Source organism: Ranitomeya imitator, chromosome 10 (assembly GCF_032444005.1).
Source record: "Ranitomeya imitator isolate aRanImi1 chromosome 10, aRanImi1.pri, whole genome shotgun sequence".
Classification (NCBI taxonomy): domain Eukaryota; kingdom Metazoa; phylum Chordata; class Amphibia; order Anura; family Dendrobatidae; genus Ranitomeya; species Ranitomeya imitator.
In genome coordinates, this window is record NC_091291.1 from 79,983,898 (window position 1) to 80,044,845 (window position 60,948).

Genomic DNA, 60,948 nt, shown 5'->3' on the forward strand with positions numbered 1-60,948 from the left:
GCAGCATGCTATTCAATCCAGTTTGCGTTTAGTTGGACCATCATTTATTTTTCAACAGGACAATGACCCCAAACACACCTCCAGGCTGTGTAAGGGCCATTTGACCAAGAAGGAGAGAGATGGGGTGCTAAGCCAGATGACCTGGCCTCCACAGTCACCAGACCTGATCCCAATCGAGATGGTTTGGGGTGAGCTGGAATGCAGAGTGAAGGCAAAAGGGCCAACAAGTGCTAACCATCTCTGGGAACTCCTTCAAGATTGTTGGAAGACCATTCCCGGTGACTACTTCTTGAAGCTCATCAAGAGAATGCCAAGAGTGTGCAAAGCAGTCATCAAAGCAAAAGGTGACTACTTTGAAGAACCTAGAATATAAGACATAATTTCAGTTGTTTCACACTTTTTTGTTAAGTATATACCGTATATACTCGAGTATAAGCCGACCCGAGTATAAGCCGACCCCCCTAATTTTGCCACAAAAAAATGGGAAAACTTATTGGCTCGAGTATAAGCCTAGGGTAGGAAATGCAGCAGCTACTGGTAAATTTCAAAAATAAAAATAGATGCTCCATACCGTTCATTATTGCCCCATAAGATGCTCCATATAAAGCTGTGCCATATATAATGCTCCATACTGTTCATTATTGTCCCATAGATGTGCCATAGAAAGCTCTGCCATACAGTGCTCTGCACCGTTCATTATTGCCCCATAGCTGCCATATAGTGCTCTGCGCCGTTCAGTACTGCCCCATAGCTGCCATATACTGCTGTGTGCCGTTCAGTACTGCCCCATAGCTGCCATATAGTGCTGTGTGCCGTTCAGTACTGCCCCATAGCTGCCATATAGTGCTGTGTGCCGTTCAGTACTGCCACATAGCTGCCATATAATGCTGTGTGCCGTTCAGTACTGCCCCATAGCTGCCATATAATGCTGTGTGCCGTTCAGTACTGCCCCATAGCTGCCATATAGTGCTGTGTGCCGTTCAGTACTGCCCCATAGCTGCCATATAGTGCTGTGTGCCGTTCAGTACTGCCCCATAGCTGCCATATAGTGCTGTGTGCCGTTCAGTACTGCTCCATAGCTGCCATATAGTGCTGTGTGCCGTTCAGTACTGCCCCATAGCTGCCATATAGTGCTGTGTGCCGTTCAGTACTGCCCCATAGCTGCCATATAGTGCTGTGTGCCGTTCAGTACTGCCCCATAGCTGCCATATAGTGCTGTGTGCCGTTCAGTACTGCCCCATAGCTGTGCCATATAGTGCTGTGTGCCGTTCAGTACTGCCCCATAGCTGCCATATAGTGCTGTGTGCCGTTCAGTACTGCCTAGTGTTGAGCATTCCGATACCGCAAGTATCGGGTATCGGCCGATATTTGCAGTATCGGAATTCCGATACCGAATTCCGATACATCCCGCGTATCGGATACCGGAATCGGAAGTTCCCAGAATTCAAACTGAACGCAGCAGCCAATGAGGAATGATTGGAAGTGTGGGCACATCCTGTTTAGCATGGTGGGCATGTAACTACTGGCAAGGCTGTGATTGGCTGCTGAAATGATGTCACTCTGCACTATAAAAAACGCTGCCGCCATTTTGCGCTCACTCTGCTGTGATTTCAGTTAGGGACAGGACGCTATGTTCTAACTGAGGGCCAGTTGAGATAGCTAATTGCTTTATTTTCCTTTCCCAAGGCTAATTTAGCAAAACGCTGTGTGTTCTTCACTGTTCACCTTGCTCTTGCCTTGCAGCGCTGTTTTAACAGCGTTCTGCAAGGTCTCTGTGTGTGTGTGTGTGTGTGTGTGCAGCTCACTCTGTAGTCTGTGTGCAACCATATACCCGGTTGTATTCAGCTCAGGGGGGGTTCACACTGCCTCACACAGTTGTCCTTTTTTGCTCATAGTGCAGCCTGCTGCACATTTTTTCTCAAATTTCCTATTAGTGTTTTTCCACCCGTCTCCAGCTAAATTGTGGAAAAACACTACATAGGATAACCTAGAGGGGGGTTTTTGGGCCTTGCAGCGCCGTTTACGGCTGTCTGCACGGTCTCCGTGTGAGCCCAGCTCGCCCTGTAGTCTGTGTGCAGCCATAGCCGGTTGGATTCAGCTCAGGGTTCGTTACTGCCTCATACCTTGAAAAAAATTTTCCTTTTTTTTCAAATAGTGCAGCCTGTTTAAAAAATTTTAAAAAAATTTCCTATTAGTGTTTTTCCACCCGTCTCCAGCTAAATTGTGGAAAAACACTACATAGGATAACCTAGAGGGGTTTTTTTGGGCCTTGCAGCGCCGTTTACGGCTGTCTGCACGGTCTCTGTGTGAGCGCAGCTCGCCCTGTAGTCTGTGTGCAGCCATAGCCGGTTGGATTCAGCTCAGGGTGCGTTACTGCCTCATACCTTGAAAAAAAATTTCCTTTTTTTCAAATAGTGCAGCCTGTTTAAAATTTAAAAAAAAAATTTCCTATTAGTGTCTTTCCACCCGTCTCCAGCTAAATAGTGGAAAAACACTACATAGGATAACCTAGAGGAGGGTTTTTGGGCCTTGCAGCGCCGTTTACGGCTGTCTGCACGGTCCCCGTGTGAGTTAAACTTGCTCTGTAGTCCGATCTGCAGAAACAAAAAAAAAAGGAAAGTTCACCAAACACAACTTAACACTTGTGTAGGCCACATTTGAAAAATAATAAAGTTTAGTCCACACTTTACAACATCAGTGTTTCTTACACCTGTTAGGAGGAGCATTTCAGGAATAAGCACACTAAGGCCTTAGTACTTTTCTGCTTATCTTTATCTGTCAACCAAGATGAAGAGGGCAGGGAGTAAGGCACGTGGGCGTGGGCGCGGAGCAGGGAGAGGAGCAGGGAGAGGACGTGGTGATTCTGTGCCTGCTGCGGGCACCGGTGACTCGTCGTCACTCAGTTTCAGCAGGGAACAGTCCTTCATGCGCAGCTTTGTCGGAGAGCGCCGTGCACCGCTGCTGCGTGAAGACCAAATTGAAGCCGTTGTTGGGTGGATGGCAGCTAACGCCTCGGCATCGACTTCAGTTAGTGCCACATCCTCTCAGGCACAGAGCACTGGAGAGCAGCCATCTGTCTCTTCACCACCTGCCAAATTGGCCAGGCAGTCAGAGAGCCCAGGACAGGAGCCGTCTCTACTTCTGTTCTCTGAATCTCTTGGCTTGGAAACAGGGGGCCAGCCAAGCAGCATTGGAGAAATGGAAGAAGAGGCAGTGTGCAGTGATGCCCAACAGCTTTGTCTCTCTGACTCTGAAGAGGCGGGTGGGCCAGTGCCTCCGGTGACCACAGCGCAGTACGCATCTGATGATGAAACTCAGGTGCCGCTTTCTGGTGCGTACTGTGCTGCCAAGACTACCCAGGAGGAGCAGTTGGTGGCAGAGGGTAGTGGAGATGATGAGGTCGTTGACCCATAGTGGCGTGAGGAACAGGAAGGTGGTGGGAGCAGCTCTGAGGAAGAGATTCCCCTTACGGGCCAAAGAGGGAGAGGGAGGGGGAAGACTGCGGAGCCTGTAGCCTCCACTTTGGCACCCGTTAGGAGCCTGTCTCTTTCCAAAGCCAAAAAGGGCGCTCCCAAGACTTGCAGTGCCTGGTCCTTTTTTGACACAGTTGCAGATGACATTTGTTTTGTCAAATGCAAGCTGTGTCATCAGAAAGTAAAAAGAGGGAAAAATGTCAGCAACCTCAATACCACAAATATGTGGAAACATGTGCGGACCAGGCACGCGGTGGAGTTACAGAAACACACTGAAGATGTAGGCCAACCAACAGCGGCAGCTACCACCTCTTCAGCTCGTGTTGCCTCTTCCTCCAGCTCACGCACAGCTGGTTTGGCTTCCTCCCAGGATCGCCATGGAAGAACCTCTGGCACTGTTGTCCAGAGACCTTGTGTAATTCCACCCACAGCACCACCTTCCCAGTCATCCTCACACTCCCAGTCTACTCTACAGCCATCGGTAGTACAGGCATGGGAGAAAAGGCGGGCATTCTCGGCCAACCACCCCCGAGCACAGGCTCTGAATGCAGGCATTGCCAAACTGTTGTCCCTGGAAATGCTCTCATTCAGGCTGGTGGAGACTGACAGCTTCCGTGACTTGATGGCATTGGCAGTCCCACAGTACAAGGTGCCCAGCCGCTTTTACTTCAGCAGGCAAGCTGTCCCTGCCCTGCACAGGCATGTTGAGGGAAACATAAAACATGCGCTACTGAATGCAGTCAGTAGCAAGGTCCACCTCACCACCGATGCGTGGACCAGTCAGCATGGACAGGGGCGATACGTTTCCCTCACTGCCCATTGGGTTAATGTTGTTGAGCCAGGTACAGATCGTGCGAGTGGCGCAGGATGTGTCCTGCCCACTCCAAGGATTGCAGGAATCCAGTCTGTACGCATTGACTCCTCCTCTTACACAAGTTCCTCAGAATCATCTCTGCAGGAGCCGTCACAGTCCACCTCCACATGGACCCGTGAACGTTTACCTATGACCGACATGAGCACAGCCGTGGCCAAACGTCAGCAGGCCGTCTTGAAACTAGTTTCATTGGGGAATCGAAGCCACACAGCGCAGGAGCTCTGGAATGCCATCAAGCAGGAGAACGATGTGTGGTTACTGCCAGCGAATCTCCAGCCAGGCATGGTAGTGTGTGATAATGGCCGAAATCTGGTGGCAGCTTTGGCCCTTGGCAACCTCACTCACATCCCATGTCTGGCACATGTCCTCAATTTGGTTGTGCAGAGTTTTCTGAGGGACTATCCGGATCTTGATGCCCTGCTGCACAAGGTCCGCCTAGAGTGTGCTCACTTGCGGCGTTCCAGCTTGGCAAGATCCCGCATTGCTGCTCTGCAGCGCCGATTCCGCCTTCCGGAACACCGCATCATATGTGACCTACCTACCCGGTGGAATTCCACGTTACATATGTTGGAGCGGTTGTGTGAGCAGCAGCAAGCAGTTATGGAGTACCAGCTGCATCAGGCGCAAAGAAGTCGCAGTCAGCGCCGATCAGACTTCACAACCACAGAGTGGGCCACTATGAAGGACGTCTGCCAGGTTTTGCGTCCTTTTGATTATTCCACGCGGATGGCAAGTGCAGATGATGCACTAGTCAGCATGACTGTCCCCCTTATCTGCCTGCTTCAGCAAACTTTGCAAGGGTTAAGGGATGATGTTGTGGAAGAGGTGGAGGATGAGGAGTCACCTTTTCCATCAGCTTCTGGAGAGTCAGCGCCACGTGGTTCCTCACAAAGGGGTACGCAGGGGCCACTTTGTGAGGAGGATGAGGAGGAGGAAGAGCTCCGTCCAGAGGAGGGAGCGACACAGTTGTCCAGTGGTCAGTGTGTACAGCGAGGGTGGGGTGATGACGAGCGGGCAGAGATCATGTCTCAAGCAGGGGACAGCGTTTCTGGGCCAGTTGGCAGTCTGCAGCACATGGTGGATTTCATGCTGCAGTGCCTGAGAAACGACCGCCGCATCGACCACATTCTCAACATGCCTGATTATTGGGTGTTCACCCTCCTCGATCCTCGCTACCGGGACAACGTCCGAAACCTCATCCCAGCGTTGACCCGGGAGCGTAAATTGCGGGAGTACCACGACACACTGGTGAATTCCATCATCTTCTCCAGTCCAACTGAGAGGAGTGCTGCTAGTGCTTTACAAAGCAGCTCAGTGCGTCGAGGCAGTGGGGGAGGCTCTGCCCAAAGAGGGAGCAGAAGCAATGCCTCTGCCCAAGGCAAGCCCAGTATGGCACAACTCTGGCACACTTTTGTGTGCCCGCCCCAAATGTCTACACCATCACCGGCGGCTCCAGTCAGCAGGAGGCAACGGTTCCGTCAGATGGTGACAGGCTACATGGCTTGCCCTCTTACTGTACTCCCAGACGGCTCTTCCCCGTTCAAGTTTTGGGTCTCTAAGCTGGATACATGGCCAGAGCTAAGCCATTATGCATTGGAGGTGCTGGCTTGCCCTGCGGCTAGTGTCTTATCGGAACGTGTCTTTAGTGCCGCAGGTGGTGTACTAACAGACCGTCGCATGCGACTATCCTCCGATAACGTTGACCGGCTTACTTTCCTGAAAATGAACCAGGCCTGGATCTCGCAGGAATTTGCCACTCCTCTGCCTGATTAAGTAATTGGGTGTCATCCAGGTCTCCTGCTGTGTTCATCTTTCTACCACCTGAACTGCTATTCCTGGGCTCCAACACCGCCAGTTGCGGCTCAGAAGTGCAGGCTGCACAGTAAAAACATACGACCCAGTGTTATTGGGTTTCAGTAACGTCAGCTGATCCCCAGCTGTGTAGCCGGCAATGTGTCCTGCGACCGCCACGCTGGCACAACTAAAATGTAAGGGGACCTGTCCCCCCCCGCCCCTAGGCGTTTGTTACTGAAAGAGCCACCTTGTGCAGCACTAAAACTGCACAAGGAAAAGGTCGCTCTTGAAATTATGCTCCTTGCAAACGCTGAACTACACACTCATGTAATGTGTCCCCTCACACCGTCCAACCGTCCCGGAGGTGGGACTTTCCTTTGTAATGTGACGCAGCACAGCCGTCATTGCTACCCCCTTGGCACCGTGCACTGCCTCCTTAGCGTTGTTTGATTCCGTCATGGACCCTGCGCTGTTATGTTATCCCTTGGCCATGCACAGTTTGCGCTGCCCGTCCTCTGACATCATTTGTTGTCGTCCTGGCTGCGCCTGTGCGTCCACGCTGCCCGAAATCCCACCTCGCAGTGTCGTCTAATGTGATCCCACAGTGGGCCTGGTATCCATGGCCATGCGCAGTGCATATACTAGCCTCTCACTCCCCTTCTTCACGCTTCTTCAGACAAGGCAGCATCAGCTGATCCCTAATAGCATGCCACGGCCGTGACGCCGCACAGTCTGAAGAAGCAGGAAGGAGGTGAGTGAGAGGCGATGATATGCACTGCGCATGCCCATGGATCCCTGGCCCGCAGTGGGATTACATTAGATGACACTGCGAGGTTGGATCTCGGGCAGCTTGGACGCACAGGCACTGCCAGCCTGACACCTAAATGATTTCAGAAGACGGGCACCGCTAACTGTGCATGGCCAAGGGATAACATTACAGCGCGGGCTCCGTGACAGAACCAAACAACGTTGAGGAGGACACGGCACAAAGGGGGTTGGAATGACGGCTGTGCTGTGTCACATTACAAAGGAAAGTCCCACTTCCGGGACGGTTTGACGGTGTGAGGGGACACATTATATGAGTGTGTACTTCAGCGTTTGCAAGGAGCATAATTTCAAGAGCGACCTTTTCCTTGTGCAGTTTTAGTGCTGCACAAGGTGGCTCTTTCAGTAACAAACGCCTAGGGGCGGGGGGGGACAGGTCCCCTTACATTTTAGTTGTGCCAGCGTGGCGGTCGCAGAACACATTGCCGGAGCATAATTTTCGGAGCCACCATTTTCCATGTGCAGTATTACTGCTGTACAAGATGGCTCTTTCAGCAACAAATGCCTGGGGGGGGGGGTTAAAGGTTCCCTTTCAACTTGCTCCACTGTAGGCTTCGGCCTACACTCTGCTCCTCTTTGATTCCCTGGGTTTCAACACTGTCAGTTGCCACCTGGAAGTGTTGTCTACACAGAAAAAACACTAGCTAATGTGTCAGTGGGGTTCAGCACCGCCAGCTGTTCCCCTGCTGTGTAGTCGGCAACGTGTCCAGCACAAGCCACGCTGGCACAACAGAACAAAAGCTGCCACCAGTGCAGGCTTCGGCCTACACTCTGCTCCTCTCCTCCTGCTGCTGCCCCTGGGCTCAAACACCGCTAGTTTTTGCCCGGAAGTGCTAGCTGCACAGAGAAAAACACCAGCCAATGTGTTAGTGGGGTTCAGCAGCGCCAGCTGTTCCCCTGCTGTGTAGCCGGCATCGTGTCCAGCACAAGCCACGCTGGCACAACAGACCAAAAGCTGCCACCAGTGCAGGCTTCGGCCTACACTCTGCTCCTCTCCTCCTCCTGCTGCCCCTGGGCTCAAACACCGCTAGTTTTTGCCCGGAAGTGCTAGCTGCACAGAGAACAACACCAGCCAATGTGTTAGTGGGGTTCAGCAACGCCAGCTGTTCCCCTGCTGTGTAGCCGGCATCGTGTCCAGCACAAGCCACGCTGGCACAACAGACCAAAAGCTGCCACCAGTGCAGGCTTTGGCCTGCACTTTGCTCCTCTCCTCCTCCTGCTGACCCTGGGCTCTAACACCGCCAGTTTTTGCCCAGACGTGCTAGCTGCACAGAGAAGAACACCAGCCAATGTGCTAGTGGGGTTCAGCACCGCCAGCTGTTCCCCTGCTGTGTAGCCGGCAACGTGACCTGCAAACGCCACGCAGGCACATGAACTGAAATTGAAGGGAGCCTGGCCCCCACCCCCAGGTGTTTCTATGTATAACAGCCACCTTGTACAGCAGTAATGCAAGTAATTCTACTTGCCCACGTTTAATTAAACACGTACTAAATGTGTCTCATTGAGACCATTCCACTGTCCCTGAGGTGTGACTTTCCTTTCTAATGATACGCAGCACCACCCTTGGTAGCGCTTCCCGTCTTTTGACATCATTGGTTAGCTGGCTGCGCCTGTGCGTCTGCCCTGCTCGAAACAACGCCCCTCGGTGTCTTATTTTGTTGGACAGCGAGGGTGTGATTGATGGGCATGTGCAGTGCATATGTTTGCCTGTGTTCACTCATCTCCTTCCGCCTTCTTCAGACTGGGTGGCCTCATGGCCGCGGCATGCGATAAGGGATCAGATGAGGCCGCCCAGTCTGAAGCAGGTGTAAGGACATGTGTGAGCCGCAAACATATTTACTGCACAATGCCACGAATCCCAGCCACGCAGTGTGTTTTTTTGAAAACACACTGTGGGTCTGGGATTCATGTCCATCGCTAACCGCAACGGCCGACATGAAATGAGGTCAGAAGACAGGAAGCGCTCACAGCGCATGGCCAAGGGATAACAAGAGCGCAGACTCCTGTACAGCAAATAACAACGCTCAGGAATCTGCACCCAGCACCTAGGTGTAAATTTTGACACCTGTGCTGCGTCTCCTTCAAAAGACAAGTCACGCCTCCACTACTGTTTGACAGTATAATGGGCTAAATAGTGTACGTGTTTTATTCAGCGTGTGCAAGGAGCAAAATTAATAGAGCAACCTTTTACTTGTGCAGCATTACTGCTGCACAAGGTGTGGCTCTTGTACCTTGCAACACCTGAGGGGGGGTTAAAGGTAACTTTTGAAATTGGTTCAACTAGGCTTCGGCCTACACTCTGCTCCTCTCCTCCTTCTGCTGCCCCTGGGCTCAAACACCGCTAGTTTTTGCCCGGAAGTGCTAGCTGCACAGAGAACAACACCAGCCAATGTGTTAGTGGGGTTCAGCAACGCCAGCTGTTCCCCTGCTGTGTAGCCGGCATCGTGTCCAGCACAAGCCACGCTGGCACAACTGACCAAAAGCTGACACCAGTGCAGGCTTCGGCCTACATTCTGCTCCTCTTCTCCTCCTGCTGACCCTGGGCTCAAACACCGCCAGTTTTTGCCCGGAAGTGCTAGCTGCACAGAGAACAACACCAGCCAATGTGTTAGTGGGGTTCAGCACCGCCAGCTGTTCCCCTGCTGTGTAGCCGGCAACGTGACCTGCAAACGCCACGCAGGCACATGAACTGAAATTGAAGGGAGCCTGCTCCCCACCCCCAGGTGTTTCTATGTATAATAGCCACCTTGTACAGCAGTACTGCTGCATTTGTACAAGGTGGCTGACTTTTTCTCCTTGCCCATGATTAATTAAACACGTACTAAATGTGTCTCATTGATACCATTCCACTGTCCCTGAGGTGTGACTTTCCTTTTTAATGACACGCATCACCCCCATTGTTAGCGCTGCCCGTCTTCTGACATCATTGGTTGGCTGGCTGTCCCTGTGCGTCCGCCCTGCCCGACACAACGCCCCTCGTTGTCTCATATATTATGACTGCGAGGGTGTGATTGCTGGGCACGAGCAGTGCATATCTTCGCCTGTCTTCACTCCCCTCCTTCCGCCTTCTTCAGACTGTGCGGCCTCATGGCCGTGGCAGGCGATAAGGGATCAGCTGAGGCCGCCCAGTCTGAAGCAGGTGTAAGGACATGTGTGAGCGGCGAACATATTTACTGCACAAGGCCACGAATCCCAGCACCGCAGTGTGACTTTATGAAAAGGCACTGTGGTTCTGGGATTTGTGCCCATCGTTAACCGCACCGGCCAACATGAAATGAGGTCATAAGACGGCCTGCACTAACAGGGTATTGCCAAGGGATAACACAAGAGCGCAGTCTCCTGTACTGCAAATAACAACGGTAAGGAATCAGCGCCCAGCACCTAGCTGTAAATTTTGACACCTGTGCTGCGTCTTCTTCAAAAGAAAAGTCACGCCTCCACTACTGTTTGACAGTATAATGGGCTAAATAGTGTACGTGTTTTATTCAGCGTGTGCAAGGAGCAAAATTAAGAGAGCAACCTTTGACTTGTGCAGCATTAATGCTGTTCAAGGTGTGGCTCTTGTACCTTGCAACACCTGAGGGGGGGGTTAAAGGTTACCTTTGAAATTGGTTCAACTAGGCTTCGGCCTACAATCTGCTCCTCTCCTCCTCCTGCTGACCCTGGGCTCTAACACCGCTAGTTTTTGCCCTGAAGTGCTAGCTGCACAGAGAAAAACACCAGCCAATATGTTACTGGGGTTCAGCACCGCCAGCTGTTCCCCTGCTGTGTAGCCGGCATCGTGTCCAGCACAAGCCACGCTGGCACAACCGACCAAAAGCTGCCACCAGTGCAGGCTTCGGCCTACACTCTGCTCCTCTCCTCCTGCTGCTGCCCCTGGGCTCAAACACCGCTAGTTTTGGCCCGGAAGTGCTAGCTGCACAGAGAAAAACACCAGCCAATGTGTTAGTGGGGTTCAGCAACGCCAGCTGTTCCCCTGCTGTGTAGCCCGCAAAGTGACCTGCAAACGCCACGCAGGCACATGAACTGAAATTGAAGGGAGCCTGCCCCCCACCCCCAGGTGTTTCTATGTATAACAGCTACCTTGTACAGCAGTACTGCTGCATTTGTACAAGGTGGCTGACATTTTCTACTTGCCCACGTGGAACTCAACACGTACAAAATGTGTCTCATTGAGACCATTACACTGTCCCTGAGGTGTGACTTTCCTTTCTAATGATACGCAGCACCACCCTTGGTAGCGCTTCCCGTCTTTTGACATCATTGGTTAGCTGGCTGCGCCTGTGCGTCCGCCCTACTCCAAACAATGCCCCTCGGTTTCTTATTTATTTTGTCAGCGAGGGTGTGGTTTATGGGCACGAGCAGTGCATATGTTAGCCTGTCGTCACTCATCTCCTTCCGCCTTCTTCAGACTGTGCAGCCTCATGGACGTGGCATGCGAGAAGGGATCAGCAGAGGCCGCCCAGTCTGAAGCAGGTGTAAGGACGTGTGTGAGCGGCCAAAATATTTACTGCTCAAGGCCACGAATCCCAGCACCGCAGTGTGACTTTATGAAAAGGCACTGTGGGTCTGGGATTTATGGCCATCGTTAACCGCACCGGCCAACATGAATTGAGGTCATAAGACGGGCAGCGCTAACAGGGCATTGCCAAGGGATAACACAAGAGCGCAGACTCCTGTACAGCAAATAACAACGCTCAGGAAGCTGCGCCAAGCACCAAGGCATTATTTGGGACACCTGTGCTGCGTCTCCTTAAAAAGACAAGTCACGCATCCACTACAGTTTGACTGTAGAATGGTCTAAATTGTGTACGTCTTTCATTCAGCGTGTGCAAGTAGACAAATTAATAGAGCAACCTTTCACTTGTGCAGCATAAATACTGCACAAGGTGTGTCTCTTGTACTTTGTAACACCTGAGGGGGGGTTAAAGGTTTCCTTTGAAATTGGTTCAACTAGGCTTCGGCCTACACTCTGCTCCTCTCCTCCTCCTCCTGCTTCACCACGGGCTCTAACATCGCTAGTTTTTGCCCGCAAGTGCTAGCTGCACAGAGAAAAACACCCGCCATTGTGTTAGTGGGGTTCAGCAACGCCAGCCATTCCCCCACTGTGTAGCCGGCAAAGTGTCCTGCAAACGCAACGCAGACACAAAGCTGCCTCCAGTGCAGGCTTCGGCCTACACTCTGCTCCCCCTGCTTACCCTTTGCTCCAGCACCACTAGTTGGGGCTCTAGGAAGACAATCTTTAATAGGCAATGCATCTGGGTTCCAGCACCGCCAGCTGGTTCTCGGCAGTGTTTTTGTCACAGGTACTCCCTCGTGCCCAGCCTGGTTCCAGCACCGTCAGCTGTTTCCGGGTACTGTCAAACTCACTGAGACACCTATGCGTTGCCCCGTCGTGTTGCGGTCGAGTTAGCCAACTCCAGGGTGCCTCCAGTTTAGGAGCTTCCTATGTGGGCTGCATGAATTGGTAGTCAAGGCTGGTTCTGTAGTGCCAGTAGGCCCAGCTCCCCCTGTAGGACTGTTGGGGTTCGGTAACTGCAGCTGCCTCGCGGCCTAGCTGTTCTCTCCTCTCCTGTGGGCCTTCGGGTCCACCACCTGGTTCCAGCACCGTCAGCTGGTTCCGGGCCGAGCTTTTGGCTTAGGTGCCTCCTCCTGGGTATCCGAGTTCCGCCAACGCCAGGCGGTCCTTGGTAGTGCTTTTAAGCGCGGGCACCTACAGCTTAGTAACCGGGTTCCAGCACCGTCAGCTGGTCCTCGGTCGTGCCATTGGCTCTTGCACACTGGGGCAACGCATCTGGGTTCCAGCACCGCCAGCTGGTTCTCGGCAGTGTTTTTGTCACGGGTACTCCCTCGTGCCCAGCCTGGTTCCAGCACCGTCAGCTGTTTCCGGGTACTGTCAAACTCACTGAGACACTTATGCGTTGCCCCGTCGTGTTGCGGTCGAGTTAGCCAACTCCAGGGTGCCTCCAGTTTAGGAGCTTCCTATGTGGGCTGCATGAATTGGTAGTCAAGGCTGGTTCTGTAGTGCCAGTAGGCCCAGCTCCCCCTGTAGGACTGTTGGGGTTCGGTAACTGCGGCTGCCTCGCGGCCTAGCTGTTCTCTCCTCTCCTGTGGGCCTTCGGGTCCACCACCTGGTTCCAGCACCGTCAGCTGGTTCCGGGCCGAGCTTTTGGCTTAGGTGCCTCCTCCTGGGTATCCGAGTTCCGCCAACGCCAGGCGGTCCTTGGTAGTGCTTTTAAGCGCGGGCACCTACAGCTTAGTAACCGGGTTCCAGCACCGTCAGCTGGTCCTCGGTCGTGCCATTGGCTCTTGCACACTGGGGCAACGCATCTGGGTTCCAGCACCGCCAGCTGGTTCTCGGCAGTGTTTTTGTCACGGGTACTCCCTCGTGCCCAGCCTGGTTCCAGCACCGTCAGCTGTTTCCGGGTACTGTCAAACTCACTGAGACACCTATGCGTTGCCCCATCGTGTTGCGGTCGAGTTAGCCAACTCCAGGGTGCCTCCAGTTTAGGAGCTTCCTATGTGGGCTGCATGAATTGGTAGTCAAGGCTGGTTCTGTAGTGCCAGTAGGCCCAGCTCCCCCTGTAGGACTGTTGGGGTTCGGTAACTGCGGCTGCCTCGCGGCCTAGCTGTTCTCTCCTCTCCTGTGGGCCTTCGGGTCCACCACCTGGTTCCAGCACCGTCAGCTGGTTCCGGGCCGAGCCTTTGGTTTAGGTGCCTCCTCCTGGGTATCCGAGTTCCGCCAACGCCAGGCGGTCCTTGGTAGTGCTTTTAAGCGCGGGCACCTACAGCTTAGTAACCGGGTTCCAGCACCGTCAGCTGGTCCTCGGTCGTGCCATTGGCTCTTGCACACTGGGGCAACGCATCCGGGTTCCAGCAACGCCAGCTGGTTCTCGGCAGTGTTTTTGTCACAGGTACTCCCTCGTGCCAAACCTGGTTTCAGCACCGTCAGCTGTTTCCGGGTTGTGTCAAGCTCGCTGAGACGCCTATGCTTGCCCCGTCGTGTTGCAGTCGAGTTAGCCAACTCCAGGGTGCCTCCAGTTTAGGAGCTTCCTATGTGGGCTGCATGAATTGGTAGTAAAGGCTGGTTCTGTAGTGCCAGTAGGCCCAGCTCCCCCTGTAGGACTGTTGGGGTTCGGTAACTGCGAACTTTCACTATGTGGTGGTAATATCTGGTCTGGTCATGGTGTGCCTGTATTTGTAACTTGAATGTGGTATTATTCTTTCACTATGCGATGATAATATGTGGTCTAGTCATGATGTGGCGGTATTTGTCACTTGTATGTGGTATTATTCTTTCACTATGTGGTGGCAATATGTGGTCTGATCATGGTGTGGCTGTATTTGTCCCTTGCATGTGGTAGTAATCGGTTACTATATGGTGGTATTATGTAGTCTGGTCATGGTGTTATTGTATTTGTCCCTTGTATGTGGTATTATTGTTCATTTAAAAAAAATGTATGTGATACATTCCCTTAAACAAAAACAACTAAAAATATACGTAAAAACAGTATTGGATATTTTAACAAATGTTTAATAGGATAAAGTAGGGCCCTGCCAGAAGAGTCTACCTTGTCATGGTGGTGGCTTAAAAAAATCTGTTGACCAAAACAAAAGTCGCATGTGATATGATGTTCAATGGGAACTGTTAATATTTGATTGGTAAGGACATGGAGTTTTCTTCAAGAGTGGCAGTGGGACTGTGGAAGGCTAGAGTATGTAGGCAGATCTGGGGTGGAGCCTGGTCAAAGTCTCAAGGGGGCACGGAGATTTTGCCAGTATGGGGCCCTGAAATTCCTGGTGGCAGCCCAGCACATAACATACCATAGTAAAGGAGTAATTTACTGTATTAGATGTCAGTGTCAGAAAATATATGCAGGGCATACTAAAAGTGAATTAAATGTTAGAATGAAACAACATTCCTCCAATATTAAAAAACAGTTTGTGGGACATCCTTTGTCAAAGAATGACAAATAATAGGCCCTCAGGGATATTGGATGGTTGCCAGATATGAGGATGCTCAAGCAATGATGGGACAGAGACAGAGGTGATCTGTTTCAGACGCCATAAAGTTAACTGGTTACATGCCGTCAGTTATATACACTTTTGAGTAGGCGTATACATTATGTTTGTGCGCGAATCAGCCGTTTATTACATGTGAGATCATTCTTAATTCATCAGGTGGTTTTTACATAAGAGGTGAACTGTGGACAGATATGCAGTGTTGGTGGTCCCAAGGTTCATCTGATTAGCCTCACCCTTGTCCTGTCAGCTGTTCTAATTAAGAGTCATAGCAAAGCTAGACAACATGTCTGAACATGTCTTGTTATACTAGGAAGTATATGTGAATTAAAAGGAGATATCAAGGTGGTCCCTGATTTCCCCATCAGCATAAACCCTTACCTCTATGATTAAGGGCGTATTATAATGTCAGAAACGCGTCAGAGAGACCTTTGTGAATCGACAGGACTGGTTTTAATGGATCTACAATAAAGGATATCTGTTTTTAATATTAGTGGATGCACTTCCATTTCCTCTACTATTGTTTCTTTATCATTGTAAGTGTGTCCCACACATGGTGTGAAGCTATCCATTATTTGATTCTGTGGAGTTAAAAAAAACACTTTTTTTTATAAATTCTACTAATGGGAATAACCCTATGACAACTCTGCTCCTCTCCCTCCCACTGACAATTTGAATACAGTAATAGATTGGAAACTACCAGCATTGGCCACTGGAGGGCGCATCTTAAACACTAATTCATACCGCTCCTATTTATCAATAGGAATATGTCCATAGACATTGACCTTTCTTCACTGGTAAATCTATTGTTAGCGATTTTAAAAAGATAAGTTCTCACCCATGAATGGGCTTTAAAGCAAAGTTGAGTCTTCTTTTGCAACTGTCACAGTCTCTACTGTTCTGGAAAGGCTTTCCACTATATTTCAGGGTGTATCGCAGGAATTTGTGCTCAGTCTAAAAAAAAAATCACTGTTAAGTCAGTGATGATGAAGGATGTCTGGTGCTTTAGTTAGGGATAAGCGGATCATTTGGCAGGACCCTAGTACAGTGCCCATGGAGTGCTGACCTTGAGTCTGTGCCAGGGTCCTGTGGAATGGATCCAGCTGGACGGTCACCTGGAGAACCACCTTCTTCTTAGCGGCATCTGTGGGTCTTCTTTTGATTATCTGGCTTGATTTGACATCATCGTTACGCCGTGATGCACACTTGACCAGCATCCTGCAAATATATTTGCTCATCTCTAGTTTTAATTCATCCTGATTGTGTTTTTTTTTTGGGTTCAGGCATCTTTGCAGCCATTCATGTCCCCCTACACCCAACTCACCCAACCATGCCTTTATTGGACCTTGCTTGGCACTCTGGGGCACGGTCATGCTGGGACAAAAAAGACCTTCCTCAATCTCTCACAACAATGTTGGAATCATACCATCGGTTTCTTACTAGTCTTCAATGAAAGTAATGTACCCAGAAAAACAGCCCCATACTGTCAGCCACTCCCAATACACTTTACAGCAGACGCTGGGCACTCTTGTAGGTCACGTTCTCTCTGGGGTCTGCAAAACCCAGATTCATCCACCAGACTGCCAGAAAGTGAAATGTGTGTTTGGAGCTGTGTGTCCAGTGTGAAGAATGACTGCACCTCAAATCTCACTTCAATTAAAGGAAGTCTGTCACCCCCAAAACTCGATGTAAAGTACATATAAAGTCCAACCAACATCAGACCTGCAGTTTAGATTCAGATCTTTGGGCTCATTCAGACCATAGCGATTTTTCTTGTATGCAAAACTGAACCAATTTTCTGAGTGTATTTGCTACGTTTTTACCATCAGAGTTTGATCTTGAATGCAAATGAAAAATGAAAATGATGGAGGTTTCTCAAGCGTCTCCTATCAAAACAGTCCGTGAAAAAATAGACATCAAATGGATGACATCTGAGTGCTGTCGGATTTTTTTCACGGATCTATAAACAGGCAAATTGCTACAAGACTCAGATCAAAATCGGACAAGTCTCCTTGACTTGGTGCTGACCAATAGGTCTACAAAAATATACGGACATGGGAACCGAACCCTAAGACTTTAGGGCTATGTGCCCACGATTTGGAACTGGCGGCGCTTTGGACGCATTACATGTTCAAGCTTTAACAAAAGAAGAAAACAGAATCTTTCTGGCGCTCCAACCAGGTAAAATGAAAAAATCTTTATTGAGGCATAATTAAGCCATGTGGATTAAAACATCTGACGTGTTTCTGGCGCGGTAATGTGCCCATAGTCATAGGCCATCAATAATAAAATGAAGACAAGTATATATAAAGGGAATGATCCAATCAAATAGCACGCCGATAATTGGATTATCTATGCACCAGATGTGCAATGCGCCGACAAGGTAGGCAGACAAGCGGTGGACACCGCGTCGCATGGACTAATCTGTTCCACAGCTCCTCTCAGGCCACCCACGCTATTCCAGACCCTGTTTTGGTCGGACCCTGTGAGCCTGCTTCTATCTACTTCCTGAACTCACAGCACTGGCAGAATTTCACTGCCTCACCTTTCACCACTCCTATTGGCAGTACGTTACTGAGGAAGGCCAATATTGGCCGAAACGTTTATCTTCTCTCTTGTTAATAAATCGCAAGAGATTCACCATAAGTTGAGTGCCGGGTTTATTTTATATTGATATATGGTGTGGGATCCTACCCGGGCACCTTCACAGGGTAGTGCTTACGGTTCTTTTTCCGACAAGGTGACAGACACTCAAATAAGGAAACCAATTGTAATATATATAAAATAAATCATTTCTAAAGTTCATACCTTTTGGGTATTTTGTGTCCAGTCTCAATATCCAGTAAGCTTCTTGGATGGTAAGCTGTTTGTGCCAATTGCCATAACGTTCTGGATGGACCAAAAAATGCAAAGTATGTAAGATCTACTTTGTGAAGAGCAAATCCGTTTTGCTTGATTAAATTCACCGCAAGGTATAACTCATATGGTGTGATAGGGATGTGAGGAAGAGGAAAGTAAAACTGAAATTCCAGAGATATATTTTCTATAAAGGGATGTAAGTGCGGCGCCCCAGGGTCCTGGTCGTCACAGTGATATTGCTTTCCTCTCTGGGAGAGTAATGCTACGTTTGGAGGCAAAGAAGGATAACTGCATCCAGGTACCACAAACATGCAACACATTTCACACTCCAGGCCACCAGGGGGAGCTCTTGCTCCTATGTATTAGGTCATTCCCCACATTGGCAAAACTGGTCGCCTCTAGGGAAAGTTATTCAGTTGCTAGCTGAGCTCTGCTCAGTTAGTTGGTCCCTGGCAGGGGTGGGATCCTGTCAGAGAACAAAGGAGAAGGACACGGAGCTGTGCATGCCCTCAGAGCTGCAGCTCCTAGGAAGAGACATCAAAGGCAGAATTGTATTGCAGTGAGCATGCAAGGAAATCATAGCAAAGGAGTGGATATCAGAAGGGGACCAGCCCTACACAGGCTGCCTCCTTCTGAGGTGTAGAAGCCTGGTAGCCGGAACACTGGGGGAGTAACGACCTTTATGCCTTGCTCCAGAGACCGGCAGGACAGCTAATTTCACGTTACCTGTCCACCCTACACCCAGGAGGCACGGTGGCATCCCTTAGAGGCTGGGACATGATAGAGTCCCTATAAACCGCCTCAAGCCACCAGTCATACGGGTTTGTCCTATCCTATTTGAGGGACAGAGAGAGAGACATAACATCTACAACAGTTGTGAGGACCTTATGTGAAGCCTTAGGCAGTAAGGAACTACAGCGCAAGGGAAGGCTACTGATTTCCACCTGGACAAGGGAAGTCTGGACTTGCCTCCAAATCGGCCGGACTCTGCCTGCCCTGCGATCTGGTGTCCTGGACTGTGGATACTGAAGTCTTCAGTAAAGGTAAAGAGACTGCAACCTTGTGTCCTCATTCTTCTCTGCGCCATATATCATATCACCATCTACACACCGGGAAGCCCTGGGGATATACTTCACCCGTGGGAAGGTATACCATTTAGCTGCCATAACATCACCCCAGCTGACCCCTTAAAGCAGCGTCGGTCAGCCTGACCGAATTCCACAAGTGGCGTCACAAACATAAACTTTATCCAATTAAAGACCTTCCCCTTTTACACGGACATCCCAGGGCCACGGACCGGGTCAGCCACCGTGACATCCCCCTGTGAACCGCAGGACCCGGTACCGAGTACCCCGCTGCCCTGACGGGGCAATCCATATCCACTCTATTTGTAGTAGAGTTACTGGCTAAATATATGTCAAAAAATGGGGTCTCTGAAGTGAGTCTGTTTACTGTAAATTTGATATTTAAATTATTGGTGTACACCTCCTCCAGTCTCTCTCTCCATTCATCACAACTCACCTAACTACAATTTTTAATTTCTCCCTCTCCTCTGGCATTTTCCCCTCCTCCTTCAAACACTCTATCATTACTCCATTACTCAAAAAACCTACCCTCGACCTATCCTGCACAAACAACTACAGACCGGTTTCCAATCTCCCCTTCATCTCAAAACTCTTGGAGCACCTGATCTACTCCCGCCTTACCCGTTACCTCTCCACTCATTCCCTCCTAGACCCTTTACAGTCCGGTTTCGTCCCCTACATTCGACAGAAACTGCACTCATCAAGGTGACCAATGACCTTCTGACAGCAAAATGTAATGGTGACCACTCTCTGCTCATTCTCCTCGACCTTTCTGCAGCTTTCGACACTGTTGACCACCCTCTCCTTCTCTCTAGGCTCCAGTCACTAGGCATTAAGGACACTGCTCTCTCCTGGTTCCCCTCCTACCTTTCTGACCGCTCCTTCAGTGTTCTGTTCTCTGGCTCCACTTCATCTCCTCTTCCTCTCACTGTTGGGGTACCTCAGGGCTCAGTCCTTGGCCCCCTTCTCTTCTCCCTCTACACAGCCCCAATTGGACAGACCATCAGCAGATTTGGCTTTCAGTACCATCTTTATGCTGATGACACACAACTATACACGTCATCCCCTGGCCTTACCCCCGCTGTACTACAGAACGCCACTGACTGTCTGTCTGCAGTCTCCAACAATATTTCCGCTCTCTATCTGAAACTCAACCTCTCCAAAACTGAACATCTTCTACTCTCACCATCTACTAACCTCCCTAAATCTGACATTTCCCTCTCCGTGGGTGGCATCATAATAACACCCCGGCAGGAGGCACACTGTCTGGGTGTTATGTTTGACTCCGATCTCTCCTTCACTTCCCACATACAATCTCTTGCCCGCTCGTGCCGCTTACTCCTAAAGAACATCTCTAGAATCCGCCCTTTTCTCACCATGGAGACAACAAAAACCCTCACTGTCGCCCTGATCCACTCCCGCCTGGACTACTGCAATGCTCTATTAATTGGCCTCCCCCTCACTCAACTTTCCCCTCTCCAGTCCATCCTCAATGCAGCAGCCAGGGTCGTCCATCTGGCTAATCGTTACTCGGACTTGTCCACTCTTCGCCAGTCGTTACACTGGCTGCCCATTCATTACAGGATACAATTCAAAGTACTTATTCTCACCCACAAAGCTCTCCACAGTGTAGCACCCCCATACATCTCTCTCATTTCGGTCTATCGGCCTAGCCGACTACTGCGCTGTGCAAATGACTTTCGGCTAACCTCTGCACTAATCCGCACCTCCCACTCCCGACTCCAAGACTTCTCCTGTGCTGCGCCAATCCTCTGGAATACTCTACCCCAAGATATTAGGACCATCCACAGTAAAAACTTGGTCACACAGGGTTAATAGCAGCGGTTACAGACTGCGTTACCCGCGGCATAACGCGGTCCGTTACCGCTGGCATTAACCCTGTGTGAGCGGTGACCGGAGGGGAGTATGGAGCGGGCGCTGACTGCAGGGAGTATGGAGCGGGGAGTATGGAGCGGGCTCCGGGGACATTGACTGCGCCGCGGGGAGTATGGAGCGGGGAGTGTGGAGCGGGCTCCGGGGACACTGTCTGCGCCGCGGGGAGTATGGAGCGGGGGAGTATGGAGCGGGCACCTGGGACACTGACTGCGCCGCGGGGAGTATGGAGCGGGGACTATGGAGCGGCGCCAGGGACACTGACTGCACTGCGGGGAGTATGGAGCAGGGAGTATGGAGCCGGCGCCGGGGACACTGACTGCGCCGCGGGGAGTATGGAGCGGGCGCCGGGGACACTGACTGTGCCGCGGGGAGTATGGAGCGGGGAGTATGGAGTGGGCGCTGGGGACACTGACTGTGTTGCGGGGAGTATGTAGCGGGGAGTATGGAGCAGGCGCCGGGGACACTGACTGCGCTGCGGGGAGTATGGAGCGGGGAGTATGGAGCGGGCGTCGGGGACACTGACTGCGCCACAGGGAGTATGGAGTGGGGAGTATGGAGCAGCGCCGGGGACACTGACTGCGGGGAGTATGGAGCGGCGCCGGGGACACTGACTGCGCGGAGTATGGAGCGGCCATTTTCTTCCGGTCTGTGCCCGTCGCTGATTGGTCGCGGCTGTTTTGGCGCGACCAATCAGCGACTTGGATTTTCAGGACAGACAGAGGCCGCGACCAATGAATATCCATAACAGACAGACACAGACAGAAGGACAGAAAGACGGAAGTGACCCTTTGACAATTATATAGTAGATGTATTCTGATTGGTTAATTGTAATTGTAAATCGTTTCTGACAAAGCACTGACCATAACTCTATGATTAAGGGCGTATTATAACGTCAGAAACGCGTCAGAGAGACCATTGTGAATTGACAGAACTGGTTTTAATGGATCTACAATAAAGGATATCTGTTTTTTATATTAGTGGATGCACTTCCATTTTCTCTACTATTGTTTCTTTATCACTGTAAGTGTGTCCCACACATGGTGTGAAGCTATCCGTTATTTGATTCTGTGGAGTTAAAAAAAAACACTTTTTTTTAAATAAATTCTACTAATGGGAATAACCCTATGACAACTCTGCTCCTCTCCCTCCCACTGACTATTTGAATAATAGATAGGAAACTACCAGCATTGGCCACTGGAGGGCGCTTCTTAAACACTAATTCATACCGCTCCTATTATATCAATAGGAATATGTCCATGTCATGATATGTACTTTTGCCCTGTCCTGTATTTGAATAATATGCCATACTAGATAGACTAAGCATATCCGACCAGTCTAGAATCTTCTGGTGGACCCAACCATTGAATAGAAGGTGTGACCCCTACCCCCCTTCATGGGCGGATCCCAGAAGCACAGACAAGAGACCCATGTGTGATCTCGCCAGTTGTGTGTTGGATACTGGAAGAGATGGAACCGAAGCTGTCTGAGGAAGCAATCGGTATCCGTGTCATTGTCGTGGATCTGTTGGACTCGTGGAAGGACTATTGTGTCATTTATCGGGTGCGGGATTACTGGAAAGCACCTCCAGATCTGTTTCTTTACTTAGACTTATTGTGGACTTCTCGTGGACTTGAAGGACATTATGGATATTTGATGTTGTATGCTCCCTGCTTTAATAAATCTCGTTGGATCGTCCCTCGGCCTGTTGTCCCTTCCTGCTCTGCCGTACACCCCGTCACAGTCCATAGACATTGACCTTTCTTCACTGGTAAATCTATTTTTAGCGATTTAAAAAGATAAGTATAAAAGAAATATATATATGTGGAGGTCCTAACAATCGCACTACATCCCTATATTCAGAATATTGGACACTTATCACCCATGAATGGGCTTTAAAGCAAAGTTGAGTCTTCTTTTGCAACTGTCACAGTCTCTACTGTTCTGGAAAGGCTTTCCACTATATTTCAGGGTGTATCGCAGGAATTTGTGCTCTAAGGCCACGTTCACACTAGCAGTATTTGGTCAGTATTTTATATCAGTATTTGTAAGCCAAAACCAGCAGCGGAACAATCAGAGGAAAAGTATAATAGAAACATATGCACCACTTCTGTATACTGTATATACCACTCCTGGGTTTGACTTACAAATACTGAGGTAAAGTACTGACCAAATACTGAACGTGTGAACGTGGCCTCAGGCTAAAAAAAAATCACTGTTAAGTCAGTGATGATGAAGGATGTCTGGTGCTTTAGTTAGGGATAAGCGGATCATTTGGCAGGACCCTAGTACAGTGCCCATGGAGTGCTGACCTTGAGTCTGTGCCAGGGTCCTGTGGAATGGATCCAGCTGGACGGTCGCCTGGAGAACCACTTTCTACTTAGCGGCATCTGTGGGTCTTCTTTTGATTATCTGGCTTGATTTGACATCATCGTTACGCCGTGATGCACACTTGACCAGCATCCTGCAAATATATTTGCTCATCTCTAGTTTTAATTCATCCTGATTGTGTTTTTTTTTTGGGTTCAGGCATCTTTGCAGCCATTCATGTCCCCCTACACCCAACTCACCCAACCATGCCTTTATGGACCTCGCTTGGCACTCTGGGGCACGGTCATGCTGGAACAAAAAAGACCTTCCCCAATCTCTCACAACAATGTTGGAATCATACCATTGTCAAAAACTGGCATCGGTTTCTTATTAGTTTTCAATGAAAGTAATGTACTCAGCAAAACAGCCCCATACTGTCAGCCACTCCCAATACACTTTACAGCAGACGCTGGGCACTCTTGTAGGTCACGTTCTCTCTGGGGTCTGCAAAACCCAGATTCATCCACCAGACTGCCAGAAAGTGAAATGTGTGTTTGGAGCTGTGTGTCCAGTGTGAAGAATGACTGCACCTCAAATCTCACTTCAATTAAAGGAAGTCTGTCACCCCCAAAACTCGATGTAAAGTACATATAAAGTCCAACCAACATCAGACCTGCAGTTTAGATTCAGATCTTTGGGCTCATTCAGACCTTAGCGATTTTTCTTGTATGCAAAACTGAACCAATGTTCTGAGTGTATTTGCTACGTTTTTACCATCAGAGATTGATCTTGAATGCAAATGAAAAATGAAAATGATGGAGGTTTCTCAAGCGTCTCCTATCAAAACAGTCCATGAAAAAATAGACATCAAATGGATGGCATCTGAGTGCTGTCAGAATGTTTTCATGGATCTATAAACAGATAGGCAAATTGATACAAGACTCAGATCAAAATCGGACAAGTCTCCTTGACTTGGTGCTGACCAATAGGTCTACAAAAATATACGGACATGGGAACCGAACCCTAAGAAATTAGGGCTATGTGCCCACGATTTGGAACTGGCGGCACTTTGGACGCATCGCATGTTCAAGCTTTAACAAAAGAAGAAAACAGAATCTTTCTGGCGCTCCAACCAGGTAAAGTGAAAAAATCTTTATTGAGGCATAATTAAGCCATGTTTAAAAACAAAGCAAGTGGATTAAAACATCTGACGTGTTTCTGGCGCGGTAATGTGCCCATAGTTATAGGCCATCAATAATAAAATGAAGACAAGTATATATAAAGGGAATGGTCCAATCAAATAGCACGGCGGTAATTGGATTATCTATGCACCAGATGTGCAATGCGCCGACAAGGTGACAGACACTCAAATAAGGAAACCAATTGTAATATATATAAAATAAATCATTTCTAAAGTTCATCCCTTTTGGGTATTTTGTGTCCAGTCTCAATATCCAGTAAGCTTCTTGGATGGTAAGCTGTTTGTGCCAATTGCCATAATGTTCTGGATGGACCAAAAAACGCAAAGTATGTAAGATAATAATAATAATCTTTATTTTTATATAGCGCTAACATATTCCGCAGCGCTTTACAGTTTTGCACACATTATCATCACTGTCCCCAATGGGGCTCACAATCTATAATCCCTAACAGTATGTCTTTGGAATGTGGGAGGAAACCAGAGTACCCGGAGGAAACCCACGCAAACACGGAGAGAACATACAAACTCTTTGCATCTACTTTGTGAGGAGCAAATCCGTTTTGCTTGATTAAATTCACCGCAAGGTATAACTCATATGGTGTGATAGGGATGTGAGGAAGAGGAAAGTAAAACTGAAATTCCAGAGATATATTTTCTATAAAGGGATGTAAGTGCGGCGCCCCAGGGTCCTGGTCGTCGCAGTGGTATTGCTTTCCTCTCTGGGAGAGTAATGCTACGTTTGGAGGCAAAGAAGGATAACTGCATCCAGGTACCACAAACATGCAACACATTTCACACTCCAGGCCACCAGGGGGAGCTCTTGCTCCTATTTATTAGGTCACTCCCCACATTGGTAAAACTGGTCACCTGTAGGGAAAGTTCGTCAGTTGCTGGCTGAGCTCTGCTCAGTTAGTTGGTCCCTGGCAGGGGTGGGATCCTAATCCTATCAGAGAACAAAGGAGAAGGACATGGAGCTGTGCATGCCCTCAGAGCTGCAGCTCCTAGCAAGAGACATCAAAGGCAAAATTGTATTGCAGCGAGCATGCAAGGAAGTCATAGCAAAGGAGTGGATATCAGAAGGGGACCAGCCCTACACAGGCTGCCTCCTTCTGAGGCGCAGAAGCCTGGTAGCCGGAACACCGAGGGAGTAACAACCTTTATGCCTTGCTCCAGAGACCGGCAGGACAGTTAATTTCACGATACCTGTCCGCCCTACACCCAGGAGGCAAGGTGACACCCCTTAGAGGCTGGGGCATGATAGAGTCCCTATAAACCGCCTCAAGCCACCAGTCATACAGGTTTGCCCTATCTGTTGTGAATTCTGTTGTCAAGCTCCCTCCTGTGGTCATGAATGGTACTTCGGCTGGTTCTGTCCATGGGCTTCCTCTGGTGGCTGTGAGTGGGGCTGCGGCTTCTGAGTTTCCTTCCACAGGTGATGAGGTTAATTCGTTAGCTGGCTGCTCTATTTAACTCCACTTAGATCATTGCTCCATGCCACCTGTCATTGTTCTATTATTGGTCTAGTTCGCTCCTGGATCGTTCTGGTGACCTGTCTTCTCCAGCAGAAGCTAAGTTCCTGCTTGTTTTTCACTTGTTTGCTATTTTTCTGTCCAGCTTGCTATTTTGTATTTTTGTCTTGCTTGCTGGAAGCTCTGGGATGCAGAGTGGCGCCTCCGCACCGTGAGTCGGTGCGGAGGGTCTTTTTGCGCACTCTGCATGGTTTTTTGTAGTTTTTGTGCTGACCGCAAAGTTACCTTTCCTATCCTCTGTCTGTTCAGTAAGTCGGGCCTCTCTTTGCTAAAATCTATTTCATCTCTGTGTTTGTGATTTTCATCTTAACTCACAGTCATTATATGTGGGGGGCTGCCTTTTCCTTTGGGGAATTTCTCTGAGGCAAGGTAGGCTTTATTTTTCTATCTTTAGGGCTAGCTAGTTGTGAGGCTGTGACGAGTTGCATAGGCAGCGTTAGGAGCAATCCACGGCTATTTCTAGTGTGTGTGATAGGATTAGGGATTGCGGTCAGCAGAGTTCCCACTTCCCAGAGCTTGTCCTGTATTATTGTAACTATCAGGTCTTTCCGTGTGCTCTTAACCACCAGGTCCATTATTGTCCTTACCACCAGGTCATAACAGTACAGGTGGCCCAAAGTATTAATGCATCTCAATAGAGGGATAAGAGAAGTTCTGAGACCATTTTTTTTTCTTTGCAGTGTGTTTTGTCTCTCTTTTCCCCTTTACCTCTGGGTGGTTCAGGACACAGGTGTAGATATGGACATTCAAGGTCTGTCCTCTTGTGTGGATCATCTCACTGCAAGGGTACAAAACATTCAAGATTTTGTGGTTCAGAATCCGATGTCAGAGCCTAGGATTCCAATTCCTGATTTGTTTTTTGGGGATAGATCTAAGTTTCTGAATTTCAAAAATAATTGTAAATTGTTTCTTGCTTTGAAACCTCGCTCCTCAGGTGACCCTGTTCAACAAGTGAAAATCATTATTTCTTTGTTACGTGGCGACCCTCAAGATTGGGCATTTTCCCTTGCGCCAGGAGATCCGGCATTGCGTGATGTTGATGCATTTTTTCTGGCGCTTGGATTGCTTTATGATGAACCAAATTCAGTGGATCAGGCAGAGAAAATCTTGCTGGCTCTGTGTCAGGGTCAGGATGAGGTAGAGATATATTGTCAGAAGTTTAGGAAGTGGTCTGTACTCACTCAGTGGAATGAGTGTGCCCTGGCAGCAATTTTCAGAAAGGGTTTCTCTGAAGCCCTTAAGGATGTCATGGTGGGATTTCCCATGCCTGCTGGTCTGAATGAGTCTATGTCTTTGGCCATTCAGATCGATCGACGCTTGCGTGAGCGTAAAGCTGTGCACCATTTGGCGGTATTATCTGAGCATAGACCTGAGCCTATGCAATGTGATAGGACTTTGACCAGAGCTGGTTTCCTCCTATTTCTAGTATGTTTATTCCCATACGGTATATACTGTGCACAGATCCTATCCAGGATGCTAATTCATGTCTCGCATTTTCTTTGTGTATTTTTATGTCTCAGGATATCGTCCTAGTTAATTGCACCAAGATCATCTCTCATCCGTTGGAAATTTGCCCTCCTGAAGTTTAGTGTCCTTGTAACCCCTCTACTACACATCTTATTCGAGGATACATAAAAACGTATTATTTTGTGATCACTATTCCCCAAGTGACCCCCAACCCTTATATTTGATATGCGGTCTGGCCTGTTGGTTAGTATTAGGTCTAGCAGTGCCCCCCTTCTTGTTGGGTCCTGAACCAGTTGTGAAAGGTAATTGTCTCTCATAGTTGTCAAAAACCGATTACCTTTGCTGGAACTGCAGGTTTCTGTTCCCCAATCTATTTCATGGTAGTTGAAGTCCCCCATAATAATGCATTAGTATGCATACACTTTCTGTGTCTCTCTGTACCTCTATTCTTTCTTAAATTATTAATTGTTCTAACCCCACCCCCAACTTCCTTATTTGTGCCCAGGTCTCAATCTACCCTCCCCCCCATTCCCTAGTTTAAACACTCCTCCAACCTTCTAGCCATTTTCTTCCCCAGCACAGCAGCACCCTCAACATTGAGGTGCAGCCCGTCCCTAGCGTAGAGCCTGTAGCCAACTGAGAAGTCGGCCCAGTTGTGCAGGAACCCAAACCCCTCCTTCCTACACCAACTCTTGAGCCACTTATTAACCTCCCTAATCTCCCGTTGCCTCTCTGGAGTGGCACGTGGAACAGGAAGTATTTTGGAAAATGCCACGTTGGAGGTCCTTGCTTTCAGCTTGCAGCCTAATTCCCTGAAATCATCTTTAAGGACCTTCCACCTACCTCTAACTTTGTCATTTGTGCCAATGTGCACCATGACCGCTGGGTCCTCACCAGTCCCTCCCACTAATCTGTCCACCCGATTAGCGATGTGTCGGACTCGAAGGCCAGGTAGGCAGCACACCGTTCGACGATCCCGGTCTTTGTGACAGATTGCCCTATCCGTTCCCCTAATAATTGAGAACCCCAATACCAGCACGTGTCTGGCCTGCCCCGCTCTCCTATTTCCCTCCTTACTGTAGCAGTCACTCCTCTGGCTTTCAGAGGACATGCCTGGCTGCAGCAGTGCTACCCCTGGACTGGCACCCCCTCTTCTGCCAACTTAGCAAACTTATTGGTGTGTGCCAGATCAGCACTAGCCTCCCTGGCACTCTTCCCTCTACCGGGTCTTCTGTCACCCACCTAGCTACTTCATCGTCCTGCAGCTCCATCCTACCATCCCCCACCTCATCTATCCCATTGATCGTCTGCTCAGTGAGCAGAAGACTCCTCTCCATATTGTCTATGGATCTCAGTGTTGCCAGCTGCACATTTAGATCCAGAATCTGGGCTTCCAAATGCACAACATGCTCACATCTCACACAGCAGTATGCACCCTCGACTGGCTGATCAAGGATTGCATACATGTGGCAAGATGTGCACTGGATGGCATTAACAAGAGTGGAGCACATTTCCTAATGGGGATTGCACCAGACAGAACCGTTAAATAAAAAAACAAAAAAAAAACAAATGCAAAGTATTAATAAGATACAGACAGCAATTCAGTAATTCCTCCCTTGGAAACTCCCTGAATCCAAAGTCACTGAATCACAAGTCACACACTAAGTTCCGTTTGCACTTACTCTCTGTTCACACTCGCTGAGGAAGAAGATTGAAAGAGATTTTTTTTTTTTCTTTTTCCCTTAACACCAACCCAACCAACAGCTCAATGCACTTCCAAAGGACGTGGCTGAAAATTTGCTCCGTACACACACACGGCCCCACTCAGTACATCTCGTCCACACACGGCTCCGCTCCGTACACACGCGGCTCCTCTATGTACACCTCGTAGACACATGGCTATGCTCTGCACACATCGCACACATGCGGCTCTGCTCTGTAAACCCCATACACACATGGCTCCTCTATGTATACCTCGTACACATGCGGCTCCGCACACACACGGCTCCTCTATGTACACCTCGTACACATGCGGCTCCGCAGCATATACACCTTGTATACATGTGGCTGTGCTCCGTACACACGTGGCTCCTCAATGTACACCTCGTACACATGCGGCTCCGCACACACGCGGCTCCTCTATGTACACCTCGTAGACACATGGCTATGCTCTGTACACATCGCACACATGCGACTCTGCTCTGTACACCCCATACACAAACAGCTCCTCTATGTACACCTCGTACACATGCGGCTCTGCTATATACACCTTGTACACACACGGCTCTGCTCCGTACACATGCGGCTCTGCTATATACACCTTGTACACACGGCTCTGCTCCGTACACCTCGTACACACGTGGCCCCGCTCTGTACACCCCATACACACACGGTTCCTCTACATGCACCTGGTACACATGCGGCTCCGATCTGTACACCCCATACACACGGCTCTGCTCCGTACACCTCGCACACACACAGCTCTGCTACATCCACACTGTAAACCCCTCCTGACACCACACATAAACTTCCCCTCATCCAGCACCATGACAACCAGCACAGCAGAGTCCTGCATACAGTGAGGGTTGTGGCTAAATCCAAGTCGGCTAAAGGACCTGGTCCCTCTGCCGACTTGGATTTAGCCGGCTCAGTATAGAGAAAGCTAAATCCCAGTCGGCTAAGGGACCAGGTCCTTCTGTGCACTGGGATTTAGCTTTCACACACAGAGTCGGCTATTTCCCAGTCAGCAGAGGCACCAGGTCCTTTAGCCGACTTGGTTTTAGCCTGCTCTATATAAGAATGCTAAATCCCAGTAGACAGAAGGACCCTTATTGTATATAGATAGATATATATGAATCCTGTCATGTCATTTTTTTGAGCCGCAGACTAAATATGACATCTGATCGTGATCACACATTTATTTATATGTGACGATTATACGCAAGAATTTTCCCCTTAATCCCAGTGTGTACAATATTCTGCGCCAATCTCATCCGCGTCCCGTTTTATTTTCTGGTGATCTTTTTTGTAGATTACACAACCACAGATTTTTTTCCATGCATGCACCTAGGAGTGTTTTAACCCTCGGGCGATTTTCCGTTTTTTAACATTTTTTTTCCTTCCCATAACTTATTTTTCCATCCACATCGCCGTTGGGATTTTTTTTTTTATTTTGGCGGGACGTTATTATTGATACCATTTTGGCGCGGATACCATGTTTTGATCACCTCTTATTTCATTTTATTGCAATGTTGCAGCGACAAAAAAAACGTAATTATGGCGTTTCGAGTTTACTTCTCGTTATGCCGTTTACCAATCAGATTATTTTATATTTTCATTGGTCAGACATTTCTGAACACATCAATTCCCAATTTATTTTTTTTAATGCAGCAAAAGCGATATTTTTTTTTCTTATATTTTTATGATATATGACGTAATTTGTAGATCACACAACCACAGGAGTGATTTAACTCTCCGGCGATTTTCATTTTTTTAATATTTTTTTTTTCCTGCCCATAACTTATTTTTCCATCCACATCGCCTTTGGGATTTTTTTTTATTTTGGCGGGACGTTCTTATTGATGCCATTTTGGCGCGGATACCATGTTTTGATCACCTCTTATTTCATTTTATTGCAATGTTGCGGCGACCAAAAAAAAGTCATTATGGTGTTTCGAGTTTTTTTCTCGTTATGCCGTTTACTGATCAGATTATTTTACATTTTGATTGGTCAGACCTTTCTGAACACGACAAGTCCCAATTTCCAATTTTTATTTTTTTTTAAATGGAGCAAAAGTGATATTTTTTTATATATTTTTATGATATATGACGTAACTACATCATGCGTTGTGAAGGGGTCAATTCTATAACTATTGGCCAAATGGACCAGGTCCTTCTGACGACTTGGATTTAGCCGGCTCTCTGTGAGAAAGCTAAATCACGGTCGGCTAAAGGACCAGGTCCCTCTGTGCACTGGGATTTAGCTTTCTCACACAGAGTCGGCTATTTCCAAGTCGGCAGAGGGACCAGGTCCTTTAGCCGACTTGGTTTTAGCCTGCTCTATATAAGAATGCTAAATCCCAGTAGACAGAAGGACCCTTATTGTATATAGATATATATGAATCCTGTCATGTGATTTTTTTTGCAGTAATATTGAGCCGCAGACTAAATATGACATCTGATCACACATTTATTTATATGCGACAATTATACGCAAGAATTTTCCCCTTAATCCCAGTGTGTACAATATTCTGCGCCAATCTCATCTGCGTCCCGTTTTATTTACTGGTGATCATTTTTGTAGATCACACAACCACAATTTTTTTTACATGCATGCACCTAGGAGTGTTTTAACCCTCGGGTGAATTTCCTTTTATTAGAAAAAATTTTTCCTTCCCATAACTTATTTATTTTTCCATCCACATCGCACATGGGAATTTTTTTTATTTTGGCGGGACGTTCTTATTGATGCCATTTTGGCGCGGATACCATGTTTTGATCACCTCTTATTTCATTTTATTGCAATGTTGCGGCGACCCAAAAAAAGTCATTATGGTGTTTCGAGTTTTTTTCTCGTTATGCCATTTACTGATCAGATTATTTTACATTTTGATTGGTCAGACCTTTCTGAACACTTAAATTCCAAATTTGTGTATTTTTTTAATTGAGCAAAAGCAATATATTTTTTTCTCATATTTCTATGATATATGATGTAACTGCATCATGCGTTGTGAAGGGGTTAATACTATAATTATTGACCAAATGGACCAGGTCCTTCTGCCAACTTGGATTTAGCCTGCCCTCTGTGAGAAAGCTAAATCCCGGTCGGCTAAAGGACCAGGTCCCTGTGAGTGTTTTAATAATAGATCTAGCAGGCTAAAGGACCAGGTCCCTGTGAGTGTTTTAATAATAGATCTAGCAGGCTAAAGGACCAGGTCCTTCTGCCAGCTTGAATTTAGCCTGCTCTCTGTGAGAAAGCTAAATCCCGGTCGGCTAAAGGACCAGGTCCCTGTGAGTGTTTTAATACTAGATCTAGTAGGTTAAAGGACCAGGTCCTTCTTTCAACTTGGATTTATCCTGGTCTCTGTGAGAAAACTAAATCCCAGTTGGCTAAAGGACCAGGTCCCTGTGAGTGTTTTAATACTAGACCTAGCAAGCTAAAGGACCAGATCCTTCTGCCAACTTGGATTTAGCCTGCTCTCTGTGAGAAAGCTAAATCCCATTTGGCTAAGGCCTCTTTCACACTTCCTTTTCTTGCAATCCGTCGCAATCCGTCATTTTGGGCAAAAACGGATCCTGCAAATGTGCTCGCAGGATGCGTTTTTTTACCACACGTCGCGTCCGTCATGCTACGGATCCGTCGTGTTTTGGCGGACCGTCGTCACAAAAAAATGTTCAATGTAACATGTTTTTGTACGTCGCGTCCGCCATTTTCGACCGCGCATGCGCGGCCGAAACTCCGCCCCCTCCTCCCCAGACTGCAGAATGGTCAGCGGATGCGTCAAAAAACTGCATCCGCTGCCCACGTCGTGCAACACTTTCACAACGTCCGTCGGTACGTCGGCCCGACGCATTGCGACGAAAGATGATCTACTAGATCTAGCAGGCTAAAAGGCCAGGTCCTTCTGCCAACTTGAATTTAGCCTGCTCACTGTGAGAAAGCTAAATCCAAGTGGGATAAAGGACCAGGTCCCTTGAAGTGGTTTAATACCAGACTTAGGCTAGGGTCACATTGCGTTATGTTGTATTGTATATTGGGCGTGCGCTAGCGATTTGAGTGACGGACCGCGAACACTGCTTGCAGCGTTCGCGGTCCGTTCCTCGCTAGCGGGATCGGCTAATGCGATCCCTTTTGGGACGTTGCGTTAGCGCAGTCCATAGCGCTATGCGCTAAACGGACTGCCCTAACGCAATGTGACCCTAGCCTTAGTAAGCTAAAACACCAGGTCCTTCTGCCCACTTAGATTTAGCTTGCTGTATGTAACAAATTCTAGTGGGCAACGCAGTCCAACAGTGATTCACCATCTGATGCACTGTAATGATTCCACTGGTTCACTGTCGGACTTCCGTACTGTAGTGCCCCTGTGTCACGCATGGGGCAGTCCGGCAATCCAACCTACTACAATGTTTCCACCAGGTTATGCGTATTGCCGGTCACTGTGCTCCTTGAGTTCACCTCAAGTGACAGCTGACAGCTCAGAGGGTTCTGTGATAACCGCAAACTGTAATCTCCAGTGACCTCACAGGTGGTGGCTTCCATGCCACCCTTAGGCCGGCGTCACACTCGGCGTAAGACAATACGGTCCGTAATTTACGGCCGTAATACGCAGAAAAGTCCCCAAAATAGTGGTCCGTATCTCCTCCGTAGGCAGGATGTGTCAGCGTATTTTGCGCATGGCATCCTCCGTATGTAATCCGTATGGCATCCGTACTGCAAGATTTTCTCGCAGGCTTGCAAAACCGACATATGGACATACAATGGATCTATGTGCTCAAAAAATCGTAACAACATATATACTGTCTATATATATATATATATATATATATATATATATATATATATATATATATATATATATATATATATATATATAGGAAAAAACGAGAGCAGCACAATCCTCACCGGTGGGTGCCAAGCCTCCTGGATAGGACCATCCACTAGTCCAACCACGTAATATATCAAGCAAAAAAAGAAGGCAGCACTCCAACATCAGATAAAGGTGAAAAAAGGCTGTGAAGTTTATTTCAGACCCACATCTCGCGACGTTTCGGCTCGCATATATATATATATACTAGATTGTGGCCCGATTCTAACGCATCAGGTATTCTAGAATATGCATGCCCCCGTAGTATATGGACAATGTTGATTCCAGAATTCGCGGCAGACTGTGCCCGTCGCTGATTGGTCGAGGCAACCTTTATGACATCATCGTCGCCATGGCAACCATTATGACATCATCGTCGCTGTGCCCGTTGATGATTGGTCGAGGCCTGGCGGCCTTGACCAATCAGAGACGCGGGATTTCCAGGACAGACAGACAGACAGACGGAAAAACCCTTAGGCAATTATATATATAGATATCTATAATATAACGCTGGGAGCGTCACTCTGTCCGAAGCCTTTATAGACTGCGCAAGCGCCGGCGCAGTCTGGGCCTCACAGAGTGACGCTCCCGGGAGATCGCGGTATGCGTTAACACTGAACGCACCCCGCGATCTCCACCGGAGAGTCAGGGACCGCCAGGAGGGTGATTATCGGCTATATTCACCTGTCCCGTTCCACCGCTGCACGCTGCCATCTTCCTGGTCCTCGGCCTGTGACCTTCAGTTCAGAGGGCGCGATGACGCGCTTAATGCGCGCCGGCGCCACCCTCTGACTGAACAGTCACAGCCAGAGGATCGGGAAGATGGCGGCACGCAGCGGTGGAACGGAGGACGGTGAATATAGTAAGTGCTGGGGGGCCTGAGCTGGCGGCGATACCGGCACCTGACCCCCACAGCGCGCCGGTGTCCCCGCCTGCTCAGGCCCCCCAGCACTCGGCGCCGAGCGGGTCAGAGGCAGCAGGGCCGAGCGGGTCAGAGGCAGCGGGCCGAGCGGGTCAGAGCAGAGTGTGGCAGATGTTGCAGGCAGGGTGTGGCAGATGTAGCAGAGCAGAGTGTGGCAAACATAGCAGAGCAGAATGTGGCAGATGTAGCAGAGCTGTGTGTGGCAGATGTAGCAGAGCTGAGTGTGGCAGGATGGGAGCAGCCCATGTCAGAATGGGGGCGCAGGATGGAGCAGCGCATGACAGGATGGGGACGCAGGATGGAGCAGCACATGACAGGATGGAGACGCAGGATGGGAGCAGCACATGACAGGATGGGGGCGCAGGATGGAGCAGCACATACCAGGATGGAGACCATATACCAATATAAATGCTCGCCACCCGGGCGTAGAACGGGTTCAATAGCTAGTGTATATATATATATATATATATATATATATATATATGTCAGTAGACACATATATGTATATATATTAATATTTCATCCAGCGCGAGATAGCAAAAGCCGGCAATTGAATTACCGGCTTTAAAGCTATCTCCTTCCTAAACCCGACATGATATGAGACATGGTTTACATACAGTAAACCATCGCATATCCCCATTTTTTTGCATATTCCACACTACTAATGCTAGTAGTGTGTATGTGCAAAATTTGGGCGCTCTAGCTATTAAATTAAAGGGTTAAATGGCGGAAAAAATTGGCGTGGGCTCCCGTGCAATTTTCTCCGCCAGAGTAGTAAAGCCAGTGACTGAGGGCAGATATTAATAGCCTGGAGAGGGTCCATGGGTATTGGCCCCCCTGGCTAAAAACATCTGCCCCCAGAAAAGGCACATCTGGAAGGTGCGCCTATTCTGGCACTTGGCCACTCTCTTCCCACTCCCGTGTAGCAGTGGGATATGGGGTAATGAAGGGTTAATGTCACCTTGCTATTGTAAGGTGACATTAAGCCAGATTAATAATGGAGAGGCTTCAATTATGACACCTATCCATTATTAATCCAATTGTATGAAATGGTTAAAAAACACACACACACACACACACACACACATTATTACAAAGTCTTTTAATGAAATACAAACACAGGTTGTTGGAATATTTTATTATCCTGGTAATCCACCTGAAGACCCTCGCTCTGTAACAAAGGAAAAATAAAAAAAACAATATCTCATACCTTCTGATGATCTGTCACGTCCCACGATGTAAATCCATCTGAAGGGGTTAAAATATTTTACAGGCAGGAGCTCTGCTATAATGCAGCTGTGCTCCTGCCTGTAAAACCCCAGCGAATGAATGGAAAGTAGGTCAATGACCTGTAGTTTCTCCATTCGCGGTGATGCGCCCTCTGCTGGTTGTCCTCATAAGACCTCGAGGCTGGGAAAATATTCTGAAAAGTTCCCATGCTCGAGATCATATGAGGACAACCAGCAGAAGTGTCTATCAACCATATCCTCCTTCTTCACCTCTCGCTTCCTAAAACTCAATGTAGACAATACCGAACTCATCATCTTTCCTCCATCTCGCGTATCCCCCCTACCTGATCTATCTATTATGGTAAGCGGCATCACGCTCTCTCCCACACCTGAAATCCGCTGCCTCGCGGATGGGAAAATATTCTGAAAAGTTCCCAGGCTCGAGTTCATATGAGGACATCCAGCAGAGGGCGTATCACCGCGACTTGAGGTAACTACAGGTCATTCCCCTACATTCCATTAATTCCCCGGGTTTTTACAGCCACGAGCACAGCTGCATTAGCAGAGCTACTGGGTGTAAAATGATTTAACCCCTTCAGATGGATTTAAAGCATGGGACAAAACTGAACGACGGAAGGTATGGAATATTGTTGTTTGTTTTGTTTAACTTTGTTTCAGGTGACAAGTGTCTTCAGGTGGATTAAGAGTATAATAAAATACTAAAACAACCTGTGTCTTTATTTCATTAAAATTCTTTGCAATAATGTGTGTGTTTTATTAACCATTTCATACAATTGGATTAATAATGGATAGGTGTCATAATTGAAGCCTCTCCATTATTAATCTGGCTTAATGTCACCTTACAATAGCAAGGTGACATTAACCCTTCATTACCCCATATCCCACCGCTACACGGGAGTGGGAAGAGAGAGGCTACATGCCAGAATAGGCGCATCTTCCAGATGTACCTTTTCTGGGGTGGCTGGGGGCAGATGTTTTAAGCTTGGAGGGGGGGGGTGGCAATAACCATGGTCCCTCTCCAGGCTATTAATATCTGCCCTCAGTCACTGGCTTTCCCACTCTGGCGGAGAAAATTGCGTGGGAGCCCACGACAATGTTTTCCGCGATTTTACCCTTTAATTTAATAGATAGAGCCCCCAAATTTTACACCAAGACACTTCTTACATTACTAAAGAGGAATATGTAATAAAAGAAGAGATATGAGATGGTTTACTGTATGTAACCATGTCTCATATCATGTCGGGTTGGGGAAGGAGATAGGAAAATCCGGCAATTGAATTACCGGCTTTTCTGCTATCTAGCGCTGCATGGAATATTAATATATATATATATATATATATGTGTGTGTGTGTCTCACTGACATATATATATATATATATATCCCTATACTATGTATAGACATTTATTTTAGCTATTCTATTCTAACCTGTCAGTGAGATTTAACTGTACACCGCACTGAATTGCCGGCTTTTCTATAGAACACCGCTGCGTATTTCTCGCAAGTCACACTGTTGGTCCGTGTGTAATCCGTATTTTTCTTGCCCCCATAGACTTTCATTGTCGATTTTTTTTGCGCAATACGCTGACAAACGCATCATGCTGCGGTTTTCTACGGCCGTAAAAGACCGTATAATACGGATCTATAAAATACGGCAGATAGGAGCTGGGCCATAGAGAATCATTGTACCGTGTGCAATCCGTATTTTCTACACCTCTCATACATCCGTAAAACTCGCTAGTGTGACGCCGGCCTAACTCTCGACTCTGCCCTGTCCATCAAACCGCATGTTCAAACTCTTGCCACCTCCTGTCGCCTCCAACTCAAACATATTGCCAGAATCCGTCCCTTCCTCTGCCCTCAATCTACTAAAACGCTTGTGCATGCCCTCATCATCTCTCGCCTCGACTACTGCAACACCCTCCTCTGTGGCCTCCCTGCTAACTCTCTTGCACCACTCCAGTCTGTCCTCAACTCTGCTGCCCGGCTAATCCACCTCTCTCCTCCCCTCTGCAAATCCCTCCACTGGCTCCCAATTCCCCAACGAATCCAATTCAAACTACTAACACTCACCTACAAAGCCATCCACAACCTGTCCCCTCCCTATATCTCTGAACTATTCTCCCAATATCTTCCCTCACGTAATCTTCGATCCTCCCAAGACCTCCTACTCTCCTCCACACTTATTCATTCCTCACACAACCGCCTCCAAGATTTCTCCCCAATATCCCCCATCCTCTGGAATTCAACACCTCAACACGTCTGATTAGCCACCAGTGCCACCACCCTCGGATCCTTCAGACAGAACCTGAAAACCCATCTCTTCAGGAAAGCCTACAGCCTGCAATAACCATTCTGCCGCCTCCCCACCACCAGAGCTGCTGCACCCCCGACCTTCTGTCTCTTCCCCATTATCCCATAGAACATAAATCCGCAAGGACAGGGTCCTCTCCCCTCTGTACCCGTCTGTCATTGTAAATTTGTTCACTGTAAATGATATCTATAACCCTGTATGTAACCCCTTTCTCATGTACAGCACCATAGAATTAATTATGCTATATAAATAATAATAATTCATGCCAGGCTGCCCAGAGGCAAAGACAAATTGTCCTCTGTGGGAGGTGTATGGTCTATGTCCTCCCTGCCATGCTCCAGTGATGCCCGTGAGCTACTTTGAGTGCCACCCTGTTGTGTTCACGACATGGTGAAGTGTTGTTCCACAGAGCTACTCGCCCGTGCGTGCTGCAGCTGAAACTCCAGTATTGCTTCTGCTCGCACAGCCTCTACAGCGTATTCACCTTTTGAGTTCCACCTTGTTGATGTCACATATGAGGCGCTGATCGAGAAGGTAGAAGTGAAGCTGCAGCGCAGACCGTCGAGCAGCTGCAGGGTGTGAACGCCATAATCGTGCACAGACGACCTCTCACATATGGTAATTTTTAAGAAAGATTTGCACCACCAAACTTGACACGTGTGCCAGGCAAGGGATGTGGTCAAACCAGCTAGCCTAGAGCTGTTACCAGATTCCGCCCGTTATTGCACACCACCAGGTCTGGATTTAGGTCCAGCGGCACCAACCACTCATCAGTCTCGTTTATTCCTTGTCCACAGCTCTTGCGCAGTATGGAACTTGTCCCCCAAAATGATGAGTTTGAGAACAGCCTACTGTCTTTCCCCCCTGGCTGTGTTGAAGTTGCAGGTGCTAGTCTTACTGCTAGGTGATGGAGTAAGTGGAGTAGGCCACATGGGCAGAGCAATGTCCAACAATAGATGTAGGACATGCGCTTGGACGCCTTCCTCCTCTGTCCCAGCTGCCACATTTACCCAGTGTGCAGATAGGGAGATGTAACGTCCCTGCCAATACTTACTGGTCCACGTATCGGTAGTTATCTGGACCGTGCCACTGATGGCGTTGCACAGTGCACACCTGATTTTGGTTGCAACATGTGTGTGCTGGGCAGGGATGGCCAACTTGAAACATTAGTGGTGGATGAGCGCCACGTACTTCGCAACAGCCACCACCATCTTTTTTTTAAATGGTTTTTCTCCATCAGCTGGAATGGCAGTGTTTCAAAGGCCAGGAATTGGTAAATGCTGTTATTCAGGACCAGGGCCTGTGGGCGGGTAGTGGGGTATTTCCTCTTTATGGGGTTTGGGTGATGGAGAGATGAACACTTCCATGGGACAGGGTGGAGATGCTTGGTGACACTGCTAGTGGTGGTGCTGTCACATCCTGTCTTTGCGGGTAGGCTGTTGTTCGTGAGCTGGATGAAGAGGTCAAGACCGCAGCAGAAGAGGGAGCAGGAGGAAAGCTCACATCTGTCATGTTTTTTAAGGTGTCTACTCTACTGCAGCTCGTACTTAGAACTCAGATGCAGGTGGTGCTCAGGTTAAGAAAATGTTAAAAAAAAAAAAAAAAAATCAGAAGAGACTGCTTCATGACTTTGGGCTGATACTGCTTGGCCGATTTGCAAGGGGGTGAGGTGGTAGAAAGATGCTCACGGTCCTCAGGTGAAAACTGCGCTTTCAGCAGTGGACCCATTGGAAGGAACTAGAGGCGCTCTCAGCCATCCAAACACCGTCTGCACATGTTCTTGCCTCACAATCCATCCAGCGGTGCTCATGCCTAGGATATGGTGCACAACATCCCGTGGACTGCATGCACCAGAGGAACGTGTTTCATGTAGACACGTAACGGGCCAGATCAACTATGTCACCTCCACCACAACCTTCATTTGATGCTCTCCTCATGTCACTCCCCCAACAATAATTCCCAGTAGAGAAGAGGCTGAATTAGGGCACTCTGAACCATGCTTCATTACTGGCAGCATGCATCAGGTTATGACAGCATGCTGCACAAGGGTGGTAAATAAACAGTATATGGTAATTGTCTAAATTTTTCTATTAAAAAAAATAAATAAATTTTAAAATTTGAGAATCATTAGTGGTTGATACCCTTTTAAAGGAGAAGTGTAACAATGATTGCAGCCAGCGTCTTGGGAGTCTCCTCCGGTCTTTATCTGGCTCAGTATAGGAGGAGGCTTACAGCAGTGGATACAGAAAGCGCTCCCACTCTCATCCAGAACGGATCCACGATTTGTTCCCACTTCTCATTGGTGTATTAGCCCAGTTTTTATTAATCTTACAGGACCATTTCCAGTTTTCCATATTACAGAATTGTATCTTTATAAATGTCGCACTGATGGGCCGTACGGCATCCTATGTTTTCTGCTCACACCCATCTGATCTCAGTCACATTGCAGCTGAATACAGATCTGCCCGGCCTGATAGAAGAACATTGCTCTGAGGGCAGCCGACATTTACAGGATTGCCCTCATCAGATTTTTATGCTAACAAAAGCGAGATAAAATGTGAAGAGTCACATATTATACAGAACTGGCCATAAATAAGACAAGTGATGCAGAACTATCAATATGGGAGGGGGAAACAGTTGTGGCCAGAAATATTGCAGCAGTTCATAGATGAGGAGGGTGAGGTTTTATTGTCCTGTGATTTAGGTCTGATCCAGGGTTGTGAAGTCTCCAGGAGGTCTAAGGGAAACATTCCTTAATTGATAGAGCAAGACAAATACATTCGACATATTCATTCCAGCTGTGTCACAGGTCGTCAGAATTTTGTAAACCATTAGTACAAAAAAATTAAAATGTGAATATTGCCTAACATTCCAGAGATACATTATTCCTCTGGAAAATGTCACAGCCAGTCCCATCAGTACCAGCAGCAGTGAAACCCTCATAGAAAACCAGCTTATGTATTTTAAAGAAAAAACAATTATGGACTTAAAAAAAAAACAAAAAAAAAAAAAAACATACAGCTAGTCCGGCTGTATGGGCTACATGGAAGTGCGGGTCTGGTCTACTGGTGAGGACGTCCCTACAGATCGTTTCCCCAATAACCTGCAATGTGTAACTCAGCCTGATACAGATCCAACTGCGTTACCCTCCACTAATACCACCCAGCGCTTAAGAATTATAGAAATGAAAACTCAACTCATAGCTGTCAAACAAGTTTATTACAAGTCAAATAGTTAGAAATAAAGAAGAGATATATAAATATATGCATACATACAAATGAATAATAAAGAGATTAAGAAATCAAAACAATAAATTAAACATTAAAGACAGATTAATGACAAAAAAGCAAAACACATTTTGTACCAAAAGCCCCTGTGCTTTAGCTGCAAAAATTGGGACCCGACGGGGCCGGGGAGGCGGAGGGACCCGACGGGGCCGGGGAGGCGGAGGGACCCGACGGGGCCGGGGAGGCGGAGGGACCCGACGGGGCCGGGGAGGCGGAGGGACCCGACGGGGCCGGGGAGGCGGAGGGACCCGACGGGGCCGGGGAGGCGGAGGGACCCGACGGGGCCGGGGAGGCGGAGGGACCCGACGGGGCCGGGGAGGCGGAGGGACCCGACGGGGCCGGGGAGGCGGAGGGACCCGACGGGGCCGGGGAGGCGGAGGGACCCGACGGGGCCGGGGAGGCGGAGGGACCCGACGGGGCCGGGGAGGCGGAGGGACCCGACGGGGCCGGGGAGGCGGAGGGACCCGACGGGGCCGGGGAGGCGGAGGGACCCGACGGGGCCGGGGAGGCGGAGGGACCCGACGGGGCCGGGGAGGCGGAGGGACCCGACGGGGCCGGGGAGGCGGAGGGACCCGACGGGGCCGGGGAGGCGGAGGGACCCGACGGGGCCGGGGAGGCGGAGGGACCCGACGGGGCCGGGGAGGCGGAGGGACCCGACGGGGCCGGGGAGGCGGAGGGACCCGACGGGGCCGGGGAGGCGGAGGGACCCGACGGGGCCGGGGAGGCGGAGGGACCCGACGGGGCCGGGGAGGCGGAGGGACCCGACGGGGCCGGGGAGGCGGAGGGACCCGACGGGGCCGGGGAGGCGGAGGGACCCGACGGGGCCGGGGAGGCGGAGGGACCCGACGGGGCCGGGGAGGCGGAGGGACCCGACGGGGCCGGGGAGGCGGAGGGACCCGACGGGGCCGGGGAGGCGGAGGGACCCGACGGGGCCGGGGAGGCGGAGGGACCCGACGGGGCCGGGGAGGCGGAGGGACCCGACATTATCAGACACCCACAGTGTCATCACTTTGGGTCCTTACATGGTGAGGCACAAGCATTCCACTTGGTGAAGAGAAGTCCAGTGATGAAATGACATCTGTAGGGAGGTCACTGCTCTGAGGGACACAGGATGGGGAAAAGCCACAATACCTAGAATAAAACAGAAAAAATCATGTAGAAAACTCAAGTAGTGGCTGACACCAGTGGCCACCAGGCTAATACTGAACAGAATAGCGCGCGAGGAGAGAATAAAGCCCGGGATCTGGAGACATTATCACGCAGTTTTGCTCCCAGAGGTCATAGGTCAGTCATCAACCTGACGTCATGTGCGCCCAATAATATTAATAAGAAAGTTTTATGTAAAAAACAAAACACACAACAGGACCGACTCACCATCAGGCAGAGATTCTCATGTTAAGTAATATCAATCCCTCAGATCTCCATCATCATTCATCCCCTCCCCTGTTCGCCCCCTCACACTATTCTTCCCTACACACACCCCACCGCAAGTGACATCACACACTGACCTGCACAGTACGTGACAACAGCCCCCCACACCATGCAGACCCATGCAAATAACATCAGCCCCACTCTGCAGGCAGACTCCCACTTACCTGATCTCTGACTATGGAGAACGACCCAAAACACTCCAAATCTTGTACAAAATCCCGCCATAACATCAACAGCTCCCTCCTGTCTGCTCTGCTCTATGGAGGAAGAGGCAAATCCTGCACAAAACACTCAAAATCCAAATCCTGCACGAAATCCCGCCATGACATCCACAGCTTCCTCATGTCTGCTCTGTCTGCTCTATGGAGGAAGAAGCGCCGCCCCTTCCGGTCACATGGGCACGACGTCAGCAGAGGTCCCTTAGCCGACTTGGATTTAGCCTCTACCATACAGTGAGGCCCCTGATCATGTGACCCCTGACTCCTCCCCTCCTGTGACCTCATCACAGGTCCTGTGCGCACAGAACAGCCGTGTATGTGGAGTGCGGCTCTGCAGGTGGAGGGATGTGGTGATTCCCCATTACTGGCGCATTAATACTAGTAATATATTGCACCGGGAATATCGCAGCCAATTCCCACAAGAAGAATCCTGGAAACACAGAATTAGAAATGATTCTTTCTCCGCAGTTTCTCTAGGACTTAATACATTCCTGATTCCGGAGAGTAATAGAAATACGGCAGAAAACAGAGGAAGAAAGTTCAGAGAAGAAGCTTCATAGAAAGACCCTGAAGTTACAGACGGCGTTTAACCCTTTGGGAGAAACTAGCAGGTAAAGACCCCAATATCCACAGGTGTCCCTTCTAATTGGGGGAGACTCTCACCTCTAATAATCCTCGGACAGTTCTGACAAACACAGAAAAGTGCCGCTTTATGGAGGTGACAGAAAGTCTGTTTAGTCACTTTAGCTCCATAGTATCCGCTGTAATCCGATGGTGAGAGAGGATTCACCCTGAAGACTCTCACATTGTGGGGATGATATAATAATGTTAGATTTGGGGAGTTTTTGTGTTGCCGCCTTATAAGATTCACAATGGTTTTGTTCTCTTTCCACTGATAGATACAAATGACCGAACTATGAAAAACTAAGGAAACCTGTATTATGCCGGCGTCACAATACCGTAGAATACGGACGAATGCTATGTGAGAAAACATTGCGTAGCGCTCGGACCAGTGTTATATTAAGGGGCAGCTCACATCACCGTATTTTTTCTCGGGCGTATTCAGCGTGCGTGTAAATTCTCAGCATGCTGCGATTGTACTCGTATATCGTCCGAGACTCGCCAATGCAAGTCTATGGGTGCGAGAAAAACTCGGACACTACACGGAACATCTGTGTAGCAGTCGACAAATACTAACACATTTTCCTAATTTCAACCCATTGTGCAAATTCATTCAATTAAGAAAATCAGTGAGAAATGTAAAGCCATACGCATGTCATACGGATACATGGGTGGGAGAAAATCGCATCATCGCATTACACACGGATGACCATAGGAGAACACTTGTGCGACTCTCGGCAGGGAGACTCGGACTGATTTTCCATTTGTTTAGTGTGACGCCGGCCTCGCTCTCATAGCACAGTGCCCATTTCTTGGCCTCCACACAGTATAACATTCCCCAGTACCAACATCCTCCTCACACAGTATACATATTCATATAGACGGCCGGTGGTGATGGAGTCAGTGACGGACTCTGGCCAAATATGTTTCTGGAGCCGTAGTAGAAGATGAAGATGTCGTCCTCATCATGAAGTAGTTATTTCTCATGTCACGTGTAATGAATGTCTCCTGCAGTATTTCTAATGCCGGTTCCAGTGTCGGTAAATGAGATGATAATTAGCGTTATGGAAGATGAGTCTATGAGAAACGTATTCAGCTGCCGACTCGAGGAAGAAACTGATTGTTGTCTGTGGCCTCAAATGTATAGGTTTTATTAGTAGATGTAAACAAGAAAACTAAATTGTGTAAAATAATAAATCTCCTCATATGTTTCCCTTATTATTTCCAGTAATTGTATTATTACACAGAACTCTTTATCTCTTTATGATCTCACATCGGCTCATCTTCTTCTCAATCAGGTCCCTAAAATACATGGACAGAGACAAGATGGCGGAGAGGATATTACACCTCACCCTAGAGATCCTCTTCCGGCTTACTGGAGAGGTGAGAGATTCTGATGTCACATTACATGATTATCTATGGGAATAACAGATGGACAGAACTGGAGAGGTGAGGACTCTGGAAATGTCTGTAGTGAGATTTATTAATGTGTCTCTCCATAACCAGGATTACACAGTAGTGAAGAAGACCTCTAGTGAGCGCTGTCAGGACCCTGTGTCTGAGGGATGGGGAAGACCCCTGAGCCCAACCACGGGGCCTCCACCTCACCCCCTGATACATGAGGACATCAACAACCAGAAGATCCTAGAACTCACCTACAAGATGATTGAGCTGCTGACTGGAGAGGTGACACTGCTGGGAATGCTGGGACATTATATAGTAACACTATGAAGGGATCAGGGGGATGACGGTATCTTTGTATGTGTCAGGTTCCTATAAAGTGTCAGGATGTCGCCATCTATTTCTCCATGGAGGAGTGGGAGTATTTAGAAGGACACAAAGATGTGTACAAGGACACCATAATGGAGGTTCCTCAGACCCTCACATCACCAGGTAATAGACAGGACTAAATACACACGACCTATAATTATTTCTATGTGAAGAATGAATTCAGTCCCTGTATGTGTTTCCTCCAGTTCTATCCAGTAAGAGGACAACACCAGAGAGATGTCCCCGTCCTCTTCTTCCACAGGATTGTAAACAAGAAGATCCCAATATTCCTCAGGATCATCAGGTAGATGGAGTGAAGGTGTCAGGAGATACTCCCTATGATCTGTAGACGGCTGTGAAGGTTTTGTGCTCAGTCTTGTTTTATCCACCAGTATTATATGGTTTATACTTGTGTAATGAGAACAGTGGAGATGGCAGGATTAGAGCTGATCATAGATGTGACTTCTCCATCTGTTTGTGACTTTTACAATATTTGTTTCAGGGTGAAGATCTGACCCATATTAATGATACAGAGACATATGTGAGGGGTGATGAGCGGTGTAAAGAGGCGATTCCTACAGACGACTACCCAGGTGAGTAGTAACCACTAAATACAGAGAAGTTACAGATTCTTCTCATTCACCGGCTGTAACTGCTTTATCGGTGTAGTCCGGCGGTATCACAATTGTGTGATCACCTTTTTGCCTCTGGACCACAACATTCTTCTCCGTCCAAAAGTGTTCAAATTGATTTGGGTATTTAAAGCCCGTTACTATAGAACTTACAACCTGAAGGATCCACCTACTCTCTGGGATTAGGAGACCCTTAACGTTACCTGCCCAGATCTGTAAACTACAAAGCCAAATTACAGCTTACATAGAATGTGCTAACAAGTTAAAAAAAATCATTTGAAGAAAAATATGATGGGCCTCTAAGGCTGCCGTCACACTAGCAGTATTTGGTCAGTATTTTACATCAGTATCTGTAAGCCAAAAACAGGAGTGGGTGATAAATGCAGGAGTGGTGCATATGTTTCTATTATACTTTTCCTCTAATTGTTCGACTCCTGGTTTTGGCTTACACATACTGATGTAAAATACTGACCAAATACTGCTAGTGTGACGGCAGCCTAAGAGAAAGCGGAGGGTAATGATGCTGTTGGCTTCCTAGAAACTTCGCTTTTATGATCGACAACATTAAATGTGCAGTGAGGGTCAAGTGTGAATTTCTGTACAATAACAGCAGAGATTCCCTTTATCCTGACTTTTAATTTTCTTAAAACCGACAAGCTTCAAGGAGGATTGTGATAAACTAAACAAAAAACATTACACCTGTGCCATCGTTTGTATTGAAGAGGCAGTGACCCACAAAGTTCCATCACAAAAGTCTCTTTAATGTGTTTCCCCACAGCATTAAACTCCAATTCACACAAATGCTTATAACTTCAGTGTAGCAAAACATATCATATGGCTTTAGATTTACAGTCCCTAAACAGGCCAGATTTCCCTTGTCCAGTTTCCCTGGGCGACCGCACGCCATATTGTAGTCTCCATATACACAGCCTCATATGTTGCAGACACTACACACGCCAGCCTTCAATGACCAGTTCCCGTGGTTGTCCTGCATCACTGTATCACAGTCTCTTACAGTCTCTTTACTCACACAGCCATACACACACCAGGATATCCTCCATATAGCAGCCGAGCACCACATTCACCCGTTTGCAATCGTAAAACACATGCTAGTCCTTTTTCGGGCACAGGACATCAACCTCCAGGCACAGGACTGTCCACATCCGAACCAATACCATGGACGACTTGCATCACTGTATATGCTACGGGTGATAGGCTATTCAGCTACCCTGGGTGCTGGCTCCGCTGGCTTGTGCCTCCATACACTTAGCCAGCGCTCTGCAGGCCTCTGCTCTGCACACCAGCACACACCAGACTGTACACCTGACACATGCATACCTCTTACTGCAGGGCTTTTAACACACACAAACCTGTGGCCTTCAGCCACATGAAAAACCTGGATCGGAAATCCGTAACTCCCATGCACACCTATGGACTTCATCCGTCTGCATGCACAACCTGGGGAGCACACACAGCGACCCCTACTTGTTACATGAGTCATTGCCTCACGCATGATTTATCTCTAACTGTGCAAGGCTGATGGCTGTAATATACATTCATTCACGTCTGCAGGAGATGTGTTGGCATGGCTCGAGCTCTGGTTTCATGGATTCACTCCACGTCATAAATTCCATTATGTGTTCAATCCTAAGGAATTCAGATTATTGCAGAATCTCTCCTGACATAGGAGCACTAATGCAGGTCCTTCTCAAAAAATTAGCATATAGTGTTAAATTTCATTATTTACCATAATGTAATGATTACAATTAAACTTTCATATATTATAGATTCATTATCCACCAACTGAAATTTGTCAGGTCTTTTATTGTTTTAATACTGATGATTTTGGCATACAACTCCTGATAACCCAAAAAACCTGTCTCAATAAATTAGCATATTTCACCCATCCAATCAAATAAAAGTGTTTTTTAATAACAAACAAAAAAACCAACAAATAATAATGTTCAGTTATGCACTCAATACTTGGTCGGGATTCCTTTGGCAGAAATGACTGCTTCAATGCGGCGTGGCATGGAGGCAATCAGCCTGTGACACTGCTGAGATGTTATGGAGGCCCAGGATGCTTCAATAGCGGCCTTAAGCTCATCCAGAGTGTTGGGTCTTGCGTCTCTCAACTTTCTCTTCACAATATCCCACAGATTCTCTATGGGGTTCAGGTCAGGAGAGTTGGCAGGCCAATTGAGCACAGTAATACCATGGTCAGTAAACCATTTACCAGTGGTTTTGGCACTGTGAGCAGGTGCCAGGTCGTGCTGAAAAATGAAATTTTCATCTCCATAAAGCATTTCAGCCGATGGAAGCATGAAGTGCTCCAAAATCTCCTGATAGCTAGCTGCATTGACCCTGCCCTTGATGAAACACAGTGGACCAACACCAGCAGCTGACATGGCACCCCACACCATCACTGACTGTGGGTACTTGACACTGGACTTCAGGCATTTTGGCATTTCCTTCTCCCCAGTCTTCCTCCAGACTCTGGCACCTTGATTTCCGAATGACATGCAAAATTTGCTTTCATCAGAAAAAAGTACTTGGGACCACTTAGCAACAGTCCAGTGCTGCTTCTCTGTAGCCCAGGTCAGGCGCCTCTGCCGCTGTTTATGGTTCAAAAGTGGCTTTACCTGGGGAATGCGGCACCTGTAGCCCATTTCCTGCACACGCCTGTGCACGGTGGCTCTGGATGTTTCCACACCAGACTCAGTCCACTGCTTCCTCAGGTTCCCCAAGGTCTGGAATCGGTCCTTCTCCACAATCTTCCTCAGGGTCCGGTCTCCTCTTCTCGTTGTACAGCGTTTTCTGCCACATTGTTTCCTTCCAACAGACTTACCATTGAGGTGCCTTGATACAGCACTCTGGGAACAGCCTATTTGTTGAGAAATTTCTTTCTGGGTCTTACCCTCTTGCTTGAGGGTGTCAATGATGGCCTTCTTGACATCTGTCAGGTCGCTAGTCTTACCCATGATGGGGGTTTTGAGTAATGAACCAGGCAGGGAGTTTATAAAAGCCTCAGGTATCTTTTGCATGTGTTTAGAGTTAATTAGTTGATTCAGAAGATTAGGGTAATAGGTCGTTTAGAGAACATTTTCTTGATATGCTAATTTATTGAGACAGGTTTTTTGGGTTATCAGGAGTTGTATGCCAAAATCATCAGTATTAAAACAATAAAAGACCTGACAAATTTCAGTTGGTGGATAATGAATCTATAATATATGAAAGTTTAATTGTAATCATTACATTATGGTAAATAATGAAATTTAACACTATATGCTAATTTTTTGAGAAGGACCTGTACTTTCTTTACTCTTTTGGTCAGGACTCATAGTAGTCCCAATGGTCCACCTTAAATGAGTACAACTCTGGTTTAGTGTTGGAGATCTCCCTTCATACACATGTTGTTGATGGGAATATAACATATATATTTTTTTATAGGTTTTTTTTTTCTTTTTACAGATTAATTGTGGTGGGATTGTCCTGGCTCACTTATGTGAGTCTGTATACCCCTGGTAGTCTTTTAAAAAAGTCTCCATTTGCTCTTCCAAATGTCCGAGATCTAACTTTAAGACCCCTCCGCTGTGAAGATCTGAAGTTATGGGTTATAAAAATCACCTAGGCAGGTTAAAGATGCAACTATTTTTTATTCCATACATCCATGATTGTACAACAAATCCAGGTAGATGGCCCAAATACAATATCCTCAGTCCACAAGTTCCTAATCTGAGATCGGTAGTTCCACTGGCTCCATACCAGGGGATGCCCACTGGCTCCCAACTTTTGGTTGGCCCACAGATTTTGTATCTCCAGCTGGTATAGTGTGCAGTCACAGCCTATGTTCCTCCAGATGATGGATATGCCAACTGTAACTCGTGGATACCCCTCCAGCCAACAATCTCCAAAACTCCTTAGATCATCCATCAATCCCAGCTTGGATCCTCTTCCATCGAAATCTCTCCAACGACTGCTTGATTCAGCCCTAAAGGTACCTTCACACTGAGCAACTTTCCAACGAGAACGACATCGATCTGTGACGTTGCAGCGTCCTGGATAGCGATCTCGTGGTGTTTGACACGCAGCAGCGATCAGGATCCCGCTGTGACATCGCTGGTCGTTGCTAGAAGTCCGGAACTTTATTTGGTCGTCAGGTCGGCGTGATTCGTCATGTTTGACAGCAAAAGCAACGATGCCTGCAATGTTTTCTCATGGAGCTAACAACCAGCGAGAACGATAAGTAGTCTATATCAAGAAATCAAAAAGCAAGAAAACAGACGCATCAGCTCACACCACCAACTGTAATCCCTCAGACCAGTCAGCGTTCTATTAAGCCACTACAGAATGCGGTGCTCGTAGAAAACAGGTGAAAGTTCTGCAGAAACAAAATATGAAAGAATACGAGCACTCACCATTCATGCCAAAAGTGTTCATCCTTTATTGAGGCTTCATAGTAAAAAAGCAGGACATAGCAGGGAGAACCTGTGGTTCCCAACGACGACGGCCGTTTCGCTCTCCTGAGCTTCTACGGGACCTAAACAGCGACGCTGCAGCGATCGGCATCGTTGTCTATATCGCTGCAGCGTCACTTAATGTGACTGTACCTTAAGTCTTTTTCTCCCACCCACTTAAACATTTTCCTTTAGCTCACAGAACAAGGCATATTCCATTAGTCTACTATCCCCAACCACACAATGGGCCTAGGTTTGAGAGTACAATGGGAGTGAGACCTTGATATAGATGAGATTGATAGTCTGGCCTTAGGTTTACATAAGCTTTAAGGTACCTTCACACTGAGCAACTTTTGAACGAGAACGATAGCGATCCGTGACGTTGCAGCGTCCTGGATAGCGATCTCGTTGTGTTTGACACGCAGCAGCGATCAGGATCCTGCTGTGACATCGCTGGTCAGAGCTAGAAGGCCAGAACTTTATTTTGTCGCTGGATCACCTGCTGTCATCGCTGGATCGGCGTGTGTGACGCCGATCCAGCGATGTGTTCACTTGTAACCAGGGTAAACATCAGGTTACTAAGCGCAGGGCCGCGCTTAGTAACGCGATATTTACCCTGGTTACCAGCGTAAAAGTAAAAAAAAAAAACAGTACATACTCACATTCCGGTGTCTGTCACGTCCCCCGCCGTCAGCTTCCCGCACTGACTGTGAGCGCCGGCCGTAAAGCACAGCGGTGACATCACCGCTGTGCTGTGCTTTACGGCCGGCACTGACAGTCAGTGCAGGGAAGCTGATGGCGGGGACGTCACAGACACCGGAATGTGAGTATGTAGTGTTTTTTTTACATTTACAATGGTAACCAGGGTAAACATCGGGTTACTAAGCGCGGCCCTGCGCTTAGTAACCCGATGTTTACCCTGGTTACCCGGGGACTTCGGCATCGTTGGTCGCTGGAGAACTGTCTGTGTGACAGCTCTCCAGCGATCACACAACGACTTACCAACGATCACGGCAAGGTCGTATCGCTGGTCGTGATCGTTGGAAAGTTGCTCTGTGTGAAGGTACCTTTAGCCTGCTTGTCTTCCTCTGCTGACTGCCACTGAATAGATACTTTGATTCCTGAGGATGAACTTACAAGTAAGAAAATCACTAATAAAACACAGCAAAAAAATTTCTAATAAAACACATCAAGCAAATTAACTATTAAAGTACAATAATATTGATGTAACCGGTGCTCCATGCTGGAAAAAGTCTTTATGTCTTAGAGCTATGGACTCCGCTCTACGTCCATTTGTTCTATAGTCTTTAGTAAGCGGCCATATCCTCACATCAGCTCTGCAGTACTATAAACAGTTCTCTTTAAATGTCTTAATATTTCTTCAAGAAAGTCATCTGATAGAAAATATTGGCCCTTAGTTTAAAAAATATAAGAAAAAAAAAGTCACAACGTGACACGACCCAATGGGGGGTAGGTCAGAGGAGGGCACAACACACATACACACACAATGGGATGGAAATGGGGAGAGGAAGGCCCTACTGATAGGGAAATGGGGATGGTCACCACCTAAGCTCAAACCTGAGCCTGTCCCTGCACTCCCCTAACGCCCTAAGTGGGCCCCTCCCGCCGTCAGGAACCTCATCCCTCGCTGTCACCTAGCACTGTCCTGGCTAGGGCATGGCCGAAAAGGGGCGCTAGCCTCACTACTGTAGATAGTGTCACACAGGGGACAGGGACAAACATGAAAGGGAAGAGGAGAAAACACACTTAGCTTCCAGTCTCCACTGCCAAGCTCCACACCGCAGATGACACAGAAGCTGAACTCCAGAAACAGCAGACACCAGAGAGCTGCCACTGCAAGGCTGGTCTCCATAGAGAAACTATGACCAACAGTCAGCTGATGCATCAGGTGTCCATTTAAAGGATGGTGAGAGTGGTCACCACTCACGTCAGCTGACCCAGCAACTCTGCAACTACAGAAGATTGCCAGCAAGGGAAAAACTGACATTAACCGCCGCTGGCCTGAAAGGGAAAAGGCTACATTTAAAACAGAGTGGAACCAGAGCTGCCACAAATTCAAAAATGGGTAGTTACAAAAAGGGAGTGATCTCACTGTACTAAATCATTGCATGCCTGTTTCCGTCTTGCAGCGTGCCGTATCCAAAGCTGCTGAATCACAGAGAAATCCACCAAAATGTACAAAATAGGGAGGCACCTCTGATTAAAAAATCTTCAAAACTTTATTTCATATAAAAAAGGAAGAGTAAAATTTCCACATGTTGGCAATGGAACACTCTGACGCGTTCCTATTTTGGTAGTTTAAAAAATAGTTTTAATTGCCGTGAGCCACCGAGCCCCATAATTACTCAAAAAGGGTTTTGCCACCAGTTACTCATTTTTTTTTTTTTTAAGGAGGCATACTGTTCCACTTGATCATTTCAGTAGGTCTGTTATTGCTTATAGCCACAGTTTTGCCAATCACCCTTTAACCCCTCTACATGGATCTGGACTTACACAGACACTCTTAGACTTGGGCCATTTTTTTACCTGCTTCTCTGTTGGTGTAAGCTGGGAAGAAGAATAGTCAGGTAGCCGGATCATAACCATTAGGGCGGAGAAAATGGAAAATCAGAAGACACGAGTAGTCAGTGAACGGGCCGGAGTCACAACAGGAAACAAATACACAAGGTGAGAGCTGAGCACAGAGGACTGAAACAGAGGAGAACAAGGCTGTATCGGGCAGCTCCAGCAATATGCTTCAAGCTTTAGTAGGGCGTGGTGCTCTACAAGTTGCTGAAGTAGGGATCAGATTACTTCAGCTCGATAGCACACACCCTCATTCTGCCAGACTGGATGTTACTACTGGTCCCAGTCACCCTAATCTTAGTGACTGGACAGAACCTGCGCTGTCCAGAGCTTCTGGTTTTGACATATCATTCATCTCCAGCGGTACCTGCAGAATGAATAAGGTGGCTCCTGGTGACATAAGCCAATGTCGTAGAAGCAGATCCCAGAGAAAATGGATCATACCATATGCAGAAGACTTTATATGACAAAATAGTAGAAAATTAGAGCATTAGAAATCCCCATAAAGTGACTCCATTTTGGAAACTATAACCCTCCGGAAATTAGTCTGTAGGCGTAGGGACTACTTTGACTCCACAGCCACTTTCTGGAAATTAGCACGCAGTGGATGTTGCAAAGTGAAACTTGCACATTTGCCATTTTATTACCCAACACATAGTGCCCAGATTGTGCTTAAGGAAACACAAACCATAAATTAAGTGGGTTCTTCTCACTATGGTAATGCCAAATACATGGATGCCAAATGTGGTTTGTGTACTTCAAGGCTTAGAAGTGAGGGGGGTATTTGACTTTGGGAGAGCGGATATTGCTGGATTGGTTTATGGAAGCCATGTTGGTTTTCAAGAGCCTTTGAGCCACTAATAATGTGGAAACCTGTTCTTCCACTAACCAATGATGGACCTTATTGAGGACTTGTTTATGAGATGAGTAGAAATTTTTATTAGTATTATTTTCGACTACATAACATGATTTGGGTGCTACGCTCTACTGGTTCACCCTATGAGGTTTTCTATTAGACTGTGAACTGTCATTGTATTGTTGAATAATTCAATTTTTTTACATAACATACCATGTTTACAGACCGTTTAACCCCTTTCTGTCCTCAGACGGAATAGTACGTCCGAGGACAGAACCCCCGCTTTGATGCGGGCTTCGGCTGTGAGCCCACATCAAAGCCGGGACATGTCAGCTGTTTTGTACAGCTGACATGTTCCCGCAATAGCGGCGGGTGGAACTTCCATCCACCCGCTGCTATTTACTAGTTAAATGCCGCTGTCAAACTCTGACAGCAGCGTCTAACTAGCGCTTCCGCCCATCGGGCCGGAAATGCGCGCATCGCTGACCCCGTCACATGATCAGGGGTCAGCGATGCGTCGGCATGACAACCAGAGGTCTCTTGAAGACCTCAATGGTTGTTGTTGCCAGATTGCTGTGAGCGCCACTCTGTGGTCGGGGTTCATAGCAATGCTGTAATTTAGCTACATAGGAGCGATCTGAGCATCGCTCCTATGCAGTAGAGCCGATCAGGCTATGCCAGCTTCTAGCCTCTCATAGAGGCTATTGAAGCATGGCAAAAGTAAAAAAAAAATGTTTTAAAAAATATGAAAAAAATAAAAACAAAATTAAGTTTAATTTACCCCCATTTCGCCCCATTCAAAAAAAAGAAAAAAAATCAAACCTACACATATTTGGTATCGCCGTGATCAGAATCGCCATATCCATCAATCAAAAATATGATTAACCTGATCGCTAAACGGTGTAGAGAGAAAAAAAGTCAAAACGCCAGAATTACTTTTCTTGGTGGCCGCGACATTTCATTAAAATACAATAACGGGCGATCAAAAGAAGGTATCTGCACCAAAATAGTATGATTAAAAACGGCAGCTCGGCACGCAAAAAATAAGCCCCACCCGACCCCAGATCACGAAAAGTGAACCTAGTAAAAAAGCTAAGCAAAAAACAAGTGTGGGATTGCACTTTTTTTTGCAATTTCACCACACTTGACATTTTTTTCCCGTTTTCAAGTAGACAACATGATAAAACCAATGGTGTCGTTCAAAAGTACAACTCGTCGCGCAAAAAATAAGCCCTTACATGGCCATATTGACAGAAAAATAAAAAAGTTATGGCTCTAGGAAGAAGGGGAGGGAAAAACAAAAACGCAAAACTGAAAAAAGCCGGGGTCATTAAAGGGTTAAGTAGAAATGCTCAAATATACAATTCATGGACATTTTATTCAAAAATAATAATTGGTTTTATTCTTAGCAGATGATTGTACAACCGGACCAGAGGGACCTCTAACATCTTCAATTTTTAAATCAGATGATCTTGAGATCCCACAGGATACAATTGAAGTGAATGCCAGTACTCCAGATATACCATCATCCCTTCACAGCAAAGATCTGTCGTTTGATCCTTTAAATTTGATACTGTCTTCTGATTCATTATCGACTACTAAGGAAAATCAAAGTTACAAAATAAGCATTAAAAAACGAATTGCTCCTCAAGCAAAGAAGCCGTTTTCACGTTCAGAATGTAGAAATAGTTTTCCCATCAGAAAGTCTTTTCTTAAACATCAAACAATTCACACAGAAGAGAATAGATTTTCTTGTTTCAAGTGTGATAAATATTTTAACCAGAAATCAGATCTTGTTAGTCACCAGAAAACTCACACAGGGGAGAAGCCATTTTCATGTTCAGAATGTGGGAAATGTTTTTTATGGAAATCTCTTCTTGTCAGTCACCTGAGAACTCATACAGGGGAGAAGCCTTTTCCCTGTTCAGAATGTGGGAAACGTTTTAACCACAAATCGGGTCTTGTTATTCATCAAAGAACTCACACAGGGGAGAATCCATTTTCTTGTTCTGAATGTGGGAAATGCTTTAAGAAGAAATCCGTTTTGGTTAAGCACCAGAGAATACACACAGGGGAAGAACCTTTTTTATGTTCAGAATGTGGAAAACGTTTTATCCAGAAATCAGATCTTGTTAAACATCAAAGAACTCACACAGGGGAAAAGCCTTTTTCGTGTTCAGAATGTGGGAAATGTTTTATCCAGAAATCAGATCTTGTTAAACACCAGAGAATCCACACAGGGGAGAAGCCTTTTTTTTGTTCAGAATGTGGGAGGTATTTTGCACAGAAATCAAGTTTTGTTACACACCAGAAAATTATACACCAAAGAACTCACACCGGGGAGAAGCCCTTTTCTTGTTCAGAATGTGGGAAATGTTTTATCCAGAAATCAGATCTTGTTAAACACCAGAGAATCCACACAGGGGAGAAGCCTTTTTTTTGTTCAGAATGTGGAAGGTATTTTGCCCGGAAATCAAATTTTGTTACGCACCAGAAAATTCATACAGGGGAGAAGCCTTTTTCATGTTCAGAATGTGGGAAATGTTTTAGCCATAAATCATATCTTGTTAGACACCAGAGAATCCACACAGAGGAGAAGTCTTTTTCATGTTCAGAATGTGGGAAATGTTTTAGCCATAAATCATATCTTGTTAAACACCAGAAAACCCACACAGGGAAGAAGCCTTTTTCCTGTTCAGAATGTGGAAAATGTTTTGTGAAGAAATCATCTCTTTTTAGCCACCAGAGCAGTCACACAGGGGAGAAGCCTTTTTAATGTGGGAAATGTTTTACTCAAAAATCAACTCTTAATAAACAGCGTAATAAACATCAGAGTGTCATGATTCCTCCGCTTAGTGTGTCATGGATAGTTCAGTTGTCCAATCTGGTGCACGGGTATGCTGAACTGTCGGTGTTTTGCTGGACAGCTTAGCCATTCTAATAGGTGCTAAGCTTCTTTCAGGTGTCCCCTTTTCCAGATGACTACATGATTACTTAGCTAAGCAGTCAGTCTAAGACCTCTGACAGAAGTAGCATCTGGTCAGTGGTTTGGCTTGTATTTCTGTGCTCGGTTGATCCTTTACTGTCTGACCTTGGAACTCATTTTGACCATCCATCTGCCTAGCCCCTTTGCTCTGATCCGCTCTCTTCTTGATATTCTGACCTCAGATCATAACTTGACTTCGCCTTTGTCTTTTCACTTTAGTTTTTCTACATGTTCTCTTGGTATCTGACCCCAGAACGTTTGACTCCTCTGCTTCACAGCCTGTCCTTGAATGGTGACTAGCGTCACATTATGTCTGGCCTATACTGTTTTTCCCCCACCAATGGATCGAGTTTGTACACTCTGTGATCAGGTGGCGAATCTGACCCAGATGGTCCTGGATCTGGCCAGGGAATACCAGAAGCTAGGATCTTCAGTCTTAGCTGCAGTGTCAGTTTTCTAGTACTATGAGTGCTTTCCAAAGCTCCCTGCTACCATTTGTAGTTATGACTTCAGTACCGGCTGCCGAGCAGTTGGTCTCCCGAACCAGTGGTATGTGAAAAGTAAAGAAAAGACGAAAATCTACGCTGTTGGTAGATAACAGCAAATCTAGGTCCACACTAGAATAATATGCTTTTTTTATTGTCTACACGTTTTGAAGTACCATGCTTCCTCCTCAAGACAAAAAAAATGTATGAAAAATGACAGAACGCAGTCAAATATGCATACACTGGTGAATTTGAAAAAATGTGGCACCAAAAAAGACCACATATGTCAGAGTTCATCTCGGGCAGTTTAACATTCTAAATAATTTAAGAAGAAATTATGATAAAAGGTTTCAAAATATATACAGTTGTGCTCAAAAGTTTACATACCCCTGCAGAATTTTTGTTTTCTTGGCCTTTTTTCAGAGAATATGAATGAGAACACCAAACTTTTTCTCCACTCATGGTTAGTGGTTGGGTGAAGCCATTTATTGTCAAACTACTGTGTTTTCTCGTTTTAAATCATAATGACAACCCAAAACATACAAATGACCCTGATCAAAAGTTCACATACCCCATTTCTTTATACCGTGTATTGCCCCCTCTAACATCAGTGACAGCTTGAAGTCTTTTGTTCTAGTTGTGGATGAGGTTATTTATTTTCTCAGATGATAAAACTTCCCATTCTTGGCAAGCAGCCTACAGTTCCTGTAAATTCCTTGGCTGTCTAGCATGAACTGTGCTCTTGAGATCTCCCCAGAGTGGCGCAATGATATTGAGGTCAGGAAACTGAGATGGTCACTCCAGAACCTTAACTTTGTTCTGCTGTAGCCAATGACAGGTCGACTTGGCCTTGTGTTTTGGATCGTTGTCATGTTGGAACATCCAAGTACGTCCCATGCGCAGCTTCGGGGCTGATAAGTGCAAATTTGCCTCCAGTATTTGCTGCATTCATCTTTTCTTCAACTTTTACCAAGTTTCCTGTGTCTTTGTCACTCACACTTCCCCAAAACATCAGCGATCAACCTCCGTGCATTACACTGAACCGAATAGCCTGAAAAGTGCAGAGGACCGTGATCAACCACAAAATCTGTAAACTAGCAACAAAAGTCCCCCGACACAGCGTAAAGAATCAATAATGTTTTCATTGAAAATACAAATTTTAAAATGTTTTAAGGCGATAAGAGCAAACTGAAAAACAGGATGGAAAGAAACATACATTGGACAGAACATGTATGATGACAGTATCCTGGGTATAAATACCACGTGTATTACATTCAAGATAAAGAATTTAATATCATCTGCTTGAGGCACAGTTCAATATTGCATATAGGTAAATACAGAATAAAGTGCATAGTGCTCATAGTCAAAAGAGTCTCAAGACAGATATAAAATACTTAATACATCACACACATGTATCTGGGAGTTCCTCTCTACCTGATTGGCCTCAGGAAAAATGTGCAATATAATATACAGTTCAGACCAAAAGTTTGGACACACCTTCTCATTTAAAGATATTGCTGTATTTTCATGACTATGAAAATTGTACATTCACACTGAAGGCATCAAAACTATGAATTAACACGTGGAATTATATACTTAACAAAAAAGTGTGAAACAACTGAAATTATGTCTTATATTCTAGGTTCTTCAAAGTAGCCACCTTTTGCTTTGACGACTGCTTTCCACACTCTTGGCATTCTCTTGATGAGCTTCAAGAGGTAGTCACCGGGAATGATCTTCCAACAATCTTGAAGGAGTTCCCAGAGATGCTTAGCACTTGTGTCCCTTTTGCCTTCACTCTGCGGTCCAGCTCACCCAAAACCATCTCGATTGGGTTCAGGTCTGGTGACTGTGGAGGCCAGGTCATCTGGCGTAGCACCCCATCATTCTCCTTCTTGGTCAGATAGCCCTTACACAGCCTGGAGGTGTGTTTGGGTCATTGTCCTGTTGAAAAATAAATGGAGGTCCAAATAAACGCAAACCGGATGGAATAGCATGCTGCTGCAAGATGCTGTGGTAGCCATGCTTGTTCAGTATGCCTTCAATTTTGAATAAATCCCCAACAGTGTCACCAGCAAAGCACCCCCACCATCACACCTCCTCCTCCATGATTCATGGTGGGAGCCAGGCATGTAGAGTCCATCCGTTCACATTTTCTGCGTCGCATAAAGACACGGTGGTTGGAACCAAAGATCTAAAATTTGGACTCCTCAGACGAATGCACAGATTTCCACTGGTCTAATGTCCATTTGTTGTGTTCTTTAGCCCAAACAAGTCTCTTCTGCTTGTTGCCTGTCCTTAGCAGTGGTTTCCTAGCAGCTATTTTACCATGAAGGCCTGCTGCACAAAGTCTCCTCTTAACAGTTGTTGTAGAGATGTGTCTGCTGCTAGAACTCTGTGTGGCACTGACCTGGTCTCTAATCTGAACTGCTGTTAACCTGTGATTTCTGAGGCTGGTGACTCGGATAAACTTATCCTCAGAAGCAGAGGTGACTCTTGGTCTTCCTTTTTCCTGGAGTGGTTCTCATGTGAGCCAGTTTCTTAGTAGCGCTTGATGATTTTTGCCACTGCACTTGGGGACACTTTCAAAGTTTTCCCAATTTTTCGGACTGACTGACCTTCATTTCTTAAAGTAATGATGGCCACTCATTTTTCTTTACTTAGCTGCTTTTTTCTTGCCATAATACAAATTCTAACAGTCTATTCAGTAGGACTATCAGCTGTGTATCCACCAGACTTCTGAACCACACAACTCCCAACACCATTTATAAGGCAAGAAATCCCACTTATTAAACCTGACAGGGCACACCTGTGAAGTAAAAACCATCCCCGGTGACTGCCTCTTGAAGCTCATCAAAAGAATGCCAAGAGTGTGCAAAGCAGTCATCAAAACAGAAGGTGGCTACTTTGAAAAACCTTGAATATAAGACATAATTTCAGTTGTTTCACACTTTTTTGTTAACTATATAATTCCCATGTGTTAATTCATAGTTTTGATGCCTTCAGTGTGAATGTACAGTCTGTGTGTGGAGTCTTGATTACACAGAGGTGGATTATATTTATCATCATTAGGCATTTAGGACAACATTGGATCATTCAGAGATCCACAATGAACTTCAGTGTGAATGTACAATTTTCATAGTCATGAAAATACAGAAAAATCTGTAAATGAAAAGGTGTGTCCAAACTTTTGGTCTGTCCTGTAAAGTGAATAATTTC

At 47.1% G+C, this 60,948-nt stretch overlaps 1 protein-coding gene across 2 annotated transcripts; it reads left to right on the top strand.

Moving 5' to 3' along the window:
• The first annotated feature begins 43,614 nt into the window (after window positions 1-43,614).
• Window positions 43,615-57,087, top strand: LOC138650858 (oocyte zinc finger protein XlCOF22-like). 2 transcript variants are annotated; one of them, XM_069740705.1, is made up of 7 exons: window positions 43,615-43,947; window positions 45,256-45,340; window positions 45,464-45,643; window positions 45,727-45,850; window positions 45,934-46,031; window positions 46,230-46,320; window positions 55,668-57,087. In XM_069740705.1, the coding sequence occupies exons 2-7, from the start codon at window positions 45,269-45,271 to the stop codon at window positions 57,032-57,034; spliced, it is 1,932 nt and encodes a 643-aa protein (XP_069596806.1). In that variant the 5' UTR covers window positions 43,615-43,947; window positions 45,256-45,268; the 3' UTR covers window positions 57,035-57,087. The 2 variants fall into 2 exon arrangements, with proteins under 2 accessions (XP_069596806.1, XP_069596807.1); XM_069740706.1 differs by having other exon boundaries at window positions 55,671-57,087.
• The last annotated feature ends 3,861 nt before the right edge of the window (window positions 57,088-60,948 follow it).

What these genes read in the sequence shown, in the direction of transcription:
- LOC138650858 (XM_069740705.1), top strand. Translation starts at nt 45,269, where the DNA reads ATGGACAGAGACAAGATGGCGGAGAGGATATTACACCTCACCCTAGAG. An exon ending in TCTTCCGGCTTACTGGAGAG is followed by an intron (nt 45,341 to 45,463) that starts GTGAGAGATTCT and finishes CTCCATAACCAG; the next exon opens with GATTACACAGTAGTGAAGAA. An exon ending in ATATTCCTCAGGATCATCAG is followed by an intron (nt 46,032 to 46,229) that starts GTAGATGGAGTG and finishes TATTTGTTTCAG; the next exon opens with GGTGAAGATCTGACCCATAT.